Source organism: Pogona vitticeps, chromosome 3 (genome assembly GCF_051106095.1).
Source record: "Pogona vitticeps strain Pit_001003342236 chromosome 3, PviZW2.1, whole genome shotgun sequence".
In the NCBI taxonomy this organism is placed as follows: Eukaryota; Metazoa; Chordata; class Lepidosauria; order Squamata; family Agamidae; genus Pogona; species Pogona vitticeps.
The window spans coordinates 140,059,805-140,131,893 of record NC_135785.1 but is presented as its reverse complement, the minus strand read 5'-3'; the positions used below and the strand labels follow the sequence as shown (position 1 = coordinate 140,131,893).

The 72,089-nt window shown below is 40.7% G+C and overlaps 1 protein-coding gene and 1 long non-coding RNA gene across 3 annotated transcripts; one reads left to right on the top strand and one right to left on the bottom strand.

Annotated features, from left to right (window-relative positions):
• The first annotated feature begins 33,143 nt into the window (after positions 1-33,143).
• LOC140705819 (uncharacterized) lies at positions 33,144-57,041 on the top strand. Of its 2 annotated transcripts, XM_078390755.1 has the most exons (4): positions 33,144-35,274; positions 35,944-36,051; positions 38,712-38,924; positions 55,283-57,041. In XM_078390755.1, the coding sequence occupies exons 3-4, from the start codon at positions 38,777-38,779 to the stop codon at positions 55,510-55,512; spliced, it is 378 nt and encodes a 125-aa protein (XP_078246881.1). In that variant the 5' UTR covers positions 33,144-35,274; positions 35,944-36,051; positions 38,712-38,776; the 3' UTR covers positions 55,513-57,041. The 2 variants fall into 2 exon arrangements, with proteins under 2 accessions (XP_078246881.1, XP_078246882.1); XM_078390756.1 differs by having other exon boundaries at positions 33,144-36,051.
• Positions 57,042-57,686: 645 nt separating this feature from the next.
• On the bottom strand, positions 57,687-66,542 carry LOC144588286 (uncharacterized). The gene is made up of 2 exons (XR_013543782.1): positions 63,563-66,542; positions 57,687-57,960 (listed from the first exon to the last, which is right to left on the bottom strand). It is a non-coding gene; the product is annotated as an uncharacterized LOC144588286 (long non-coding RNA).
• Between the last annotated feature and the right edge of the window lie 5,547 nt (positions 66,543-72,089).

Here is a 72,089-nt window from a genome sequence, read left to right as displayed (position 1 = left end):
CATAATACACATATTTTAAACATCATTTAAACCAATTAAATATTAAAACTGAGGGTTTTTTAAAAAAGAATTTTTAATTAATAACACATTCCTAATTCCCCCTTCTATTACTGAAAAGTCTTCCTGAAAATGAACTTATTTATCTAAAAATAAAAGGACAAAAGGCAGGAGGGCCAAACTAGCTTCTTTGTGTCCTCAGCAAATGAGCCTGGGAGGTGGTGGAATTGAGACAAGGGCCTTTCCAGAAGATATGAGAAGCTGAAAAAGCTCTTATGGAGTATGAACTGGTATTTTTTTATTCAAATTGCCATCCCCCTATGTTGTGGTCATGAAATGAGAAGGCTGACAGTTTATGTGATCACAAGTAATTAGGATAGCAAATAGTCTTAGAGAGAGAAGTTAAAGTAGTCAGTCACTCCCACAGGGATGTCTGCCAGCAGAGCTCCAGATGGATGACTACTAATGCCACGCCCCCAGGAGGACTCTCCTTTATTACTTTAGCAAGCTCACAGATAGTTGACAGTATACAGATTATTGATTGAGTTCAGATAGGGCAGTGGTTATATAATGCCAATTAGATTGGTTAAAGTTAGCTCCTTATCATTATGAAAAAGAAGAAGAATGGGTAGCAGCCATGCCTCCTCTCAGAAGCAGCTGTGACATCATCCAGGAGAGTGTTCTCTGCTACTGTAGAATCATACAACAGCTTAGCAACCCTGGGGAGGGGCGTTCCCCCACACCTCTATTGTTTTAGTAACAAATGTGTGCACCAAAATACTAGAAAGGGGCAGTAATAAAGAAGTATTGGAATATGCTTTTATATTGTCAGAATTTTTTTCAGAAACTTCCAGATGGCGAAAGCATCCACCAGTTTTATATTAGAATACAGAAGTCCATGGCCCCAACCTGACACTTAGAACCCCCCTTAACTTTTATTCTACCATTCCTGCTGCATCCTCTGTTTCTAACAGCTTCAAATGTATTTTATTATTTTATTTTATTTATTTTATTTCTATCCCGCCTATCTGGTCATTGCAACCAATCTAGGCGGCTTCCAATACAATATTAAACAGCAAATAAATTAGCACAAAAATATTACATAAATAACTTCCATAACAATTTACAAGACGGGAGAAATAAAGTAAAAAATAAAGAAAGAAAAGTAAAGAAAGAAAAAAGATCAAGTATTGACTGGAGGGAAGGCCTGAATAAACATCCATGTTTTTAATTGATTTTTAAAGATACCCAGATAGGGGCCACGTGAATCTCTGGAGGGAGATTGTTCCAGAAGCGAGGAGCTACCGCCGAGAAGGCCCGATTTTGGTTTTTTTCCTTCCAGGCCTCCCTTGGTGTCAAGCTCCTCAGCCTCACCTCCTGACTCGCTGGGGTGATCTGGGCAGACCTTGGTGGGAGTAGGCGTTCCACCAAATATCGAGGTCCTAAACTGTTTAGGGCCTTATAAGTAAGCATTAAAACTTTGAAGTCAATGCGGAACCGTATGGGCAGCCAATGCAATGCAGCCAGAATAGGAGAAATATGCTGGCATTTTCTCGCTCCACTAAGGAGTCTGGCCACCACATTCTGCACCACCTGGAGTTTCCACATCAACCTCAAAGGCAGCCCCACGTAGAGTGTGTTACAGTGGTCTAATCTTGAGATTACAAGCACATGCACCAAGGTAGTGAGCACCCCCGTATCGAGGTAGGGTCACAGCCAAGCTATCTGCCAAAGATGGAAAAAGACGGCGTGGACTTGGGTTTTGGGAGGTCATTGGGGTGAGTCAAGGTGGCTTCAGGCACCAAAAGACTTTTTCTGGGACTTCAGAATGCTTAAAATTCATAGGAACTGTTCTATTATAGTTACCAATTCCTATATCTAATATCTTTAAATGACCTATTCTCTATTCCTTTCCTCCACACTTCCTTTTGGCTTTCTTCTTTCACTATAGTGAGCCTGTTAGAAATTGTCTGCAAAGCCCACCAGTAGACTAGTGACATTTTACAACATCAGCAACTCAAAAGCACACCAAGAATTATCTTCAGGGCCACTGTTCTCTAGTGCCCAATGCAGCAAGCCATTTTGAACCTGAAGAGGGGATTTGTGTATTTTCCCATAAAGAAGTCACAGCATGGGTAAGGTAGCATCTCCCTGGACAGCAGTAGACTATTGTGACAGAGTAGGCTGGTGTTACCTGAATGAAAGGGAACATAGCTTTCTGTGTTTAATACTTATCTATACTAAAGGAATGAACAAGGCTGTCTATCACAGTTATGTAAGAGGTGGACTGGAGACAAAGAGCCATAAGGACATATTGGCGGAAATCATATTGCATAGCTCCATGTACTATGTAATTATCATCAGAAAACTGCTGCTAATTAAAGGTGAGTTCAGGGTGCCCATAAATGATACATAGTGAGTCTCTGATATCTTAAAAGGAAACCTTTAATTAGTGGTGATTTGCTGGTGATGTTATCATTGCCCTTGCACACGCAGGGCTGTGCCACAGGATTTCAGCCATTGTGTGTTCAGAGGCAGAAAATATTTTGTTTTATTGCTTTAGGTATTTGAAAAACATTTTCCAAAGCCAATTAGCAGATATATGCATTATTCATCTTCCTGCACAACAGGTGGCATTGTCCTTGGCTAGAGCTTTGATTTTTTTGTATCATCTTAGCTCAGTAGGTGTGTTGAGCACCAAACCCGTCATTGCACAGGTACCTTGTAGAGAATTTCTTGGTCATATAGGATCTTGTCTCTGTGGTCACTGGAAGGAAGACTGTCAAAATGCATTGAGATTATGGTGTTGAAATCCTGTTTAAGAGGGATCTATATGCAGAAGGACATGACAGTCCTCATCTCTTGTCTCACTTCAGCTGGTCTCAGCAGAGTGGAATAGATAGGTTTACACATCCACATCCACAAAGAAAGATAAAGGAAGAGAGGGAAGGAAGGAAACAATTAGAGGATCATTTTCCCCATTATTTTATCATCTTCTCAAGAAACTAATACTTTCTTAGAGTTACTTCTTCACAGGTTTTCACAATCCAGTGTTAAAAATATCTTCCCATTTGCTGATCTCCTAATGTACCATGTTATTTGTCACAGTATTGATTTATATACTATTCTTGTGGCACACAAAACTAGAACTGTATGGTTGAGAAAATGTTTGTTGCTTTAAAATGACATGCCTGCTATCTTTTAATGCATACCAATCTACCCTGGCAGGCAGAGTTTCAGCATTCTGCAGAACATCTCCTCTTTCCTTGCAGTTGAAGAAGAACAATAGGGGGGGATCTAGGTTGAAAGACACCAATGGCATCTTAAATATCAGCCTTTGTGCCCCAGTTGTACAATGAAAAATAAGCAATTTTTCTCATGCAGACTGGTCTACCGTCTTTCCCACCTCCTCCTCTCAGCTTGTTATCTTAATTTGTAAGGAAAAGGGGACATCTAAAAGCATTTAGATGCATCACACTTATAGATTTAATATAAGATCTTGCAGAGGAAGATATATAAAATATATGTCCTGTTTTTAAAGTAATCTGTACAAAGTGCCAAGAAATAAGTATTGCATATTTTCCTGTTTATTCCCCAAATTTGAGGATCCCTTCTCCCTTTCCAGGAATGCTGCATCTCTATTTCATGGGTGGTGAATCTTTGGCCTTCTAGATTTTTGGATTATAACTCCCAGAATCCCCTTCCTGCATTGCCAATGATAAAGAACTGTGGAAATTATAATCCAAAATAGAGATTGGGACAAATAAAAAAAGGATAACGATATTCATTAATAATTGCTGATTTGTTTAATATTCCTCCCTTCCTATTCATCAATTCCAGAGACCCTAAGAAATATGAAGGGATGATTATTTCTCCAATTTTTTATTCATACCCCATAGGCAGAAAGGGAAGGCTTTCTGCCTTCCCACTCTGCCTATGGGCCCGCCGAACAGCCCCACAGACAGAGAGCCCTCCATGGTCCACAGCCCTCACAGCCTGCCCCTGCCCCTTCCCCCTCTACATTGGCCACTGCCACCTATGGCACTGCTAGCTGTGGCACCATGGCCTTTGCCACCATCTTAGAAAAGCACAGCCTACCATAAGGGAAACCAGGCCACCCTTTGCAAAGATGGTGTCTGCGGCTTCCCTGCCCTAAGGGAAATTTCAGGTAGCACCTTTGCAAAGGGTGGCCCAGTTTTTCTTATGGCAGGCTATGCTTTGCTCAGATGGCAGCAGAGGCTGTGGCAGAGGCCACAGTGGTGGTGGATGTTGGAAGTGGGCAGGCAGCAGTGACGTGAGTGGCAGCAGCAGGATAGACAGCAATGGCAGTGTGGATGGCAGCAGCTGTGCATGCAGTGGCATGGACAGCAGTAGTGTCTTGAGTGGTGAGTGCAGATGGTAATGGTCAAGGTAGGGATGCAACAGGGCAGTGGGAAGATGACGGGGGCAGGCTGTGGTAGGGAGGCTCAGCTTTTTTTAGACAGCCTCAGGCTATCAAAAAACAAACAATGATGCAATGAACCAATTTGTGGTTCATCAGTTCATGGGTGGGATATTATTGATTTCGAAACCTTTATTGGCATATAAACGGACAACAACAAAACATAGGTACAAGCCAAGCGATGATCAGAGTAAACGTAAAATAGGAGATACACTCAACAAATAGTATCATAGGTAATGGGTTAAATTGGAAATTTCCAAAAGATATCTTGCAACGGCAGATGTAATCCGAGGGCAAGAATCATTCAGGAAAAAGGATAGGGAGTTGGGCAAAAGAGAAAGCCACGGTTCGAGAAACAGCTTTCTCAGAGATGAATGCGCCGGGCAATGAAATAAAATATGGTCCAGGGAATCTGGGAGGGTATGACAGAAAAAGCAGAGCCTATTTGCACGGGGGATCTTAGCGAATCGGCCTGCATGAACCGCCGAAGGGAAGATATTGAGGCGAGCTAACATAAATGCTCTTCTCTGACCAGGGTTGGTCAGTGAAGAGAAATAGTTAGAAGGGCGTCCTAGGGAAGGAGGAAGACTGAAAAAAAGGGGAGAACAAGTGGGGTTTAAGTCAGCTGAAAGTGACTCAAACTCAAGCTGCCAAAGTTTGTGTTTGATCAAGGAATGGGCCTGTTGTAATCCCAGGTCGAAAAGGGATTCTAAGTCCAGTCCTAGGGATAGAAGTTTGGAGTCAATCAGTTTAAACCAATTCGAAGTGTAGGAGTCACTAAGAAGGTCAAAGAGAAGAGAATTGGAATTAGAGTGGAGATGAATACGGAGCCAGTATTTGAAAGTGGAGACCCAGGCAAGAGTAGAAGGAAGGTGGGTTCCCAATTCAAGTACCATGGTGGAGAGGCGAATCATATTGGGAACACCTAAGATCTTTCTAAAGAAGACAGCGGCAATGGAGTCAATGTCGTGGTTTACAGCCTCTATCCAGATGGGGACCCCATAAAAAAGGTGGGATAGGAGTTTGCACTGGAAAATATGCAAGGCTGCTGGGACAAACTGGTTGCCCGAGAAGTAATGGAATTTAGAAATTGCATTGAGTTGGGATGTTGATGTGGAAATGACCGATTTTTTGTGTGAGGCCCAGTTTAGTTTGAAATGGAAAGTGAGCCCGAGGTATTTAAAGGTTGGCACTTGTTGGTAGGATTGTGTACCAACTGTCCAAGTGGATAGAGGGCTAGATTTAGAAAAAACAACTATTTTAGTTTTGGAAGAATTTATGCTAAGATCGTTGATGGAGCAGTAGTCTTGAAATTTCGCTAGAAGAAGACGCAGCCCGGCTTTGGAGAGGGACAGCAGGACTGCATCGTCAGCATAGAGGAGAACTGAGAGAGGGGCACCGTTAAGAGAGGGGGAAGAGTTAGTAGCTTTACATAAGAAAGGAGGGAGATCTGCAAGGAATAAGTTGAACAGTAACGGGGCTAATATACACCCTTGACGGACACCCCTGTTAACTTGAAATCTATCAGTTAGTGTATTGGAGTTTGGGAGGCGAATCTGACATGTGTTTGAAGAGTGGAGACGCCTAAGCAGAAAGAGTAGTTGAGGATCAATGCCCCATTGAGATAGTTTGTCCCATAAGAGGGATCTGTTAACAGAGTCGAAGGCACCTTGAAGGTCAACAAAAGCAGCAAACAAACTAGATTTGTGATGAATGGAATATTTTTCAACTAAATGGGATAAAAGTAAAGCGTGATCAAGAGTAGAGGCTCCAGAGCGGAAGCCAATTTGCTCTTTTCCCGGAAGATTAATGGAGGAAGCCCAGGCAGAAAGTTTGGCTAGAAGAGATTTTGAATAAAGTTTGCCAATAAAAGATAGAAGGCTAATTGGGCGGTAGTTGCTAGGGAGAGAGGGATCACCTTTTTTGAATATTGGAATCAGAGTGGAGATTAACCAAGAGTTAGGAAGGATGCCAGAGTGGTTAACTAAGGTGAAAAAGTTAGCCAAGGAATGAGACCACCAGTGGGGGTTACTGGTCAGAATCTCAGTGAGGACTTGATCAGGGCCTGGGGCCTTACCAGACTTCAGTGAGCTGATTAAATCCAGTATTTCCTCAGAAGTAACAGGAGGCCAGTCGGGGAGGGCCTGGAGCGAGGGATCGGAAGGGGGGTTGGGGTTTGGGGAGAAGAAAATTGTGGAGAAGTGGGCTATCCATTCCTCCGAGGGGATAGAAGAAGAAGGGTCAGAAGAAGAGAAAGTGGTGGAAGAAGATACCAAAGACTAGAAGGCTTTGTAGTTGTGTGATAGAATTGCCTGGAGCAGATCAGACCACTTGCGTTGAGCAAATAAATGTTTTTTTGAGTCTAAAAGTAATGTGCAGGACTTTCTGACAGTAAGGTAGTGTTGTAGAGACGCTGGGGTAGGGTTAAGGCGGAAAGAGTGGAAAAGAGATCTAACATGTTTCTTGGCCTGCCAACAGTCGGAGTCGAACCATGAAGTGGCACGGTTATGGGATGGAGAATTAGTTGGACTACTAAGGGAAGTAATTAAGGAATCCACAAGAGTATTATAGGAGGTGATAGCTGTGGCGATAGAGTCAGTTGTAGTAATGGTAAGGTTAAGATTGGAGATCTCTGGCAGTAAAGTCCAGGAGAAGAATTCAGCTTCTGTTTGAGAAGTCCATATAAGGCGACAAGAGGGTTGTGAAGGGGGAATTTGGGGGGAGGAGGGGGAAGAAGGGAAGGTTAGGGACAAAAGAAGAGGCAGGTGGTCACTGTCAGCACGAACACCAACAGAGAAGTCCGAGAGAAAGGGGAAAAGAGCTGGGGAAGCGATGGCGTAATCGATTACGCTTGGACCTCTAATGGAGAGGTGGGTGTATTCACCAGGGATGTCCTTACCCCATGTGCCATTAAGAATGGCAATGTGAAGACTGAGACAGAGGTTAATTAAGAAGGTAGCATGAGGTGTGATAATCTTGTCTCTGGAAGACCTTGGGCAATTGAGCCAGGGGGGAGACGACTCATCAAACTCCAGATTTATATGTTTGGCTAGGACAGAGTTATTGGGTCCTAACCGGGTATTAAGGTCCCCCAGGATCAAAATGTAGGCAGATGGATTAGCTTCCAGATTAAGGTTGACAAGGTTCTCTACCTCCACCCAGGTGCTATTCAAAGAGGAGGATGGAGGTGGGAAGTAAAGATTAAGTAGTAGGATTTTATGTTGACCGTACTGGAGGAGGAAGATTTGAATATAGAGTGAGGGGGAAGGGATGGAGGTGAGGGTGAATAAGGAGGAGGGTTTAAGGAAACAACAGAGACCCGCGGAGGGGCGCCCTCTTGTTTTAGATTTAACAGCCGGGATATGCCTCACCCTCTGGGCCTGCCTGTCCTCCAGTCCTTGATCCCCTTTTGCCTTCTGTGATTCCCCCCCCTCTCTCAGACCCCAGTACTTCCTCCTGCTGACTAACTGCTTCCCCTCTGACCCCCCCCCTCTCCCCATCCCTCTCTCCAATTAATCTCATGGAATATAGGTGGCTGGAGGAAAAAAGCTTCGGACAAAGACCTGCTAAAGTTTCTCTCTAGCTATGACATTATTCTCTTACAGGAGACCTGGTTATTAAATCCTCCGTCCATTCCGGGTTTCCTTACTTATCATATCCCGGGATATTATTGGTTCATGGCTTGTCAACCTTGGCAAACCACGAAGAAGGATGAACCACCTTTTTGACAGTTTGTCCCCATCTTTAGTCCAAAATGTCTCGAATGCCAAAAGTTCGTCATCCCAGCTTTAATCCCCTCTTCCAAACTGGCTCTTAGTCTAGTGAAACATTGTTGTATGCCCTTCTAAGATATGCAACTATTGTAAATTAAATGAAATGTATGCAAAATTTATTTTGCTTAATTTATCTGCCATGAAATGGGTGTAGATTATAGCTGGAAAAAATCTATGGAAAAATTAAGCATATCATTGCCCTGGTTTAAATTTAGTCATCTTTTCGATGCCAGACACCTGCAAGCATGTACACTTTCAATTCTGTGTAAATAATGAGACAATATTCTGTCCTATAGATTTTGATAATTGACCCTCACTGAGAGATAATCTGAGAGATTTCTGACTTGCTTAAGGTGAAAAAAAAAAGAAAACCACAATCATAGAATATTACAGAAAAAGGCCAATAGTGACTCAGGAAGAGTTGTCTACCTAATTCCTCTGGAGAGTTTAAATATAGATGATATGTCTACTAAGCTAGGGATAATTGATTTGAAGGTTGAATGACTTTCCCTCTAAGGTTGCCTGAGAGCAAAGGCCATCAGACTGCAATTCTCAAAGACTCAAGTGGTCCAAAAGAAGATTAATGTACTGGTAGCTCAGGGTGGCCATACTATTTTAACAGTGATCCCAGAAGATACGGCGTGAGATTCTTTTTTAAAGGAAAATGAAGAGAAACATGTCCCTTATTAATATTTCTTAAAAGAACTTCAGGAAGGGCTGATTTACATACAGTTTGACTGCCCCACTATATTTGCCCCCAAACTACTGAATTATGATTTATATAAATGTTCACTAGTATTTTAATTGCATTTCTACTTCATGTTACATTTTACAGCTACAATCTATGACTGTAATTGAAAGGGACTTAATTTTTAATCAGGAAAGGTTTTATGTGTAAAAATATGTATCATTTTAATGTGACAAAAAATTGCTTTGCTCGATAGAGCCACTGACATGAAAATGCAAAGATAGGAAGCCTACAATATTAGCCTGAAGAAATATATTTAAAGAAGTAATGGCTTTTTTGCCCTTATAAAAAGATATTTGCCAAAAGACTTTTAACCCTTGAGATTGCTACATCATGGCAGGATCTTTAGAGAGACTTCCTAAGAAGATGGATTGCTCTTTGCTTTCCATCTCTATGAATTGTTCTTCATAATCTGATGCTTGCAGAGAATACTGAGCATTTTAAATCAAGTTTCTAGCCATCATGATTAATACATTTGAAAACAGCCAGTAACTGTACACAAACAGTGATTTACTGTGTGAAATGGAACCACACAGAATTACTTTTCCATTAATGACAGCAGAGCAGTAACATATTCCTTCAAACCTCTAATGAAATTAACAGGAACACCTGAAGGACTTTCTATGCACTAAGAATAAAAGGGTGAAGGAAAACTCCCAAGGTCTAATATTCAGCTATTACCATTTTGCCCACTGAATCTTCATGATTCTGTTTCTGCTTCACCATTTAGTTTTTTTTCAAACATTCATGCACACTTTGATCACGTCTGCAAAAACAGATAAATAACTAAATAAATCTAGGTGCAACAAATATTCAAACTCTTGATTCAGAATACTGTATAACGTATACTGTGGATATCTAAGCAGAATGAGCATGTTTGCATACTGTTGTATTTCTATAATTTATTGCAAGTAAATAATCTATATTTCCCCAGAACATACTGTACATTTGCTTACTCTGAGGCAAGTATGTGTTTCTGTGATACTGAGGTGTTAATTCCCCCCTCCCCTCCCAGTGTGTAGAGGGAAACAGGGACGTCCTCTATAGTCATGCCTCCCCTGTACCTCTCCCAGTGGTGGGATTCAGCAGGTTCGCACCAGTTCTACAGAACCGGTAGCTAATGTATTATTGGTTCTGCAGAACCGTTTGTTGGCCTGCTGAATCCCACCACTGATCCTGGCCAGTGGTGGGATTCAGCAGGTTGGCACCAGTTCTACAGAACTGGTAGCTAATGTATTATTGATTCTGCAGAACCGTTTGTTGGGCTAAATTACAGGCTGCCAATCACTTATATTTGCATCCGATCAGATATAACTTCAAAACTCTTTTAACCCTCTGCGTCAATCTACATTCTTACAGATCTCTAAATCACTCCCCAGTCACCTTTAAGCTACACACAGTCTCTCTCTCTCTTCAGACTCCATCCACCAGTCTTTTTATTCTGCTCCCTCCCCCCTTGGGTCTGCCTTCCATTCAGTCATTGGCTCCTGCATCAAGGTTCTGCGGTGATGAGCAGGTGAGGGCAGGGCTCTTCGCTACACACCTCCCCCCTTAAAAAGTTGTTTCATGGGATAAAACCTATAGTGGTTTACCCTCATGAACAACAAGGAGCTTTAATGTAGTACACCATCAAACTTTACAACATTACAATCAAATCTTACTACCTTTGAATGTACAGTATGTAATATCCAAACAACTTTTATGCTTTCTATACATTAAACATTGTATTTCAGTTACTAGATTACAGTAATTACATTACTCACCATTTCAATCAGATACTCAGGTGCCTACTCAACAAAATCACATAAATTTTTTAATAATACATTTTTTATTCGAACACACAGCTTATAACATTTAACCTGGTATAATTAACATTTTAGAGTTTTTGCCTTTTTACCAAAGTCCTTTCCCTTCATCTTCAGTCCTCGGCACTCCTCAACAGAATGTCTGCTGCAACATTTTGAGTCTCTTTCCCCCTTTTTTTCTCAGTCAAAGTTTTGTGTCATTTGAATTCCCTCTAAACACCACATTTTTGTCCTTATCGAAAGTCCAGAATTGTAGTCATGATAAAGAGTTAGTGCATATACAAAACTGTCCTTCCCTCCTGCATGGCTTGAGGTGTGTTGAAGTCCACCTCCCTCTGCATTTTCAAGATACTTACAAACCACTGATGGCTGGGGTCTCTTGCCAACCTGCAGCTTCCCTCTCCAGAACGTCCTTGGATGAAGGATCTTGCAGTCATCTGCCTGGCTCGGCGTGGTTCCTATTTCAAATCTGGACCCCTCCATGATGGTGAAGCCTCTCTGCCACACGGGAACTCTCTGTCCGCTGTCTGTCACCAGCGTTGTCTTCCATCTCTCTGCCATGTTATTTTAGCTGCTCTACAGAATTTCACCTCTCTTTCTGAAGCAGCTATCGCAATCCTATTAAATAAACCCTTACGGTAGTGCCTAGAAAGTTTGAGCCCAACTCTCAATCTTTTTGCATTTTACACCACTGGCAAGGTAAAGCTACTTTTTAAACTACTTTGCTTATGATAGGTCACCCCTCTGCCTTCCCAGTATGCCCGTGTATGTTTTCTTTTGGGTTTTTCTCTTTTCAAATATAGGACAAATGTTTCTTTCTTGCCCCACAGTCTGATTAGATAGGCTCAGACCCTATAAGGTGTAGCTGCTTGTGGGGGTACATCTCTGGAATCAATCTTGTGCACTACACCCTTGGCTACTCCGGGCTTGTTGGAGAAAACCTCATAAGCACGGCTCTCACTTCTCTTTGTTGTTCTGGGGAAAGTGAGGGACTGATTTAGACGTTCTCTGAGTTGTATTTGGGCTTGCCCCTCCCTTCCCAATAAGGCAACTTGTGTTTTTCATTGTCTGCTTCCTTCATTGCTAATAAGACAATGTTTTCCCTCCAATATTAGGGTTTGATCATATTCACATGAACCACCCTCCTGCCTGGCTCTCCCTCCTCCTCCATAATGTAGTTTATCTCGTTCATTTTGGAGGTTATGTTAAATGGTTCTGCCTACTTTAATTGTAATTTGTTCCCTTTGATGGGTCTCAGCACAAGAACCTCATCCTCAGGATTGAACATTCTCTCTCTGGCTTTCCTGTCATACCAGATCTTTTGTTTCTTTTGCTGCCCCTTTAAATTCTTGGCAGCAATTTCAAGGTTTTCCTTCAAAGTGTTCATCAAGTTGTCAATGTATGTGATTACAGATTCAGGATTTGCTTTCTCCCAGTCCTCCCAACTTTGCCTGAGTAAATCAAGGGGTCCTTGTACCTTTGGTCCAAACAATAATTCAAAAGGGCTGAACCCGGTGCTTTCTTCAGGCACAGATCTATAGGCATATAGTAACTGGTGTAATTTATGATCCCAATCATTGGGATTCTCTGCAGTGTACGCCCTAATCATACACATGAGGGTCCCATTGAATTTCTCCACCAGCCCATTGGCCTGAGGATGATATGGGGTGGAGGTAATATGCTTATTACCACAGAGTTGCCATAATCTTTTCATCAGCTTGGACGTGAAAGAGGTTCCTAAATCTGTGACTATCTCAGAAGCAAACCCCATGTGACACATATAATTCAGCAGAGCATCCACAACTGTCTGAGTCTCAATATTTCTAAGAGTAACTGCTTTGGGATAATGTGTGGCATAGTCAACTATAGTCAGGATGAATCTGTTTCCCCTCTTGGTAACTCTGGGCAACGGTCCAACTATGTCTAAACCAATGTGTTGGAAAGGGTTCCAAATGATAGATAAAGACACAGCTGGGCTTTAGTTTTGTCATTGGTGTTTCCTTGTCTCTGACACACATCACACCTCTGGCAAAATTCTTTTATCTTCTTCCCCATTTCAGGCCAGTAAAATTTTTGGGCTATTCTTTGTTTATTTTTTGTGATGCCTACATGACCTGAAAAGGTACCAGCGTGCCCTGCTCCACTATTCCCACTTGATATTTGAGAGGGACAATCAATTGCTTGTGGTGAGTTTCCCCTCCCCTTCTGGGATTCACTAAGGTCTCCCTATACAAAAGATCTTTTTCTAGGAAGAACCTAGAATGGACCTTCGCCAACTTTCTTAAAACATTAATCCAGTATGGGATCCTCTCTTTGTTCCCTTTGAAGTTTTCTAGGGGAGTCTTAATAGGTATTAATTGAGCTGTAGAATCTTCTCCTCCCACCAGCTCTGTATGAATTTTGCCCTTATCCTTTGCTTTTTCTTCTTCTCTCTGCACTAAAACCTTTTTTTAAAAAAATGATAACACAAACAGACATACAAAACAAACATAAACATATATGCGGGGAGATAATTTCCGTATATCCATCTAGCATTTAATCCTGACTACATAAACCATATTCATGAATGATAATTCTAACTACATAAACCATATTACCCTACTAAACATATTTAAACCATTATTAGGATCAAAAAGTAACTTCCTAGCTTTATAATGATTAACATACATACATTGTCTAATACAGTGGTTCTTAATGTGGGCGATAATGCTCCCCAGGGGGCAATTTCATTTTTCAGGGGGGTGGTAGAGTGAAAAGGGGTGGTGTGGGGGTGATGGAGCAGAAGGGGGCAGTAGGGGAGCGCTGCAGCAAGCCAAACCTGTGAAGGCGGCTGCAGCCGGGGTGCTGGCAGTGGATCCAGTGCTGCCGCCAGACGATCCCACACTTTCTGCCTGCCACATCTCACCTTTCTCCCTTGGGGAGCACCGAGTGTGGATCGGGTGGAAGGAAAGGGTCTCTTAGGTCTCTGTTCTCACCCAGTGAAGCACTGCCTCACACCCAGGTGGGGAGGGAGAGAAATTGCTTCCCCTGTGAGTGATCTTCACTGGATGACGGGGCATTTCATTTTCTTGCAATTGAATTTTGTTTTCAGGGGTCATTGGAATTAAGTGTCTAAATAAATAAATAAATAAATAAATAAATAAATAAATAAATAAATAAATAAATAAATAAATAAATAAATAAATAAATAATCATCGCCGTGGGGGGGCGATGATAATTTCCTCAATGGCTCAAGGGGGTGTTTCTTTCGAAAAGGTTAAGAACCACTGGTCTAATATATAAATTTAGATCTATATTGATCTTATATTCAAACCATTCTTACCTGCATAGACCAACTATGATTCATATATTACTTAGTGTCTTCATGTTTCTGACTCATCATCAATACCTTCTAAACAATTATAATCAAGATAGATAATCTAATTTAAGCATTATATATACTTAACCATTTAAGACATTCAGCAAGTAACTTTCCAATTTTTGTTGTATTTCTTAGCTCCATGTATAGACCAGGGATTTCTGATTACTTATAGCCTTGTAAATCTAGGAATTCATTTCCTACATTCTTTTTACCAGCTTTTAAGTGTCATCTATAAAGTCTCTATAAATTATTTCACCTGCATACCCCTCTATCCAATACTCATTATAAGCATTCCTAATTTCATCTTTATGGTAACTTATCCCCCCCCACACACACACACAAGCTCTGAGCCAGGTCAATACATTTTCAGAGACCTCCACTTTTGCAGGTTAAAAGACATTGTATACCTAATCTTGTCTATATAATCAGTATAGTAATTCACTCATATTTAATCTCTATATATGTACCATAGAAACAGAAGCATCTGATATTATTCTTCATTGACCTTTCTAAAATTCATAATTATATATGCTTATCTACCATTTAAATTCCCACCTGGCGAAAATTGCTCATAATATAATTACTCATATTGCTTTGTGTATGACTATATATCTCTCAAACCAAGAAATTTTATCATTTAATCCACAGGTTACTTTTTCCCTTTTCATTTTTGCTTCTCAGCTCCAGTATCATACTTCCAAGATTTGTCTCTTGCTCTCCTTTTGCCAGTTTTAAAATGTCATCTATGAAATGTCTTTAAGGCATTTTCTATCTGATTTACTAATTTCCTCCCAATATAATCAATATCTTGATTTTGGAGCAACACAGATCTATCCGATCTCTGATCATAAATTTCTGCCTCTAAATTCACCCATGCCTTCCCTTTTACATTCTTTTCCCTCAAGGTAATCTCAATAAGCTTTTCCACCCTGTCCCCGCCCTCCTTTCCTCATTTTTAAATATTTCGTTCTGCTTTTTTAAAAAAAGTCTCTCTCTCCCTCTCCGGAGGCAATCGTTCAGTGAGTCCGATGCAATCAGTCGGTTTGTGTCCCATCTCCTGCTTCTTAAGAACAATAGTCTCATCCGCTCTCTCTGACGATAGTAGTTGTTTAGTAAGTTCAGTGAATTCAGTCTGTTTGTCTCCTGTCTCTATCTTAATGTCCAAGCCGAGAAATTTTGATTTCTGCCTTCAGTTCTGAAACTTGAGCCTTGAGATGATTGATGATATTGAATTGAAATTCCTGAAGACAGCATACAAGATAAGCCTCCATTTTAAATCCCAATAATGAGTCTCACCCTCAATCTCCCATCCGAAACCATAAAAGTCAAGCAGACTAAATTGCACAGGTTGTCACATTCCTGGGGGTTACAATAGCAGAGTCCGATAAACCAGTCCTATGTCACAAATTCAGAGAATGCAGAGCCGATATCCAAATACCAAAGCCAACTCACACAACTTAGTCCAGGGTCAGAGTCCAAAACCAAAATGCACAATGTAGTTCAGGGTCAGAGTTCAAAGCCAAGAGTCCAGAGAACAAGGTTCAAGGTAGTCAGGAGCATGGATGCAAGCCAGAGGTTTGACTTGTTGCTTCCACAGACTTCCAGCTGTCTGAGAGCTGCTTATATAGTAAAAACAGCCCTTGAACTGCTGGAAGCCTTTTCATCCTATCAGAACTCAGGGCTAGTTGATCAGATGTTTCTACAGGCAGCCTTCAAGTGATCCTCTGACCTTTTTGTCATAAGTCTTCCCTGAAGTCTGGCCCTCAGCCTATCTACCGGGGGAGGAGAATCTGGAGGTGAGTCAGCTGTTTGTGTTTCTAATCGCTCAGCATTCTCCTCAGCTACAGTTAACCCCTCAGGTTCCAGATCTTAGGCTGCACTCATGACACAGGTTTCCCTCATGGTTCCTTGGTCAGCCTGAATTCAGAGTCTTGCGGAGGACACTCTAGTCATAAAAATGATTATTTGATTTATAATCCACCTTTATGGCTCAAAGTAAAGCTCCATAGAATACATTGTTCAGAGTCATTCCAGATTCTTAAGCTTCTAATTTTTTAAAAAAGCCAGACCTTAGGGAGAGAGGGTTTAAGACAAAATTAGTTTCACTTTCTCAGTTCTGTCAGTTGTGACGCAGTAAAAAAAAACCCTCCAACATTGCCAAAGATTCTCTGCCGCTTAGAGATGTATCTCCACAATCGACTTCCAAGAAAGAAAAAAAACATTTGGTCCGTTACTTGCCATAAAAAATAGCCGTTCAACTTCTGTTCATGCAGTCAGATCATAAATCTTCATATCTCCCCCTTCTTCAGGCAGCTACTCACCATTTTATCATGGCAACATCACAAGTCAGTTGCAATGAGGAAAGGAAACTCTTCTGAAAAAAAAACAGATTGCAAGTCTGATTCTCTGGCATCTCCAAGCTCCCTTGCTGCAAGACCACTTCTCCTATGGAAAATTTGCCCCTCTTTTCTTGGGGCCCCTGCTGACTCGGAATAAAGCCCAGGGGTTCTCAGAGCCCTGAGAATTCCCCTGTTCTCCCTGCCCATTGCTTTGCCCCTTTCCAAAATTTTTTGACATGCTCAGTGAGATCAATCCCCATTAAACAGGGCACAGACAATTGATCAGCTATGCTGTTCTCCATACTCCTTTACACCCTTTATATCTTATAGGTACCTCAGCCACTAGCAGGGTAATTTTTCTGTACCTATCCCCTTAACTGTCAAGCTTTCACCTTTCAATATGTACTCTGGAGGGATTATGTCTGGATGGCACAAAGTAACTTGACAGCAAGAGTCTTTCAGAGCCATACATTTTGTCTTATTTATATAAATGCTATCCCCAGAACTTTTAAGAAGCTCCTGGTTGGTCTCAATTAGATAGCAATGGAGGATCTTAGCTTCAGGCAGCTGTTCTGCTAGCTGTTGATGACTCTCTGCCCTAGCTGTACTTATATTAGAAGTCACTGTTTCGCCCTCCTCTGAGGTAACTTTGTTTTGCTGCATGCAGTACACTGACTTAGGGTTGAGTAAATTTCCTTTTTGCCCCTCTTCTTGAGCTTTAGCACATTGTGAAATGAAATGACCTTTCTTTCTGCATCTGAAACTAGATCTGAAGTTTTTCTGGTCTGAAATAAGGGTTTTATCTCCCTTCCCTTCCCAGTTCTTGTATTTTTGCTGGCTCTGTTCTGTGGGCTTGCCTACAAAATGGCTGCCACCAGCCTCTTGGTTCTTGAGGTAACCTTTGGGATCCTTTATACTGTCATCCCTGGTTTTCCTCCCCACTTTTACCTCAGAAAAATGTGGGTTTCATATAAGTGAAATAAAATCTGTGACTCCTCCTGTTTCTTTCTCCTGCTTCTTGAACATCTTTGGGATTTTTATCCCTCAGTAAGTACTTCAGGTCTCCAGGTAGAAGTGAATAGAACTGCTTTAGCCCCCTGATGTTCTTAATATCTTGTACACTTTCAATTCCTTCCTGTTGGAGCCATTTGTCAAGATATTTCATCAAGTTTGCCCCTAGTTGAGAATAGGATTCTTGAGGGTTTTTTGTCAGTGCTCTGTACTTCTGCCTCAAATGCTCAGCACTGATGCCAAGCCGCAAGAATACCAACTTCTTAAATTCTTCAAAATCTCTCACTAAATCCAATGGCATCTGGGCGTATATATCTGCTAACTTGCCACTTACTTGGGACCTCATCACAATCATACATTCTGATCCCCTCACTTCAAAATCTTCACACATGGACTCAAACAGAATAATAAAAGCTTCAGGATTATCACTCTTTGTAAATACAGGGAATCTTTTAAGGTCTGCTTTGGACAAATGTCTTTCTTCCGAATTAGTTTTGCTGCTGCTGCTGCTGCTGCTGCTGCTGCTGCTGTTGTTGTTATTAGTCTGGTTTGTCAGCTTCAACCTCCTAAATTCAAATGCCATCCTTTCGTTTTCTAGGGCCAACTTTTCCTTTTCTAGGGCCATCTTTTCTTGCTCCATTTGTATTTCTCACTGTCTTTCCTCAGATCAAGCTTTAATTTCTATCTGTTGTACCTCTAGCTGTTTCATCTTGACCTCCTGTTCCTTCTCTAATTTCTATTTTCTTAATCCTTCCCCCCTCCCTTGAAGTCCATTTCTCCCTCTGAGGTAATTCCTCCTTGAGTTCCTCTCCCTTCCTTATCTGAGGCATATGAAACCTCAGGAAGCAAGTCTGCTGCCTTTTTTCCCCATGAGGAAGGCATACTTAATTATTTATGCTTCTGATTCAATTTATAAGCCTCAGATTTAGAAGGTACACTTTTTTTCCAGTGAGTTAGATTATCTGTAATAAAGTTGCTTCCCTGCTATCATCCACTGTAAGGATACTGTGTTTAGATCTCTGGTTCCCAGCCAGTCCTTTACCAAGAGACAAAGTTTCTCCCTGCCTCTAGCCACCAAAATAAATAGAAATATCTGCTTTAACCAGTTCCACCTTTTGCAGTTATGAAACACTTCAGCTTCTCTGACCTTGGCCTCCACTTTGTTCCCTCAGAACTCTCTCCTTTGAGCTCAGGACAAGCTAGCCAACTGGTCCTTTCCCTGCTTGAGGTAACCTTACACCAGAAATGGTTTCCTCAGAGCCTATCCCTATCTTAGCCCCCCAATCTGAGCTTAGGATCCTCCCCACTAAGCTTTTCCTCCTGAAAAGCTCTAGAGAGTTACCCAATCCATCCACTTCAGATCCCCTGACTAAAGTATCTTTTTCCACTCTGGGAACCTTTCTGTTCTGGATTATATTTGGTCCCGCCGCTAATCACCACTTTGTTGCAATCTCCTCTGAAGTCCCTATCCCCCCCAGGACTTCATGAGGTTCTCGCTCTTCGCTGCCACCAGATATTAATGCTTTAATATCAATTGAGTATGGAGACAAGTGTGCTGTTAAAAATTTAAGTCTTTTATTTGATCAGGGAAGTTAATAAACAATAAATATTCATGGGATAAATTACAGGCTGCCAATCACTTATATTTGAATCAGATGAGATCTAATTTCAAAACTCTTTTAACCCTTTGCTTCAATCTACATTCTTACAGATCTCTAACTCACTCTCCAGTCACCTTTAAGCTACACACAGTCTCTCTCTCTTCAGACTCCATCCACCAGTCTTTTTATTCTGCTCCCTCCCCCCTTGGGTCCGCCTTCCATTCAATCATTGGCTCCTGCGTCAAGTTTCTGCGGTGATGGGTAGGTGAGGGCAGGGCTGTTCACTACAAAGCTATTTTTCCCTATGGAAAAGTGTTTTTGTGTGCATTTATTCTGTAAAACACATCTTTTGTGCACACATTTTGTACTATGAACATTTTCTCCCTCTCTTTTTAAAATGCAAACTCTAATTACACCTTTAGCTGCTGATGTATAAAAATATTCAGTTTCATGTTTTGGCAGTGTATATTTGAAATGTCAGCCTAAAAATGTGAACTACATGGATTTCTCCCATATTTCTAACTTTTCCTATCATTCTACCCCTGAGTATTACCAACCAGAATGACAAGGAAATTCCCATCTGTGGACAAAAGATGATCACATTTGGTGTCCATAGTATAGTAAGATCATTGCCAAGAATCTGACGGATTGTGTCTCCTCACATGAGCTCACCCAAAATTGATGATCTTCATGAAAGACTTTTCTTTCTGCCCCATAACTTTTTACCACCATGTTTGGTGAGGACACAAGAAAGAGTGTTATCCGCATTAAAGAGGGCTTTCCTGAAGGCTATAGAATTCCCTTTCAAGATAGATTCATGTGTCCCAATCCTGGGGAAATATATTTTTATTGAGACTGGCTGCTGATTGATTGATGAGAAAGCCCTTCTAATGGTGGTTTGTTATACTTATTCTTTGCTGTGTTTTAAAAATGGGGTTTGAATGATGCTTATTCAGTTCTTTCTTTTATTTGGTATTTTATTTTATAGTTTCTTTGTGTTGTGTCTTTTTAATTGTATCTGTTGTAATCTAGGGAAAAAGACAGGGTATAAAGCAAACAAATAAGAATCAGGGCTGTATATTCTAACCTGGAATATAAGTGGAACCTCTAGCTGTATGTAACCCAGTCAATTAGTCTGGTTAATTTGAATTATTTCCACAGTAGTCTAATGAGGATAGAAGTACTATGTAGAGATCATTCTGTTAATTTTTTTATATCGAAGAGCTGAAAAATAGGAACAGAAAATACATATGATAAAGCATTTCTGAAGTTGTAATGCTTCACAGACTATGTGCTCCTGCCAAATTTGCTTCCTATAAATCTTCCAAATGAGAGAGAAGCCTAGGCCAGAATCCTTCAGTTTGAGATAATATGCAAGATATTTTTTTCATGAAGAACCACTTTCTAACCTGCACCTATATGTTGAACTAGTACTATGCAAGAAGGGTTGTACTATGTAATTAGAGGTGCACCTTGGATACTGCATGACCAGTCAAAACAGTATTTTTAAGCTGTTTCTTACAGAAGAAGTGGCCCAAAGAAAAATTTAAAACTATTGAAAGTGCTCTCAAATCAGGAAATGATTTAGCAAAATGATTGCAAACCATATGGCTTTTCTTTTTGCCATACGTGGAGGAGGTTGGATAAGTAATTTAAATGAACTAAATGCTGATTTTAAAATATTATTCTTACTACTCCCTCTCCCCTGCACATATGCATTTTGCTACTACTTTTGTCAGCTCATGAAGAGTTGGATAGTTAGTTCTCAAATGAAAAAAACTGCTTCCTCAAAAGGAAATTACTGCTGCTACAAAGAATTGTTTCTTAATTAAACATGGTCTGTCATATTATTTAGAAGATACCGGCCCTTAAAGATGTTCATTTTACATAGAAAATTTTCATTAAGTTTGTCTGCACTTGTTCCGTGAAGTCATTAGCCATTGCCCAAAATCTTGTGCCTACTTCAAGAACTAATTGAGGTGAATGCAGCTTGTTTTTGAGCTAAGAATCCAGCCACCGGATGGACGGTTCTCCGTCCTGGAACAGCGCAGCTGGCATTTGCCCGCTGTCCTGGAGAATGTGAGACTTCCCTGGGTCAGTTGATCAGCTGGGATGGGCAGGCATGATTATTGAAAGAAGCACTTGCCCTGCTCTTGCCCTCTTTCCCTTTCAGGCAGCAGCAGAGTGGGAGTGCTGAGTAGAGAGTTACTCTTGCCTACCCAATGGATGGGAGGGCATCTTTTTGCTCCCTCCCAGGGTTGTAGTTGTTTGATTGTAGTTTAATTTGTGATTTTATAATTTTATTTAAAAACAAAGGCAAGAGAGGCAAGGAGCTGTGGGGAGGTTTCACGCACGCCACAGCATGGTGCGGCACACGGCAGCGACCCATTTGTTTTACTTTAGGGTTGATTGTTGTTGAATTTGGTTTATTAATTACCAAGTTGATTTTGGGGTATTCAGTTGATATATATATATATATATATATATATATATATATATATATATATATATATATATATATATATATATATATATATATATATATATATATATATATATATATATATATATATATATATATATATATATATATATATATATATATATATATATATATATATATATATATATATATATATATATATATATAAAAAGGGGGTTTTACAGGCAAGGGACACCATTTTGTTTGTATTTTCACACCCTTTTCAATCGCCCGCCATTTTGTTTCGATTACATTAAAATTTTACTTTTTATATGAGATACATCTCTTTCTATTGAGTTAATTATATATTGCCTGGGTTAGTTTGGGTTTATATGTACTAAGGTATTAATGATTAGGTTTGATATTAGTTTGGTTGATTTAAAAATTGATAGGGATTAGTATAATTCGAGGACAGCATTTATTTATTTATTATCGTATTCATATCCTGCCTTTCTAGACAGGAGTCTACTCACAATAATTTGTGGACAAACAAATATAAACAACTATTAAAATCTACAATAATGATAATAATAATATGATCAAGATGGGAGGATAAAATACAAAAGCAAGAAAGTACAATCAAGAATTGGTGGGAGGGAAGGCCTGCCAAAAGAGCCAAGTTTTTAATTGACTCTTTTTCTACATTTTCTATACAAAATAAATTTAAATACAGGTTAATTCATACAATGAATATAACATCATTATTATTGGCTGGGTTTTTATAGAAGAACGTTAATTATATATTAAGTAATAAAACTTTTGTTGATAGGATAATTTGATTTATTGATCATTGTGGTACTTAGAATAACAGATCACAATTCATGAAAGATAGGAATAAATTAAAGATAATTGGTTGACGGAATTAATTGTGGGGGTTTAGTTTTTAAAGTAAGTAAGTAAGGTAGTAGTAGTAGTAGTAGCAGTAGCAGTAGTAGTAGTAGTAGTAGTAGTAGTAGTAATAATAATAATAATAATAATAATAATAATAATAATAATAATAATAATAATAATAATAATAATAATAATAATAATAATAATAATAATAATAATAATAATTTGAATAAATTAACTTCTTTTATTGAATAAAAATACAGTTCATAGAGCCTTTATACAGTTTATAAAAAGTTGTTACTATATAAGGAAGGCCTATTAGTGGACAGATTAAGAGGGATAGCTGAGTTGGAACAGGTAGATGCCAACCTGGGCTAATTTGTATCATAATGGCCTCAAAGAAGGGGTGTAGCATGAATAAAGGTAAAAACCTGGTGAGAAAGAGACCTATACCACAGGTATCACCACAACAATGATCCTTTGATGAGGAATCCTGGCTGATCTGGAAAGATTTGCAGGAAAAAAAATTCAACACTGGAGGCTCAGAAGTTATCAAAGCAAGCTCTTCTACAGCAGGGCAGACCTGGGCAGAGTGTGGCCCAAGGGCCACATAGAGCCCACAAGCCGCTCCTGTCCGTCCGTCCGGTTGTCGCTCCAGTCCATTGTTCAAGCACTTGTTCAAGCCCAAGACAGACTGGATTTCTCTCACTGAACAAGTTGAACATCAAAACCATTTATAGCGTTTTGTCTAAAGTTGATCAGTTGCTTATCTTTAATATACCGCAAAAAAACCCTCTTTAGTATTTGTGAAGATTAACAAGTTTAAAATAAAAACAATCATAACATCACTGTTTCATTTTAATTTTAAGTAAAGTTGGTTCGGCCCCTGAACACAGTTCAAATTTTTCATGTGGCCCCCTATAGAAATTAATTGCTCACCCCTGAGTTAGGGATACTAAGGGACATTGCAATGGCAAGTTGAAAGCTTTGGCACAAGATCTCATGGAGCGGTTTGTCGCTTTAGAATCCATGCAGGTTCCTGAGAGTGAGGATCAGGTGACAGAGGAAGGGTCTTCAAAGGTATCTAGGGTTCCGAGCGGTAAGAAGCATGGAAGGACAGAGGCGATCAGGATGCAGGACACAACGGCTAATTCACAGTCTGTGCATGACATCTCAGAAGAGTCTGGTATTAGTACACCCCAGGATATGGATACCACCAATGCATCTGTGGCATCATCTGGTGAGTCCACTTCTACGCACAGCATCCCTGTTTGCCTTGCTATGAACAGAAACCTTTGGAATTATACTCATAGCAAGGCAGATGGGGATGAACCATCTGCCCCATTCCCAGGTAGGGATTAAGATTGCTAGCCACTTTCTCATTCCGATGGCCACTATCAAACCTATCACCTATGTTAGGCCTTGCTGGGGTCATATGTTGTAACCATAACCTCGACTGTGGCTTGTCCCAACGCACCCGCTTTAAAAACAGGTGGAATTCGGGTGTTTGCCTCCATAAGTGATACAGTCATGCCTAAACCTGCTGTTTTAGAGGCTTGGCTGATATCTTACCCACGGGAAAGAAATGCACAGTATTTATATCAGGGTTATCAAAATGGCTTTAGAATTACAGCTTTAGGATATCATACACCATTTTTAGCTAACAATCTTCAATCTTCACATGTAGGGTGGTAGCACTGGGTTGTGCCTTTTTAAGGTGGCTCTGTACTGCCATGTCAGGCCTAAAATGACCAATGCACAAGACTAGAGTAACTAGGGGCATGAAGGAGGATCTCTTGGTTTGGAAACAATTCCTAGAGAGGTTCAATGGGGTCTCTTTTTGGAAGTCAAGAATCAGTTTAAGAGCAGATTTCCAAGTGCATTCTGATGCCGCCGGGGCATCTGGATTCGACATTTAATTTCATGGCAGATGGTTTGCTGGTACATGGCCCAAGGAATGGCTTCATTAAGGCATCACGAGGGACTTGACATTTTTAGATTTTTTTCCGATTGTAGGAGGCCTCCCGTTCTGGGCCAAAGAATGTTCTAATGTAGTGGTCCGTTTTTGGTGTGACAACCAAGTGGTTATCTACATCATCAACAACCTGACATCACATTTAGACAGGGTAATGGATTTGGTTAGAACTTTTACTTTATGGGCATTGCAATTTAATGTGATGGTACATGCCCGACATGTCCCTTTTGATGTCAATAAGATAGATGATGCTCTCTCATGCCAGCAGATCAAGCGCTTCAGGGAGTTAGCCCCAGAAGCCAGGGAACTGCCAGAAGTTCTTCTGTGACTTTAGGATAAAGAAAATGCTAGAAGGGTATTCAAAGGAAAGGGGGAGGGTGTCTGATGCCAGGACACCCATATTTCCATCTCTTCTTTTTTTTAACATTTTATTAGTTTTCCAATCTATCTACATTGTTTGTGCTTGTCAACCATTGTGTTACATGCTTGCTTACAATTATTTGTTTTTTACATCTCAGTGTCTTCCCAGTTGTCCCCCCAAGTTCCAAACATCTTTCAGACATTCAGACCATTCATGTACAAATTTTAGTATATAGTATGACTACTATCATAATATTACTCTCATATTATATAATATTCTCAAGGTTCGCTAATAACATTTTTATTGAAAGTGGTTCCAAATCCATGACCCAGCTTTATTTCTAGTTTAGTTTACTTAAAATAAAAAACTATCATATTACATCTTTACCCTACTTAGGGCTCCCTTATTTCAATTTAACTCTCCTTTTTAGTATACAGAATATACCCTTTTACCGTTTCTGATGTTAAATATATACATATTTTCAATATTAAGGGGCCCTTCCTTGTTTTCCCTTTTTTTCATCTTTCTATGTAATTCCCTCTCTGATTTCCCTTTTCTCATTTAGTATTGCTGTGTCTCTAAGCATTCTACCATCTTTCATATCCCTGAAACCATTTTATACATCTGATTTATGTCCACTAATTCTTTATGTACTTGGTCTATCTTCAATGGACCGTCCAGGCTTTTTTTGGTTAATTTTGCTGTTGTTATCTCTTTGTCTTCCCTTAGTACTCTCCTCTCCTTCTCCTGCTTTGATTGGCATACATCCCCTGAAATATTCTCATTTCCTCCTTCGTTGTTCCCTGTTGCTTGCAGATTGGATAGTTTGCCTCTTGATAATGGGATCTCACTATTCCTAGTATTGTTTGAAGAGTAGATTTTATTTCAATCCAAAATTGTCCTTGTTGTGCCATTCTGTTCCTGCTATAAACGGATATTCAAAGTTCCCTGAGTCATTTCAAATGATCCGCTTTGGCTAAGTAGGCCTGAATGAAATTCGAACCCCCAAATACCAGGGTACAATATTTGTATCCGTGGCCTGATGGCCTAATTCCACAGATTTAGGAATGCCCAAGGAACAGTTTTTTTAAAAAGTCCACTTTAGGGTTAATTCTCCAGCCAGGAGCAAGAAGAGAAAAAAAAATCAAGAAGAAATAAACATATTCTCAGACTTAAGCAGCAGCAGAATGCTCAAGGTCACTTCTCCTGGGAACCATGCCAAACGAGTTCAAGTAGTCAAAACAATGTCCAGGTTTGTATTCACATAGGCAATGTCCAGGTTTAGCTTGCAGGAAAATCTCTTAAGCTTTTCCAAATTGTAATATTCTTAATGTATATTTAAAAAAGGTTATTTTCTTCAGCTATCCCTCTCACCAGGTTTTTTGCCGCTTTATAAGTTTAGTGAGATAGATAGCAATTCTTTTTTTCCAAATATAGAAGTTGTCTCCAGGGTTACATAGGTAATTAGTTGTAAAAAAGTATCTCACCCAATGCCAGATGGTAAACAGCGATGCCAAAAAGCTGATTCTTGCTTCTTTTGGCCAGCTGCTGGCGACTTGCAAGCAAACCGAAGCTGCTTGTTTCTGCCTGTTGGCTGATTAGGGAGTTTCCTGGATCGAACGGGGGTGGCCGCCCCTCCCATGATCAACAGGCTTCCCCCCCAGTTCACCACCCCTCCAGAGTGGTTCCGACACCCTATGGTGTCCCAAACAGGGTCAGAATTCAGCCTGGGGAACAGAGCTCTGTCCTCTTGCTGCTGTCTCGTCGTGACGTCAAGCCGGAAGTCCCTATATTTCCATCTCTTCTTGAATGCTTATGCGAGCAATGGGGGAGACTATGTAGGGACCAATATGAGGTGGCATTATTTAAAGCAGCTGCCCTGGTAGCCATTTTTGATGCTTTTAGGATTAGCGAGTTAGTGGTGATGGCAAGGGTAGACACCTCTCAAATGGCCTTACAACAGAGAGATGTTATATTTCAGGATAGTCAATTGAGAATGAAAATCAGGCAGGCCAAAGCAGATCAGACAAGTAAGGGTAAGCAATTGGTCTTAGGGCAATGCAGCATCAGACACATGTGTCCTGTGAAGGCCACTCAAGCCTTTATGGAATTAAGGGGACAAGGCTCAGGGTATTTTTTTCCAGCATGCTGATGGGTCACCTCTGACCAAATTTCAGTTCTGAAAAATTACAGACACGCTGCTGGATAGAATAGGAGTGAAGGGTATGAGATTTGGGGCACATTCCTTTAGAATAGGAGCAGCATCGACGATGGCAGCCTTGGGTTATAGTGCAGACCAAATTAAGCAGTTTACGTGATGGTCTTCAACTAGCTATCAAAGATACATTAGACCTCTTCCTAACATATAAGCAGGGGTCATTTATGTTGTTTCAGGTACCATGAGTTCCGAAGGTCGAAGGCATGTGATGATCATTGGCCACAGCTATGTTTATTGGGCAGCATGTTATGCTGCTTCGTCCCATGGGGGAATGATTTGGGGCTGGTGTCTATGTGTATATTACCTGGAGAGGCATGTGTGCCATAAAATGGATACAGCTTGACAGGATGACGGCCTTCAACCAAGCTACACCTGATGTTCTGGTAATTCTCCTGGGAGGTAATGATCTGCCTAGATTGCCTGGTAAGGCATTGATCCTGGACTTTCTGAGAGACCTTAAGAGGTTGAATCCAGGTATCCCGCAATTCAGATTATGTGGTCCACAATCATCCCATGGTTAGCCTGGCGAGACGCTTGGAATGTGGACAATATAACAAGGACTGGCTGGTCATTAACGGTGAAGTGTGTAGAGGTGTCTGCAGAGGTGGCCTCGAATCAGTGATTAATCATCATAGGATCAAATTGAGCAATACTGTATATTTTCATAGTGATGGTGTACATCTGTCTGATGCAGGTTTGGACACATTTTAGAAGACATCAAAGGGGATCTGCTGTCTGGGTTCGGGCTGCTCTGTGGCGGGCATGGGACATAGCTAGGCTAGACCCTATGCTATGGCAGGTAGTGCAGAAAAACAGTCATCAATTAAAGATGTCTGGAGGTCTAGCGTGTTTATTAGTGGCCGGCTGGGTTCCTCCTGTCTTTAAGACCACTGGAACCTGGGGCCTGGGACTCACCCGTTGACTGTTTTTAGGGGTATTTGAATACCCTGCCTTTATCTGTTTCCACACTATGGCAGGCTGCCTCCTTTGATGATGCTGGCGATATACAATTTGATCTGATTTGATAAAGTGTGGCCCGTATTTAATCCATATCACTGTCTCGAGTCTTTATTCAGGGACTGGGTGGGCAAATGGTAGATGGGGATGTCAGTGTTACTACACATATAAATATCTTTGACCCTTCTATGAAAACCCACCTCATTTGATATTCTGGCAAATAATAGCTTTCTGAGTGTCATAAAGAGGTCTGTCACCTGCTTTTTAGAATTCTGAGAACATCCTCAATGAAGAAGATGGGAAGTCTGAATCTTCAAATTGGCCAGGAAAAGTGGCTGCTTTTCACAACTTGATGAATTGTTTGTTCTTACTGCTAAGGGAGCTCCTTTGACCACCATTTTGGATTGCATCTATTCCTCACTGGCCTGTTATTGATACTGCTACTGCTGTTCTTCTGTTGCAGAATACGTTTGAAAAATCTTGCCACTGTGCCTCCACTTTTGGATTACATTCTTGATTAATTCTATTCCATGCTTTTTTGGCCTTTTAGTTTTTTATTGAATTTATTACAGGGATTTCTGCTCTTTTCCTTTACTGTTGCCTGGATTGCCTGCCTACCTACCTGTTCATCTGGTGGACTACGGCATGTTCCGCTGCACTGAATCTACCATATTGCTAGAGCTGTCTCTCTAGTACTTCCTATTTTGGGGATTTCTCTTGGGTGGGTTCGATTATATTGCCCTTCCTGAATATGTGTGTGTGTGTGTGTGTGTGTGTGTGTGTTGATTGTGACCATGATAATGATTCCTTTTTCTTGTACATTTCCTGATGATGAATCAATAGGGATGGGGATGTGATGATAAATATGAACTTCAAAGTGTTGTTGTTGTTGTTGTTTAGTCGTTAAGTCATGTCTGACTCCTCGTGACCCCATGGACCAGAGAATGCCAGGCCTTCCTGTCTTCCACTGCCTCCCGAAGTTGAGTCAAATTCTTGTTGGTAGCTTCGTTGACATCTGTCCAACCATCTCACCCTCTGTCATCCCCTTCTCTTCTTGCCTTCACACTTTCCCAACAACATGGTCTTTTCCAGGGAGTCTTCTCTTCTCATGAGATGGCCAAAGTATTGGAGCCTCAGCTTCAGGATCTGTCCTTCCAGTGAGCACTCATGGTTGATTTCCTTCAAAATGGATAGGTTTGCAGTCCAAGGGACTCTCAAGACTCTCCTCCAGCACCACAGTACAAAAGCATCAATTCTTCGGTGGTCAGCCTTCTTTATGGTCCAGCTCTCACTTCCATACATCATTACAGGGAAAACCATAGCTTTGACTATTCGAACTTTTGTTGGCAAGGTGATGCCTCTGCTTTTTAAGATGCTATAGAGGTTTGCCATCACTTTCCTACCAAGAAGCAGGCATCTTTTAATTTTGTGGCTGCTGTCACCATCTGCAGTGATCAGAGAGAACAAGAAAATAAAATCTGCCATTACCTCCATATCTTCCCCTTCTATTTGCCAGGAGGTGATGGGAACATTGGCCATGATCTTAGTTTTCTTGATGTTGAGCTTCAGACCATTTGTTGCACTCTCTTCTTTCACCCTCATTAAGAGGATTTTTAATTCCTTCTCACTTTCTGCCATCAGAGTGGGATCATCTGCATATCTGAGGTTGTTGATATTTCTTCTGGCTATTTTAATTCTGGCTTGGGATTCCTCCAGTCCTGCCTTTCGCATGATGTATTCTGCAAACAAGTTAAATAAGCAGGGAGGCAATATACAGCCTTGTCGTACTCCTTTCCCAATTTTGAACAAATCAGTTGTTCCATATCCAGTTCTAACTGTTGCTTCCTGTCCCACATATAGATTTCTCATGAGATAGATAAGGTGGTCGGGCATTCCCATTTCTATAAGAACTTGTCATAGTTTGTTGTGGTCGACACAGTTGAAGGCTTTTGCATAGTCAATGAAGAAGAAATAGATGTATTTCGGGAACTCTCTGGCTTTCTCCATAATCCAGCGCATGTTAGCAATTTGGTCACTAGTTCATCTGCCCCTTTGAAATCCAGCTTGTACTTCTGGGAGTTCTCGGTCCACATACTGCTGAAGCCTACCATAGAGGATTTTTTGAGCATAACCTTGCTAGCGTGTGAAATGAGTGCAGTTGTATGGTAGTTGGAGCATTCTTTGGCACAGCCCTTCTTTCAGATTGGGATGTAGACTGATCTTTTCCAACCCTCTGGCCACTCCTGAGTTTTCCAAACTTCTTGGCATATTGAGTGTAGCACCTTAACAAGCATCATCTTTTGAGATTTTAAATAGTTCGACTGGAATTCCGTCACCTCCACTGGCCTTGTTGTTAGCCATGCTTTCTAAGGTCCATTTGACTTCGCTCTCCAGGATGTCTGGCTCCATGTCAGCAACCACACTATCTGGGTTGACTGTGACAACCAGATCTTTCTGGTACAATTCCTCTGTGCATTCTTGCCACCTCTTCTTGATATCTTCTTCTGTTAGGTCCGTACCTAAATACAGATAACGATGTTAATTGAAGGCAAGTATAGATAACATCAAATCTGTCATCCCCTTCTCCAATTGCCTTCACACTTTCCAACATCAGGGGCTTTTCGAGTGAATCTTCTCTTCTCATGAGATGGCCTTATCATTAGCCATGCTTTCTAAGGCCCACTTGACTTCACTCTCCAGGATGTCTGGCTCTAGGTCAGCAACCACACTATCTGGGTTGTCCGGGACATCCAGATCTTTCTGGTATATTTCCTCTGTGCATTCTTGCCACCTCTTCTTGAAGTCTGCTTCTGTGAGGTCCCTACCATTTTTGTCCCTTATTATGTCCATCTTTGCACAAAAGGTTCCTTTAATATCTCCAATTTTCTGGAACAGATCTGGTTTTTCCCTGTCTATTATTTTCCTCTATTTCTTTGTACTGTTCATTTAAGAAGGCCCTCTTGTCTCTCCTTGCTATTCTTTGGAAGTCAGCATTCAGTTTTCTGTAACTTTCCCTGTCTCCCTTGCATTTTGTATCCCTTCTCTTCTCTGCTATTGATAAAGCCTCATTGGACAGCCACTTTGCTTTCTTGACTTTCCTTTTCTTTTGGATGGTTTTTGTTGCTGCCTCCTATACAATGTTGTGAGCCTCCATCCATAGTTTTTCAGGCACTCTGTCCACCAAATTGAGTTCCTTAAATTTGTTCTTCACTTCCACTTTGTATTCATAAGGGATTAGGTTTAAATTATACCTGTCTAACCCAGTGGTTTTTCCTACTCTCTTCAGTTTAAGCTTTAATTGTGCTATAAGAAGCTCATGATCAGAGCCACAATGAGATCTAGGTCTTGTTTTTGCTGACTGTATAGAGCTTCTCCATCTTTGGCTTCAGAGAACATAATCAATCTGATTTCGGTATTGCCCATCTGGTGATTTCCAAGTGTAGAGTCACTTCTTGTGTTTCTGGAGAAGAGTGTTTGTGATTACCAGCTTGTTCTCTTGACAAAACTCTATTAGCCTTTGCCCTGTTTCATTTTGAACTCTAGGGCCAAACTTACTTGTTGTTCCTTTTACCTCTTGATTCCCTGCTTTAGCATTCCAATCCCCTATAGTGACAAGAGCATCTTTCATTGGTATCAGTTCTAGAAGGTGTTGTAAGTTTTCATAGAATTGGTCAATTTCAGTCTCCTCGGCATTGGTGGTTGGTGCATAAACTTGGATTACTGTGATGTTGAAAGTTCTGCCTTGAATTCATATTGAAATCATTCTATCATTTTTGAGATTATATCCCAGTACAGCTTTTCCCACTCTTTCGTTGACTATGAGGGCTACTCCATTTCTTCTACGGGCTTCTTGCCCACAATAGTAGATGCGATAATCGTCTGAACAGAATTCACCCATTCCCGTTCATTTTGGTTCACTGACACCCAGGATGTCAATGCTTATTCTTGCCATCTCCTGTTTGACCACATCCAGCTTACTGAGGTTCGTAGACCTTACATTCCAGGTTCCTATGCAGTATTTTTCTTTGCAGCATTGGACTTTCCTTCCACTTCCAGCCACGTCCGCAACTAAGCATCCTTTCGGCTTTGGCCCAACCACTTCATTAGCACTGGAGCTACTTGTACTTTTCCTCCGCACTTCCTCAGTAGCATGTTTGACGTGTTCTGACCTTCGGGACCCATCTTTCAGCATCATATCTTTTAGCCTTTTGTCTCTGTTCATGTGGTTTTCTTGGCAAAGATACTGGAGTGGCTTGCCGGTTCTTGCTCTAGGACTTCAAAATAGTGTTAGTGCTTGCATAGGTCTCTGAATTATTGATTTTTTTCTTTCTCATGTACTGTTGTTGTTGTCCATTTTTGGAGTAGATGATGTCTGTTGCTATGCCCCTGCTTTTTTTGGACTAAATTTTGGGAATTTTATGTGTGTGCATGTGTCTGGTCTCTGGGTGTTTGTGAATTTCGTTGTATGTGTATATACTTACAATGACAATAAATTATTATTATTATTATTAAAAAGAAAAAACTCAAATGAAAGAACCTGAAGGGCTTGTACCCCAAAGAACCAAAAACTAAAAAAAGAGCCCCTGCCTCTAAAAAACCAAACCAAATCAAAGGTTTTTCCTCTGCTGATCTTTACATCCTTACTTGTTGCCTTGAACAGTTAAGCAGGTCAGAATGCAAGGAATAGTATCAACTTGTTTATCATATCCAGATATGCTGGTGTACACACCTGGTGGGTTCTCTTTCAATTCATATTCTACGTTTTAACTTTGCATTATTGAACCGCAAAAGTAATTGTCATGTATCAAACTTCCTGCTCCATCTAAAGGAGTTCCAGAGACTGAATAGTTTTAAATAATGGTGGGATCAGTTCTATTTCATTCTTCTAATGCATATCTGCTCTTTATGTGTTCTTCAATAATCTCCTTGTTGAAAATTTGGAATTAGGTTTGGATTCAGGTTGGGTTTCGATTCATGCCTCCAAGATAATCTGTTTGACTTTTCTGTACTCATTTACTTAGTAACTATCTGTCTGCTGATGAAATAAGATGCACCCACAACATTATATGTATCTTAGATCTTCCTAGAGCCTAGTTAAAATCAGTCACTTAGACGGTGATGGTGATGTCCCTTTAGTAGGCTTATTAACTTCATCTTAATGGAGACTGTTGGACAATTCTTCTCTTTTCATGACTGGTAACTTGCAGCCAACCAGAGAGATCTGAATCTTAGAGTAGTTTTCTCTTTTTCCTGGGAGATTTAACTAATTTTAACATGGGTATGATAATAAGTGTCCTCAATTTCTCTTGTAAATAGAGTCAGACTTGCAATGGAACAAGATGAACCTGAATTTAGGGATACGAATGAAAGCATAAACTTGAGTCTGGCTATTATCAACTGATAGTATTAAGTGATTGAGGGAAGTGCATTGTTAGTGGTGTACTTCAAGCAGTGGTAGCACTGCTTGTAAACTAGGGGAAACACATTTCTAGACTTCGGAATTGCCCATTAAGTTTACTTAAGTTAAAATGACACATGGAGCATCCTGCTTGGGCTAAATATTTGAGGAATGTATAGGGAAATCAAACAAATCTTGTTATGGCAAACATAATTCCTCTGGGTAGTACACCAAACTCAAAAGTGCCATTTAGTTTTGCCCAGAACAACATTTCAATGCAAGTTTTGAGGCATTTCCTGTAAATTATCTAAAGAATTTCAAGTGTAGTAAAGAGGATGTTGACAATATCTTTGATTAGCAGAAAAAGATGCCATACTTTTTGAGAATAATTATAATCCCTGCAAATTCTAGGTTAGGTTTTTTTGGGGGGAGGGTTAATGTAGCTTATACCACAGAAACCTGTGCTGCAGGGTCAGGAGACCAGCAGTCATAAGATCGAATCCACACAACAGAGTGAGCTCCCGTCGCTTTGTCTCAGCTCCTCGCCAACCTAGCAGTTCAAAAGCATGTAAACATGAGTAGATAAATGGGTACCATCTCGGTGGGAAGGTAAAACAGCATTCCCTAGTCACGCTGGCCATGTGACAACGGAAACTGTCTTCGGACAAGTGCTGGCTCTACGGCTTGAAAAATGGGATGAGCACCTCCCCAGAGTCAGACACGACTGGACTAAAAATGTCAAGGGGAACCTTTACCTTTACCTATAAACCAGATACACACATCCATATATGACACTGTATCAATTTCCGGCAGATTAGTTGCATAACAATTGTCATTTTACCATGTACAGTGATGCCTCACAAGACAAAAATAATTCATTCCGTGAGTCATTTCATATTGCAAAAATTTCATCTTGTGAATTTTCCCATAGGAATGCATTTCAATGCATTTCCCATAGGAATGCTTTGAAAAAATCATCTTGCAAAGCACGGCCATAGAAAAATTTGTCTTGCGAGTCACTGAAAAATTGCAAAATACTTTTGTCTTGCGGGTTTTTCATTGCACGAGGCATTCGTCTTGCAAGGCATCACTTTAACCAGTCACACATGAGGTTATATTTTTGTGAACCAAGAAAAACCTCTGTGGAGGGGTCCTAGAAAAAATAGAATTAGGCAATAAACGTTACAAATTATCATTTAAAGGATGAAATTGCTATTATCAACCTATATTACCTCTCTGATTTATGAAGTTGAAATATCAGCTAGGTTATTGATAGATCAGAACAGCAGAGATGGGGATGGGGAGTTACTTCAAGGCCCTACAAATGGAAGATTTAATTCTAGTTAGTTGATCTATCATTACATAAGTAAAAGTGAGCAATTTAGCTGAAGACCTCATAGCTGTAGTTTCTGACAGCTGGTCCTTCAGCAATTTCTGTAAACAAGAAGAGGAACAAAATTCTCTGTTCTCCCTGAGAAGGAGTGTTTTTTAGTGCTTTATGCAAATGTCTTGACCCTGTAGATGCTGTGCATTCTTCAAACAGACACCTACCTTCAAAAGTGACAGCAAGCAATAATGTGACAAATGAGCATAGCGTTTGCACATGTGCGACACCCTTTGCCTAGAAAATTCAGTGTGATCGAATTAAAATGACCTTTTTGTGACAAGGACGATGTAATCAAACGATCCAGTATATGGAAGGTATGTGTGTAGGGAGGGCAGGCGGTGAGATGGGAAGAGGGAAAAGCTGGGAAAATCCACAGGAGTGGCTGGGTGCTATATTCTAATTTAGTGATAATTTAAGCTGGGCCATCTCTTAATCATCCTATCCAGTCTGTTCCCCCTTCTCTCATTTTGAACAGCTCCATTGTCTTGTCTGATGGAACATTGAAATATATGTTGTGAGGCTCAACAGGCGGCAAAAAGGAAGGTGGGAGAGACCAAAAAAGCATCTCATCTTCCTGCATGATTAGTTTGTAGGTATTCTCTATAAAACTTTAATGAATATTGATACTGAAATTAGAGATGCAATGCTTACAGTTTGTTTTGCTTTTCCATAAAGTTTAGCTTTGCTCTGTAATTGATTTCCCTTTCTTTGTTCAAAAGGAAAAAGATAAATTGCACACCTCTTCTTTTTTATTGATGAGAGAATTATGCAGGAAAAGTATAATCAAATCTTTCCAACTGTGTTTTGGGTATCAGTTAGAGCAGAAATGAATTGTTTCCATATACTCCCATCTACAAATGCAATGAACACTTGGCAAGGGCTTTATGGATTCTTAATTGCATCAGTCAGGTTTCAGGAAAACATGATAGGTGACTTTTTTCAGGCCATCATGGCACGCTCCTGCCAAATTATAATTCCATAGGCACAATATCAGAACAATCATAGCAGTTAAAAGCACAGATCTAAATTATAAACAAGGCAATGTTTCAAATGTGACGTCTACCTGAAGTGGGTGTGAAAAAATGTGATTTTGCAATGTGTGGAATGTATAGTTGAGCAAACATCTAATCATTTCTTTCAAATTTCATAGATGCCTATCTCATGTTGTTTTCACTGTGTGCTGTCAAGGGGCTTCCAGCTTACGGTGACCCAAATAGGATATTTGATGTATGTGATATGTTTGTGGTTTTTTAACCAGTGCTGTCCTCCAGTGAGTTTCCATGGCAGAGTAGGGATTTAAGCCCATGTTTCCTGATTCCTAGTTTGATGCTGTATCCACTACACCACACTGGCTTTCCAGTCTAAAGTAAGAACCTAACAAATTTGCTGTTCAAAGAATGATGATCAGTCTTCTGCTCTAGCTCTAGTTCCTAAGGAACACATGTTACACAAGCTGTTCTTGCTTCCTTTGAAATTCCCAAGCCATCCACATAAGCACACATTTACTCACTTCCAATTTTAGAAAAGTTAGAAAAACATTAGTGCCATTTCAAAGTAAGGCCCTACCTATAGTCCCTGCAAGGGTGCTTCATGAGCAAAAGCATATGTTGTGGAGTTAGGATTGTAGGCTAGGTGGACGATAGATCAGGTTCTGTAGGTAGGTCTCTGAGTAATTTGCAATAGATCATCCAGGTTTTCCAACTCTAAATGGTTGAAAAACAGAAGCAACAAAAAAGCTTTTTCACCTACATTGGGTACAAAAGCTTGTTATGGCATGTCCTCAGAGGCATCTTGTTCTGCAAGGCAATATCTGCCTATCTGGGACAATATTTTGTACCTGGCTCAGGTTGGGGAACCTTACGTTTCTAGTAAATTGGGTCCTATAAATCTAACATCTTTCCACCCCTGCACTAAAGAATGTTATTTGGAGTTAGACAGAGAGGGAGAGGGAAGGAGGGAAGGACAGATAAGTTTAACAAGACACAGGAACTGTGAGAGTGGTTCTCTTTGTCCAATGCAAAATTATCAAAGAATGAGTAGATACAATATAGGCAGTGCCAATCAGCTGCTTATTTCCACAAGTTACTGCTTATTTCCACAAGTGATAAATCCTGTCAAATTAGTGATACTCGAGATCTATTTGTGACACATATGTGTCGTCTTCTCCCAAACACCCCCAACAGTTCTCAGGTAGCAGATGGTACACAACTTGCTTTCAATTAATTCATGCATGTGTTTTCATTCATCACAATTTCATATCAGTTGTAAAAAAGAAAGGAGTCTAGAATGGTCACTGTATTATCAAAAAGTCTCATTGTGCCCCTTTCTTGACCACCAAAACTCAGAGCACACAAAGGCAAACAATCCCCTCTTTTACATTGCTGCCACCAGGTGATCACTAAATCACCATTACTTCAGGAAGATAAAGATCCAGGTCCACACTTCAAGGTCTTTCAAATAGGACTTTTGTTTATTGATTATAGAAATTTATATTGATTCATGAATATCTTCTTTAAGTAAATTTATTATTAGCAATAACCTTCTATTTGCTAATACACTCTTAACTCTAATCACACCTCAGAATTTCCCAAACTCCACACTCTAACTACTTCTCTCACACACTCCACTCCAATTCTCTGACACTTACTGACTGACTGCTCCTCTGACTCAGGCTCCGCCTCTTATAGGCTCTCGCTCAGCTCCTCCTCTCAGCAACATGAATATACATGAACAATTACATAACAAAACATGAACCATTGACCTAATAAAGGGGAATGCTACAATTGCATCCTATAATTGGAAAAAGGTAGCATAGAAATAAAATAAATTGTATATTTGTTGTATTTTGAGGTAAATTAAAAGGTTTTTCCATAGAAAACCCAAGGAAATTCAAGGAAAGCAAAGTGGCATATATTTTTAAATAACTATCTCATGTTCTTACTGAAACCCATAGAAAACTGTCACAGAAATTTAAACAATGTGTCCCGCAATTGTTACTTGCCACAGGGAAGAACAAAAGCCAGTGCTTTTGTTTGGTGCTGTTTATGATCTAGAGGGGGGTGATATAAGAAGGAGAGCATCTGATTCTCCCATGCTTGGACCTCAGGCTTCCTATGCCTACCAAAAGTCCAAAGCTGGAAGGTGTAAACTGTATGATAAGCCCCACAGTACAGGTAGTGGACCTATGCTGCAGCCACTGGTGAGTCTGAAAGACTTCGGCCAGTGTGGCTGGCTGTTTGCCCTACACCCCGGATAGTGTGAGACTAGCTAGCTTCATGAGAGCCACACGGAGAAGGGAGGGAATGCCAGGTTATTTAAGGGGTATTCCCCCTGACACCACCCTCTTTTTCGGGCACTGAGAGAGACAGAGAGAGCTGTGCTGCACTGCTAGCAATTTTCAACTGCGTCATTAGAGTTTGATCATGTGTGAAGGACGGAGTGTAGCATTGGCTCCCTCTCATGGTTCTGTTGATTTTATTACTTTTTTCTTGTACAAAGTTTGGTTTGCAGCATTGTGTATAGTCAGTTAAGCCTTCGGAAAGAGGGAAAGTGGTGGTAGTTCGCACCAGCCATGCTGTGGCGTGAGAAGTAAAAAAAAGGGGGGGGAATTAGGAGGAAGTAAATAATTCAGCAACAACAATGCTACAGATAACAACAACTTGTAGAGGAAGAAAAGGGGGGCACAGGAAGAATAATTGATTTAAATACTTCATTCGTAATTAGATATACACATCTAATTATATTGATCTATTTAATTAATTGATAGAACAATAAGTAAATAGTGGTTGGACACTGAAATTAATTTTAAGGGCTACTCAAGTCAGACATTGTTACTAGCTTCTAAAAGCCCGGCTTTGTGTGAGGTGCAGACACTGTTTGTACAAAATCAATTAATTAAAGAACATAGAGCATTGCTAGAGACCATTTCTGGGAAGTAATTCCATTTCACACCCAGGTAGTGTCACGTCTCACACTTGGATCCCAAGAGATGTTTCTAGATATTTGATAAGGTTTACTGTCCTTGAGTTTGAACAGCTTCCAGGAGTGATTGCCAGGTGAGAGGCAGAAGGGACATCATCTGCTCCAAGATCATGGAGCACAGAAAAGGGAGAAGGTCATCAACCCTGGTAACATCTGAACCAGTGACTACTTGCCAAGAGAGACAGGACGAGGTGGAAGAGGTCAGCTTTGACAAGCCTGATCTGGTGGATGAGCCTAGCATGGCCATGACTTCAACTGGTGAGTCAGCTGCTGCACCGGGTACCTATACACCTCTCCCTGCATGACCATGGTTTGGTGGAGGTCCATACAACAACACACTATACACTCCTTATAGCTCACAGAATACAGGGCTTGTCAACACTGCCTGGCCATGTGCTAGTCCTCAAATTAGCTGGGGCATGCCCTACACTCCTCCTGCCCCACCTGCCCAACTAGGTAACTTGGCCAATGCAGGGGTTTGGCCATACCCATCCATGCCTAACACCAGCTACAATACTGTTGCATTAGGTGCCTTGCCATATGGGGACTACTCCATGCCCCTGGGAGATCACTTAACCCTGGCTACAAAATAAAAATCTGAGAAGGCCAATATGTAGACGTTATCGACCTATTTAATAGAGATGTAGAAAAGAAAGAATTAGATAAAGAGGATGAGAAGGAAAAGGAAAAGCACAGAAGGAAGAAACTGTATAGAACATGGGCCAATTGGCTTCCTGAGTTTCTTATCTACACAGGTGTCATAGTTAAGGTGCAGCCCTGGAGGGCCCAAGCCCTCTTCCAATATTTAGATATAATATATAGAGCCTATGTGGGTTTTGTAGGGCAAGCAAGGCTTCAATATGACCAAGCGTTCTGTATGCGGAGCACTATCCACCCAAATATTTGATGGGATGAGCCCCTGCTGGGTCTGTGGCTTCAACACATGACCCACACTAGGCCAAACACTGCTGATAGATTTGATAGTTGTCATTTAAATAGGAATCAATCAAATTCCCCACCCTGGAGCGGGGCAGGCAGTTAAACTCTACATACCTTGCTATGAGTACAACTCCAAGGAATTTTGCACAAGGAGGCAGTGTAGATTTAGGCATGAGTGCATTACCTGTGGAGGTCAGCACCCAAATTAATCCCGCTTCAAAGCAGGTGCTCAGCACCAGAACAAGGGTGCAGGTGGTGGTAAAAAGCCTAACAGTGGCAGGGGTACCATTGGAAAAGGGACCAAGCCCAATTAAGGTTGAGGTTTTGAAAGAATGGTTAAGTATATACACCTATAAAGAGGATGCCAATTACTTGTTGGATGGCTTTAGATACAGGTTTAGAATCCCGATGGAAGGAGAGCACAAAGCATTTTTTGCACAGAACCTTTGATCAATAATTGGCATGGAAAGTATTGTTCAGAATAAGATTGACAAGCAAGTTAGGGAGGGCAGAGTCCTTGGACCTTTTCCTATGCCACCTCTCAAAAATCTCAGGGTTTATCCTTTATACATAGTACCTAAAAAGGCCAAGGGCGATTTCTCGTTAATCCACCACTTGTCCTTTCTGGAGGGAATGTCAGTTAATGATGCTATCCCCCCAGAACTATGCACCGTTAGATACACTTCCTTTGACAAGGTGGTACATGTGATGGGGTAGGGGTTGAACTGGCAAAATGTGACATAAATTCAGCGTTTCAAATTTTGCCAGTTCATCCTATTGACTTCAACTTGTTAGGATTCCAATTTCAGGGTTGATTTTACATAGACAGGGCTTTACCTATGGGCTGCTCAGTGTCGTGCACTGCATTTGAAAAATTTAGCTCATTCATAGAATGGAAGATAAGGCACAGGGTGGGCTGTCATTCTACGGCCCATTACCTTGATGACTTCCTTTTCTGTGGGAAAAGGAATTCAGGTAAATGCAGATTTATATTGAACAAATTTCAGGCAGTGGCAAAAGAGCTGGGGCTACCCCTTGCGAAGAAAAGACGGAAGGACTGGCCACATCCCTCACCTTTCTAGGCATATAGCTAGACATGCTGCAGGAAACTTTGAGGCTGCCTCATAATAAGTTGGTGGACCTTGGGTCTAGGATAGTGTCTCTATTACACAAGAAAAAAAGTGTCACTCAAGGAATTACAAGAAATAGTTGGACACCTGAACTCTGCCTGTAGAGTGGTGGCACCTGGACACACATTCCTGAAGGGTCTTCACTGATCAATGCACAGAACCAGGGTAACATGAGGCATGAAGTAAGATCTCCTTGTATGGAACCAATTCCTTGAGAAATTTAATGGGATTTCCTTTTGGAGAGGTAAAATTTGTTTGAGAGCAGACCTCCAGGTGCATTCAGTTGCTGCCGGGTATTTAGGATTCAGAATTTATTTCCCAGACAGATGGTGTTCAGGCATATGGCCAGAAGAGTGGCATCAAAAAGACATCACAAGAGACCTGACCTTTCTAGATTTTTTCCAATAGTAGGAGCATTGTGGTTGTGGGCTGAAGAATGGTCAAATTCAGTGGTCTTTTACTGGTCTTTGACTATAATAAAGTATTCATTCATTCAGTGGTCTGTTTCTGGTGTGACTACCAACTGGGTTTTTATATTACAAACAACCTTATGTCACACTTGGAGTGGGTCATGACATTGGTCAAGGCCTTTACATTATAGGCACAGCAGTTTAATATTTTGGTGCATGCCCGACACATACCAGGTTTAGACAATAGGATAGCTGATGCACTGTCAAGCCAACAGATCAATTGGTTCAGGGAACTAGATGCCAGAGCCAGGGAGCTGCCAGAAATTCTTTCTCCAGAGGTCTGGCAAATTGTTGTGAAGATGATCAAGAGCAATAGGTTTGACCCTGGCACCGAGGACAAGAAAGGATTACTCAGCCGTGAATACAGAATTTTGGGACTTTAGGAAGATGGTTGACTTGGAGCTGGTTTCGCCGGCACCAGTTGAACATTTACAGCAGTAGATCATATACCTTAATAGAAAGGGGCTGGTGCCTTGAACTGTCCAAGGTAAGCTGTTGGCACTGGCCTTTTACATAAAAATAAATGGTTATAGGGATTTTTCAGGAGAATACCTCATAAGGAAAGTGTTAGAAGGAGGGTCCAAAGAGAGGGGTAGAATGCAAGACGTGAGGTCACCTATCTCCCCTCCATTATTTGAGTGCATTTGTAAGCTATGGCCGCTCCTTTGTAGGGACAAGTTTGAAAAAGTATTATTCGAAGCAGCTTCCTTATTTGACTTTTCAGTGCCCTCAGAATCAGTGAACTGGTGGCAGGGGGAAAAGCAAATAAATCTAGACTAGCCCTACAATGGCAAGACATTAAAGTCCAGGAGGGGACAACACAAATGTTCATTAGGTGATCCAAGGCTGATCAAACAGGCAAGTGTAAGCAAATCACTCTTATAGCTCAGAGGAAATTAAGTGACTAGGCCGGTGGTCATCTTCAAGTTATCAAAGATATATAAGAGCCCTACCTAACATATAGACAGGGGCCTGGTCTTGTGTCTTTACAGGTCCTTTAGGGTCTGGAAGACGAAAGCACGTTGAGCTCACTGGTCACAGTTATATACACTGGGCAGAGCATTATGCTGCCACATCCCCATGGGGGAGTGATTTGGGGTTTGGAGCCCATGCAAACATCACTTGGAAAGGGCTGTGTGGTATGCAGTGGAACCAGTTATGCAGGTTGATGGCATTTGGTCATTCTCCACCAGAGAATGCTAGTGCATCTTGGCGGCAATGATTTGCCTAAACCTCATGGTAAAGAAATGATCCTGGACATTATTCATGACCTTAAATGGTTGAATGCCAGGTACCCTGCTATGCAGATCGTGTGGTCCACAATCATTCCTCTGTTGTCCTGGAGAAGCGCTAGGAATCACTGTGATGTTAACATGGCCCACCGGGGTATTAACAGAGAGGTATGCAGAGCTGTCTGCAGCGGCCTGGGACCGGTGATAGGTCACCAAAGGATCCGATTGGACAGGCCTGAATTTTTTTAGGAAAGATGGAGTCCATATTTCCTATTTAGGTTTGGATGTCTTCCTGGAAGACATCAAAGGGGGCCTGCTTGTTGAGCTCAAGCAACTCAGTGGCGGCCATGGGACATAGCATGGCTAGTCCCTATGCTGTGGCGGGTAGTGCAGAAAAACAGGTATTTTCCAGTGTGTCCCACTGTAATATCAGCGCATCCATCCTCCCGGCACTGCAGATCGTGCCATTACAGTGCCTGTGGGGGGGGGGAAGATGCACTGGGCCACTTCTGGACCAACAGTCATCAACTAAAGATGGCTTGAGGTCTTGGGGTGTTTATTAGTGGTCGGTTGGGTTCCTGCTATCTTTAAGACTGCTGGAACCTGGGGCCAGGGACTTGCCCATTTGTTGATCAAGGGGTATTTGGATACCTCTGTCATTTACCTGTTTCTGCACTACAGCAGGCCCCCTCCTTTTTGCCAAAGGATGACCAATTTGAATTTGAATTTGAATCAATAAAGTGTGGCCCGTGTTTAACCCATATTATTTGTCTCGCATCTTTATTCCAGGATTGGGAGGGCAATGACATTAGGAAGGAGTGAGAATTTCAGCTCAGTTTTTTTTTAAATCAGGATTTCCCAATATTTGAATATAGGGAAAAGTAAAACTGATAGATGTGTCCATGATTATTTAAGACTTGAAAGTAGATTGAGAAAGTTTAGTAACAAATATAGGAGAGCAGTTACAAGGAAAATAAAGTATGGTAACTTGTAAAGAAATGCAGATCTTCTTCCAAGATGGACCTTTTCATGCCAAGTAAAACTACCTTACTGCAACATACATGAAAATAATTTATTTTGAAAATTTTGTCTTGTTTCTTTTCCCTGGGCTACACACATAAATGTGAACCATCAATCCTTTATTTCAGGATATGCAATACGGGGGGGGGGGGAGTAAGAAAGTGATGACCAGTTAAACAAACCAAAATCAACTCTCTTAAAAACAAAGTGTAACATCTGTCATTATGTAAAAAGAGAGGCTTCAATCAAAATAGGTAAAGGATAGTTAGCATTCATAGTGTCCAGTTGGCTCTTTGAATAATTTACGAATACAGTCTTTGGCATGTTTATGCTCTTGAAAGCATACTGACTTCCATGTAAATAAAGCCATAAAAAACAATAGTGGGACTCTTCTTTGTATGACCTTGTACTTGGTTCTTTTCCTTTCACATTTTCCCCCAGTGCAACGAATGGACAAATGACATGAAGTAAAATTCTTTGTTAAAGATGAACAGACTCTCCTTCTGTTTTTAAAGACTGCTAATATGACTTGACTCCTTAATGGATTACTGCCTTGTCATGGCGAAGGGGCTTGAGTAATTCAGAGAATTACAGCTGTGCTGTGCAGAGACACCCAAGACAGAGAGGTCATAGTGGAGAGTTCTGACTAAACGCGATCCACCTGGAGCAGGAACTGGCAAGCCACTCCAGTATCTTTGCCACGAAACCCCAATGAACAAAAACAAAAGGCTAAAAGATATGATGTTGGAAGATGGTACCCTCAAATCAGAAGGCATCCAAAATGCTACTGAGGAAGAGCAGAGGACAAGTACAAGTAATGTAGCTCCAGAGCTAATGAAGTGGTTGGGCCAAAACTGAAAGGATGCTCAGCTGCGGACGTGCCTGGAAGTGAAAGGAAAGACCAATGCTGCAAAGAAAAATACTGCATAGGAACCTGGAATGTAAGACCTATAAACCTCAGTAAGCTGGATGTGGTCAAACAGGAGATGGTAAGAATAAACATTGACATCCTGGGTGTCAGTGAACTAAAATGGATGGGAATGCGCAAATTCAGTTCAGACGATTATCATATCTACTACTGTGGGCAGGAATCTTGTAGAAGAAATGGAGTAGCACTCATAGTGAACAAAAGAGTGGGAAAAGCTGTACTGGGATATAATCTCAAAAATGACAGAATGATTTCAATACGAATCCAAGGCAGACCTTTCAACATCACGGTGATCCAAGTTTATGCACCAACCACCGATGCTGAAGAGGCTGAAACTGACCAATTCTATGAAGACTTAAAACACCTTCTAGAACTGACACCAAAGAAAGATGTTCTTCTCATTATAGGGGATTGGAATGCTAAAGTAGGGAGTCAAGAGATAAAAGGAACAACAGGTAAGTTTGGCCTTGGTGTTCAAAATGAAGCTTGGCAAAGGCTAACAGAGTTTTAACAAGAGAACAAGCTGGTCATCACAAACGCTCTTTTCCAACAACACAAGAGGTGACTCTACACTTGGAAATCACCAGATGGGCAATACCGAAATCAGATTGATTATGTTCTCTGAAGCCAAAGATGGAGAAGCTCAATACAGTCAGCATAAACAAGACCTGGAGCTTATTGTGGCTCTGATCATCAGCTTCTTATAGCAAAACTCAAGCTTAAACTGATGAAAATAGGAAAATCCACTGGGCTAGTCAGGTATAATTTAAACTAAATCCCTTATGAATACACAGTGGAAGTGAAGAACAGATTTAAGTAACTCGATTTGGTGGACAGAGTGCCTGGAGAACTATGGTTGGAGGCTCATAACATTGTACAAAAAGCAGGAGCAAAAACCATCCCAAAGAAAAGGAAATGTAAGAAAGCAAAGTGGCTGTCCAACAATGCCTTACAAATATCAGAGAAGGGAAGGGAAACAAAATGCAAGGGAGATAGGGAAAGTTACAGAAAATTGAATGCAGACTTCCAAAGAATAGCAAGGAGAGACAAGAGGGCTTTCTTAAATGAACAGTGCAAAGAAATAGAGGAAAAGAATAGAAAGGGAAAAACCAGAGATCTGTTCAAGAAAATTGGATATGTTAAAGGAACCTTTTTTGCAAAGATGAACATGATGAAGGACAAAAATGGTAGGGACCTCACAGAAGCAGAAGACATCAAGAACAGGTAGCAAGAATACACAGAGGAATTATACCAGAAAGATCTGGATGTCCTGGACAACCCAGATAGTGTGGCTGCTGACCCTGAGCCAGACATCCTGGGGAGTGAATTCAAGTGGGCCGTAGAAAGCATGGCTAATGACAAGGCCATCTAATGTGAAGAGAGGACTCTCTGGAAAAGACCCTGATGTTGGGAAATTGTGAAGGCAATTGGAAAAGGGGAAGGCAGAGGATAATATGGTAGGATAGTGTCATTGAAACGACCATCATGAATTTGACCCAACTCTGGGAGGCAGTGGAAGAGAGGAGGTCCTGGCATGCTATGGTCCATGGGGTCACAATGAGTCAGACGCAACTTAACAACTAAACAACAACAATATGACTTGAATGAATGGTGTCGTTTCCGTGCTGTTATTCAAAAGGAACTGAAGAAATGGAATGAAAAACACTTCTGTAATGACCTGGGGAAAAATGATCTAATGTTTTGGCATGCTCTGCCCTCTCAGTCTTCTCACCTCTATCCTGATTTAGGTAAATAAATGACTGTTAATTAAGAAAGTTGAGAAAATGTACTCTTATATCTTGTTTATGGAGTTGTTGTTAGTTTAATCAAATTTTCAGCAGCTTATTTCTTCAAAGGAAATTCTTCAGTAGACTTATAATCTCTTTATGAAACATTAAATATCTTTCCTCTTGAAGGCAATAAATTGTCATGATAGGAAGTTGCAATGCACAGCATAAGGTGTAAAGCTGCTGTCACATTCAAGGGCTTTTGCTTCCACCTGAAGTCATTTATAAAGTTGACATGGAGGGACAGACATCCAAGTCATACTTCTCAAGTCATTTATTGTTGAGTTCTCTGATAAACTACACTTATATTGGCTTAGTTGATATACCTATTTACCACTTTTAAAAGCAGTCAGCTCTAAAAGAGGGACGTTAGCAGCTTTGTTGTGTCTTTTCATTTATATGCTATGTAGAATACAGATTTGTCATGAGGCCTTTGACCCACATTCTTTCTATCAGTCACCTTATCCGTGCTCAGGCACTGCCATTCTTACCTTGGATTATGTCATCCTATATAAGATTAGCAAATGTTTAAAAAGAGAGATAGAGAATTAACAGGATACCCCAACTACCCTGATGTCTGTTGGAGGTCAAGATCAGCCAAGAATGAAGGTCTTATAATTTTTTTTTCTTGCCTTGCTGACTATTTAATCTTTGAATAGGTGGGAAAAGTCACAGCAAGATCAACCAACTTGTTCTCACCAACAGGGAAGAACGGGTTGATGAGGTGATAAGTAATGGGGCAGAAGCCACTATATCTTGTTGAAATTCATTATAAAAAAGAAAGGAAGAGCCAAGCGCAATCTTGAAGAGTTTGAGAAATGAAGCTTAAGAATTCAAGAAAGCTGTTTTTAAAGAAGGTGATAGGAATACTGGGTTAGATACCATGATCATAAATACTCAAAGAAGAGAGGGTTCACAATTTTTTTTTAAATGAGATGTTAAAGATACAATTATCATAGATTTCAGTGAGAATAAAAAATGGGAAGGCTCTCAAAGAACATAAAAAGTTGAGAGAAAGAAGTATAGGAAGTGGAAAGAGAGCTAAATCACTATGGAACAGTAGCCAATATTGGTAAGAAAAGGGTCAGGAAAGCTAAAACATGGGATATGTTCAGGCTTATGAGAAAAGTGAAAAATAATTAAAAGGAGTGTTTGGTTGTGTTCAGAGCAAGAGGAAGAACAAGAAAGTGATATGTCTAAAAGCTGTTCAACGTACTTACCACAGTCTTCCCTCAAAAGGAATATAGTGCTCAAATTAGTAAAAATACAATTACTCATGCAGTGAGATGGCTCCAGCCCCAAACAAGTGAACAGCCACTTTACCTAAAATAGATACTGAGATGGTACAGGAATATATAGCTACCTGTATTCAGGATCAGATAAACTGATGAACTAACTTGTTGTTTGTTGTTTCATATCATCACTTTCTGCCAAAAAGGATATGCAGGATGGAACAGAAGATCAGGCTCCTAATCCTAATGCTAAGACCAGTCAGTGCTAAGGCTGTGTACTGTTAGCAATGCACAGTGGTCAATGTTCATTCCACAGCATCCCTGGTGACTGAGTCATGTATTCTGAGCAGCTGGTGTCTGTACAGGTACCTGAGTCTAGGCATGCCCACAACCTGTAATCCCAGAAGGAATGCTATGTCAACGTAGATGCTACCTCCGTATTAGATGGTGGTAGGTATTTCTGTCTTGTTATATATTTTAGGTAAAGTGACTGTGCATGGTACTCCAGAAATATTCAGAGCTTGTAAATTTCACTTTGACCTGTTCTGCACAGAGTGAAATGTTACAAATGATGATTCAGACTTCCCAATAAGGTGTGCCACTCAGATTTCTTAGATTTTAACTTTGACTTTTATATACTCACATCTAGTGACACTCAATATGCCAGCAAGTTTGGAAAATTCAACAGTGGCCAGAGGACTGGAAAATATCAGTCTACATCCCAATCCCAAAGAAGGGCAGTGCCAAAGAATACTCCAACTACTGTACAATTGCACTCATTTCACACGCTAGCAAGGTTATGCTCAAAATCCTATAAGGAGTATGACAAGGCTGTATATTGTCCCCCCTGCCTATTTAACTTATATGCAGAATACATCATGCAAAAGGCCGGACTAGAGGAATCCCAAAACAGAATTAAGATTGCCGGAAGGAATATCAACAACCTCTGATATGCAGATGATCCCACTCTGATGGCAGAAAGGGAGGAGGAATTAAGGAACCTTGTAATGAGGGTGAAAGAGGAGAGTGCAAAAAGCAGTCTGAAGCTCAACATAAAAAAAACCTATGCTCATTGCCACTGGTCCCATCACCTCTTGGCAAATAGAAGGGGAAGATATGGAGGAGGTGACAGCTTTTACTTTCTTGAGCTCCATGATCACTGCAGATGGAGACAGCAGTCACAAAATTAAGACTCCTGCTTCTTGGGAGGAAAGCGATGACAAACCTTGACAGCATCTTAAAAAGCAGAGACATCACCTTGCCAATGAAAGTCCGCATAGTCAAAGCTATGGTTTTCCCTGTAGTGATGTATGGAAGTGAGAGCTGGACCATAAAGAAAGCTGACCGCTGAAGAATTGATGCTTTTGAATTGTGGTGCTGGAGGAAACTCTTGAGAGTCCCCTGAACTGCAAAGAGAACAAACCTGTCCATTCTGGAGGAAATCAAGCCTGGGTGCTCACTGGAAGGACAGATCCTGAAGCTGAGGCTCCAATACTTTGGCCATCTGATGAGAAGGGGGGACTCCCTGGAAAAGTAATGATGTAGGGAAGGTGAGAAGGCAGGAGGAGAAGGGGACAACAGAGGATGAGATTGTTGGACAGTGTCATCAAAGCAACCAACATGAATTTGACAGAACTCCGGGAGGCAGTGGAAGACAGGAGGGCCTGGCATGCTCTGGTCCATGGGGTCACAAAGAGTCGGACATGACTAAATGACTAAGCAACAAAGTGACATAAATGTTGCTCACCTAGAAAAGACCTAACTGGAAGGCTCCATGGCCTAGCTCTATGGTTGTTCAAAAAAGTTAGCTTTCCTGGTGCTTTATGGGGGACCCCAATGAAGAAGGTTTCTGTTCTAATGTCTCATTCCCAGGGCACTTTATAATTTGTTTTTAATCCCTTTTTGGTGTTTTTTAAAAGCTTAGCTTATCATTACAAAGTAGCTATCAATGCTAGGTACCACTACCAATTCTGTTCTCCCTGCTCTAGTCATGTATCTCTCCATCATTCCACAACTTTTCTGGGAGGCTGCTGGGACTTCCTCATCTAAAAAAGTTCAGTGGGAAAAGTCAATTAATAATATCTCACTTGAGGTTTAATAGGAATTTTGAAAGTGAAGGAGGTAAGAGATGAACAGAAAAACACTGTTCAGTGAAACTCACTCTCAGAATTTAACTAAGTGGAATAATTCTGCACCCTATCCAGGAGAAATTCCCCAAAATGTCCCTTTTCTATGAAATTTTCTGTGAAAACAGTTCCCTTTTCTACAAAATGGAATGTAAATGATAGAAAACATGCAGTTGTGAGAAAAATAACTACTTCAACCAAAAAGCATTTGAAATATCAAGCATTGTTCAGAAAAGTGGGGAGGGAAAGGTTTTATATATCTGTTAAAATTTATACCAAAGTACATTGGTGAGCAGGTCCTGTCTGCACCTGCTAATGAGTACTGAAGATCTATGTCTTTAATGCGTTGCACAAGCATTGTCTTGATGTTGTCGTAAGGCTGACTCAGGAAGAAGTCCATAGAGAAGCCTAAGAGATGTAATTTATTAGTAAATCCCTTGTGCCATGAGCTGGTAAAGACATCTTTTTGTAAATAGTATATATACCCACTGGTTATGGGAGCATATACCACCTTCAACCAGAATCGGAATGCATGCAACCAGGCTTGACATTCCACCGATTGAAGGCCAGCCTCCAAACGCAAAGCAGCTGAAGAGCAACATCTTGGCATAGCGAATAGGATTCGCAGTGAGTTTGACAGAACACTTTCAACGGAGGAATTGAAACCATTTATCCAGATCGCAATACCATACAGGAGCTGTGCAAGAATTTTGTACTTGACTATCTGTAGAGCAGCAGGGATGAACTGCCCACCCTGGACATAGTGGTATCGTCTAAGAACTTTGGTTGTATTATTAGCCACTTGCACTGCTGCTTGTCTATGGTACGCCCAGGAGAGGGTACGTGAGAAGACAATTCCCAAGTGTTTGAATGTTTTAACTTGTTCTATATGTTGGCCTTCGATAACCCAATCTTTAACTTTACTATGTCTAGAGAAAACCATTATTTTGGTTTTCTGGAAATTAATTGTTAATAGGTTGTTCCTGCAATAACTCATAAATGCACGTAATATATGTTTGAGACCAACTTCTGATAGTGACATGATAACTGCGTCATCTGCATATAGTAGAAGAGGCACTCTGATTTTAGCCAATTTCGGGGAGTGAAATTCAGGAGCTGTGCAGCTTTTAGGAAGGTCATTTAAATACAGATTAAATAATGTAGGCGCCAGAATACAACCTTGGCGAACCCCTCTCTCTGCCTGAATGGGGTTTGATAGATTCCCATCGACTCCACATCTTACCCTAATTGTGGTCTGTTGGTAGAGGCTTCTAATAAGGTATAGTAGCCTCTTATCAATTGAGGAAGAGTAGAGTTTTTCCCATAAATTTCCTCTGGGTATTGAGTCGAAGGCAGATTTTAGATCTATAAATGCTGCAAACAGGCCATTCCCATGACAACCCATATACTTCTCTGCGAGGTGATTTAGTACTATACAGTGGTCGAAAGTGGAGCGGTTCTTCCTGAAACCAGCCTGTTCATTCCCTAAGATCTCCTCCTCCTCAATCCATGTGATTAGTCTATTGTTTAGATATCTAGCATAAAGCTTGCCCACTATTGACAGGAGGCTAATTGGTCTATAATTTGAGGGTTCGTCTTTGTTCCCCTTCTTATAGATTGGTATCACTATTGCCTCTAACCAGGAGTATGGAATTTGCCCAGTGTTATTAATAAATGTAAATAAATGTGATAAAAGGGGAGCCCACCAGTCTACATTGGTCTTTAAAGACTCTGCTGGTATTAGATCGGGTCCCGGTGCCTTTCCTGATTTTAGGCAAGCTATTAATGGCCTTATTTCATTTTCGTTTACTGGGTCCCAGTTTGGCAATTTGTTTAAATCTAAGAATGTGATGTTAACAGTTTGTGCAGGTTTAGTTTCCTCGAATATTTTAGTGAAGTACCGTTCCCATATATTTGCCGGGATAGTGCAGTAAGCTGATCCTGTTTGGGCACCTAGCACTCCAGAGACCAAGGCCCAAAATAGCTTAGAGTCTTTGTTTAGTACTGAGTCAATCAAGATGTTCCATTGTTTTTTAATTGATTGTTTCTTTTTCTGGGCAATCAGGGTTTTATATTGGTTTTTAACTATGTAGTACTCCCGGGGGAGAACTGCCAAATTCTTCTTCCTATACTGCATGTATATTTCTCTAAGTTGTTTTTTTTTATGGGAGCATTCCTTATCAAACCATTTAGGAGTATATCTTCCCGATTGTTTATGAGTTTGAGATTGTTTTGGGCTTAGAACAGATTGTATTGTTAAAACGTACCCATTACCTCCACCCAATAATGTCTAAATGCATTAGTATATCTCCCGCAGACTACCTTAAGTTTCTGCTGTCCGGAGAGAACCAATTAATATCACAGTCAGTGGCTAAGTTTTTATTCTCAGTTTTAAGAATCCGTAAAGTGTTGTGTTTAGATGTATGATTCAAGTTTTTATTCCTGCTATCTTTTGATATCTAACTTGTTTTGTATATTTTATGTAATGTTTTTATCCTTCTATTTTTGGGTCTTTGACCGTACAATAAATTCAAGTTCAAGTTCAAGTTCATATATCTGTGTGTATAACTGAAAAACTCTATCCAGGGAGTTAGGTTAGATGAATTGTATGCACCCAGTAAAATGGCTGCATTTTCCTATCTGTTTCACAGAGCACATTCTGTTTCTCTCTCTCTCAAGAATCTATGTTATGCTGCTGACAAAGAAACAGATCCCCCACCTACCCAAAGCTTTTTGATATGGCTCAAATTGGCTGAATCTCTGGTTTATGGCTGCAGACTGAATGAGGCTGCTTGGCTTGACTTGTAACTTTGCAGATCGTCTGTATAATTTGTCAACTTTCTAATGTTAGTAAGGAACCAGATAAGAAATATCCAATCTACTAATACCCTCCCCTAGTAAAAACAAAAGCAAAATGACTGCTTTTTTTCAAATTGCAAAATCAACCTTGGAGGAACAATGCAGTCAAGCAAGAGCTGTGATATGTTATACAGTATCTATATGACAGAAATTCTGTGCATAGCTTCTTTATCTTCCAGCTGCTAGGCTGAATTTTGTAATACTTTGCAAGTCTCTATGCATCAGAAATCAACCCTGCTAATACTTATGCTTCTGTTCAGATTTCCATAACATATTATTCCCATCTTGCTAACTCTGAAAAATTGCGCTTCCCAATGTTCCTATTTAAGCCCTTTCCTGCGTTGACGTTTCCACGTTTCCAGTGCACTGCCTGCCTTTGAGTGCTGAACTGTGACTGATAATGTGATAAAAATATATGTGCAGCCAAATCCATAAGAATTATTTTCTAATAATTTGAAATAAATCACAGTTTAGGTTATGTATCTTAAATATGAGTGCTTGGCTGCTTTTGAATCTGTAGCTGCACTCCTCAGCAAGTTTTGAATCTTCATTGCTACATTAAAATTCTGAAGACTCCCCCCCTTTTTTTCTTTTTTTCTTTTTCTTTTTCTTTTTTTGCTGGGCATCCCTGCAATTTATTTAACATTAGGTCATAAATTTGAGGAAATTAGATTCTATTTTCATTAAATATGAACCCTATATTTCTAATAAACTTCACATTCCTGACATTAAATAAAGCATAAACTACAAAATCAACAAGAGGAGCTGTTGATGAAAGTCTTTCGGTGTTACACATTTTGACAGATTTTATTAAAATGTGTTAAATGGTTCTTGCAAAAGTTAAGGATGAAAATGGTGATTCTGCCTAACCATCAGAGGAGGGATAAACTGCAAAACTTGCTCTAGTTTTTGATTGATTCTTCCAGAGTTCTGCTTGGCATGTAGGGGCTAGACCAGATTATAGAAGATGCATGGCTAGCATAAAAAGAAAATAGCTCTGAATTTCCTCTCTCCTTTTTTGCAGCTAATACCTGGGATGTGTTTTGAAATCTTTGTTTGGGACCTTGAGTAGAGTCAATTGGTGGTGGCCTTGAGACCTTTCTGGAGATAGCCATATTATGCTGTTGCAACAAAACCAACAAGGAGTTTTGTGGCATCTTAAGAACCAACATTCATTTCTTTAAATATATCAAATTTTGTTTAAATGAAACCTATGATCCTTTAATTTCATTGTATGTTTATATACTTACAATGACAATAAATTATTATTATTATTTAAGGTGCCACAAGACTCCTTGCAGATCTGGAGAGATTGTTTTCCCTCTGCTCTCAAGAGAAGGATGAGTAACTTAATACCTTCTCTCTTCTCTTCTCTTCTCTTCAAGGAAAGAAGGTTAACCGAGGGTACACTACTTATCTCTCAGCTATGGAATAGGGGAATTTGGCAGCTTAGCTAAACCAAACCCCCAAAATTTGGTAACAGGAAAGGATGAATACAGGGTGAAAGAATCTATATAGTTTGAAGGGTAAGATCATTGTTAGCAGGGATGTGGAAAGTACTTGATAAATTTCTCATTCTTTGTGACTTTCTGCCAAGTCTTGCCATGTGAACACCCCTAGTTTCTAGTGGTAAAAAGACCTTCAGATCTGATTTTTTCTATTTTTGCTTGCTTTTTGTCTCTCATTTTTTATGCATAACTGCTGAATTCTGCACAGCTACACTCCCTTTCCAGGGAATCATCTGCCATTTTCCTTAGATTTTAGATTAGGCATCCATCAGTCTCCAGAGACTATGGTAACGTGCTCTGTATGGAGGACTTTGAACAATGTCTAGTGTGGCTGAGAAGGCCACTTCAAGAGTGGCAGTCCCTTCCACACTGAGGACAAATACAATCTGTCCCCTGTCCAGCTCCCTGATTTTGCTAGTTTTGGGACTGCCAATTTTCCTTAGGCACTGCAATAATTCTATACAGGTTGGTATTTGTTGAAGCAGGGGCTCACCATGAATCATCAGAAAAATCCCATGAGATTTCCCATGAGCTTTTTTTTGTCATGGTGCTGGTCTCACACACTGAAATCACAGGAACAGAAGGATTTCCCCACACTCTCTCTTGCCAAGAGCAAGGGCATGGGAAATTGAGACCCCTGGCAGTCAGAATTGCAAACAGGAAAGGTAAGTTTCCATTGGAATTCATTGGAGCCCTCCTCCATCGTTTTAATCTTTCTTTTTCAGCACTGACTGGTAACATCTTGAGATTGCCCCTCTTGATTTAATACCAGGGTTTTATTAAAAAGGGGAAGGGAATGTGCATTGAAATGTTCTTACTCTTCTCATATTAAAGAAAAAAAAGTCAAGTGTATTGGAAAGGGAGGAAAAAGAAAATGAAAAAAAAGCTTGGTGAGAAAGGCTGAAGGTGAAGGAGAGAAACAAGGGGAAAAACTAATGAAGAGAATTAAATGGATTCAGAATTACGCTGTGGAACAACAGTTGAAGAATAATAAATCTTTTGATTTGCAACTGTAGAAAGAATGAAAAATAAAAACAATGAGGTGAGAAAAATGTCACAGTGCATTTACAGTAAATACTCAATTTGATCTAGAGTTATGTGGAATGCTGGAAGGGTTCTTTTATCAAACAAAATGTCCAAACAAGGCTTTTCCATCATCATCATCATCATCATCATCATCATCATCATCATCATCATCATTATTATTATTATTATTATTATTATTATTATTATTATTATTATTATTATTATTATTATTATTATTATTATTATTATTATTATTATTATTATCATCTGCTGAAAAGTGAATGGATTCTCACAAACTTTAGAGACAAATTTGATGTTATCTATACTTGCCTTCAATTAACATCGTTATCTGTATTTAGGTACGGACCTAACAGAAGGAGAAGACATCAAGAAGAGATGGCAAGAATACACAGAGGAATTATACCAGAAAGATTTGGGTGACCCAGATAGTGCGGATGCTGACCTTGAGTCAGACATCCTGGAGAGTGAAGTCAAGTGGGCCTTAGAAAGCATGGCTAACAACAAGGTCAGTGGAGGTGATGGCATTCCAGTTGAACTATTTAAAATCTTAAAAGATGACGCTTGTTAAGGTGCTACACTCAATATGCTAGGAAGTTTGGAAAACTCAGCAGTGGCCAGAGGACTGGAAAAAATCAGTCAACATCTCAATCCCGAAGAAGGGCAGTGCCAAAGAATGCTCCAACTACCATACAATTGCACTCATTTCACACGCTAGCAAGGTTATGCTCAAAAAATCCTACAAAGTAGGCTTCAGCAGTATGTGGATCGAGAACTCCCAGATTTACAAGTTGGATTTTGAGGAACTCGAGACCAAATTGCTAATATGTGCTGAATTATGGAGAAAGCCAGAGAGTTCCAGAAAAACATCTACTTCTGCTTCATTGACTATGCAAAAGCCTTTGACTGTGTGGACCACAGCAAACTATGGCAAGTCCTTAAAGAAATGGGAGTGCCTGACCACCTTATCTATCTCCTGAGAAATTTATAAGTGGGACAGGAAGTAACAGTTAGAACTGGATATGGAACAACTGATTGGTTCAAAATTGGGAAAGGAGTATGACAAGGCTGTATATTGTCTCCCTGCTTATTTAACTTATATGCAGAATACATCATGCAAAAGTCTGGACTAGAGGAGTCCCAAGCCGAAATTAAGATTGACGGAAGAAATATCAACAACCTCCGATAGGCAGATGATACCACTCTGATGGCAGAAAGTGAGGAGCAATTAAAGAACCTCTTAATGAGGGTGAAAGAGGAGAGCGCAAAAAAAACGGTCTGAAGCTCAACATCAAAAAAACTAAGATCACTGCCACTGGTTCGATCACCTCCTGGCAAATAGAAGGGGAAGATATGAAGGCAGTGACAGATTTTACTTTCTTGGGCTCCATGATCACTGCAGATGGTGATAGCAGCCATGAGATTAAAAGACACCTGCTTCTTGGGAGGAAAGCAATGACAAACCTAGACAGCATCTTAAAAAGCTGAGACCTCACCTTGCCAACAAAGGTCTGCATAGTCAAAGCTATGGTTTTTCCAGTAGCAATGTATGGAAGTGAGAGCTGGACCATAAAGAGGGCTGACTGCTGAAGAACTGATGTTTTTGAACTCTGGTGCTGGAGGAGCCTCTTGAGAATCCCGTGGACTGCAAAGAGAACAGACCTATCAATTCTAAAGGAAATCAACCCTGAGTGCTTACTGGAAGGAAAAATCCTGAAGCTGAGGCTCCAATACTGTGGCCATCTCATGAAAAGACTCCCTGGAAAAGACCCTGATGTTAGGAATGTGTGAAGGCAAGAGGAGAAGGGGACTACAGAGGACGAGATGTTTGGACAGTGTCATCGAAGTGACCAAAAAGAATTTGACCCAACTCCGGGAGGCAGTGGAAGACAGGAGGGCCTGGCGTGCTCTGGTCCATGGGGTTATGAAGAGTCAGAAACGACTTAATGACTAAACAACAACAACAATCTGTATTTATCTATAAATTTATTTCCAAGTATTCATACCCTTCCTTATGACAGAGTATTCAAGATGATTTATTTCAAAATGAAATCAAAATATAGGAACATGCACAATAAAATGAAATAATCAAGGTAGAAATGTAGAATTTTTTTCCTATACCCCGAGGCATGGCAAGAGGAGGCATAGCAGGGATCAAAGTGATCACACAGCCATGGCTACAGGATTGCTTTGATCCCTTTCCTCTTTTTCCCTGAGGGTTCATTTTTATCCCTGCTTTCTGTCTTCTTGCTTAGCCCCATGGGGTTTAGCAAAAGGTGGGGGAAAGGAATCAAAGCAATCCCACAGCCGCGGCTATGTGATTGCTTTGATCCCTGCTTAACTAAGATTTCAGGAGTTTGTTTCCTGTACTCCTGGCATTCATATATAGACACCAAAGACTGTGTACCTTCTGGCCTGCTTTCCTTCATACATTTTAATGAACATTGTTATTTGGCTCCATTCGAGCTGCCTGGTCTTTTCCTTTAATTGCTGATAATCCTTCATCTGTCTTTACATCTGAGCCTGTTTCCCCCTCCTCCTTCCAATTCTGTTTAAAGCCCTCTGGTGAAGTTCTTCATGATGTGGCCAAACACATTCTGCCCTGTCCTTTTGAGGTGCAACCCATCAATTGACACCAGTCCATCTTCTAGGAAGCATAATCTGTGCTCCCAAATCTCTCTGAGCAGCATCACCTTCATAGCCAGTTATTCACCCAAAGCATTTTCCTTTCTCATTCTATTCCTATTCGGAGTACTGGTAGTATGAACAAGGCTATTTGGGTCCCAAGATCATTGAGTTTCTGTCCATGAGTTTCAAAGTCTGCTGTGATTTCTTAATAGTGTCATATATTCCCTTGTGGATGAGAAGAAAGGGATATGCATCCATGGAAGCATAGATTTTATGAGTAATGGCTATCTTTCCATTATATCCCTAATCTGTACTCCATTGAGTCAGTACACCTGGTGGGTCCATAGATCTTCCCAGCATATATTAGTTTCAATCCCATGAGGTAGAGAACCTCTTGTGACGAACACGGGTTCGAAAACACACGTGTACGCTTGGACAGAGAGCAATCAGGAGTTTGCACATGCTAAAATGAGCTGAAGAGTCCAATCCAGCCAGCCATGCTACAACACTCCTTCTTGCAAGTCTGCCCACATAAGAACACCCTGGTACTCTCAGATATTATTGTGAAAAGGTCAAGTGGGCTTTGTAGTCCTTAGACTTAACTTGCACCACTGACAGGACTCTAAGTAAGCTAGGCCGAGGCAGCACTCTCAGGTGACCCTATGGCAAGTGTACTGTTCAGGAAACCAAATGAGTTTTATAATCTTTATTTTATTAAAGAAAAAGCATGTTACTAGATATTCAAAGCCAAATTAAACCAAAACAAATAAACTAGCATTGTGCTGTTTAGTTACAAAGATGTAGTGAGGCAAAGAAAACATGAAAAATATAAAAGAGTTCAAAAATCTTACAAAACACAAAAATAATCCATGTAGGTTATGAAAAGGCTATAGTCCTCAGTGATCCTATAGAATAAAAATCCCTAAACAAAAGTAAAAATCCATTATATGTCCCATAGTCCTTAGAAAAGAAAAATCCAGTAAATGTACCATAGTCCTTACTAAATTACAAGAGCATAGTCCATATGGAGTATTCCAAGAAAAGAAGTCCATAAAGAATATTCCATAGAACAGTCCATAGAAAATAGTCCATGCATAGTCCTTAGGAAAAATCCCATAAGTCTATAAGTAATCCAGCAAAGCATAGAAACCAGTCCATGTAGGTAGGCCACCAAACCCTCTCTCAAGACATCAGGGTAAGTCCCATATGGCTGAAATGTAGGTCACGAATCACCGAAAGGTCGGTCTTGGAAAGACAATGTCCATAGGTAAAAAGTTCCTTTTTCAAGAGTAACTGGCAAGGGCCTAATGCACCTTCCCACGATGTCATCCAATCAGAGTTCGTTACTAGGCAAACAGTCCTGTTGCATCACATGAATTCTTTCTCATACACAACAGATGTTATTTGGGTTACGGTGGTTTATCAAAGAGTCACAACAATTCCCATCTAATCGCACCGAGTCCTTCTCAGGCCTTCAGAATAACATTCCTCTGCTCGCCTGGAAAACAACTTGTCAGCACAGCACAGATACTATATACAAAGAAACAAAATGGAACCTCTCTGGCTTATTTCTTAATTACAAAACCCATATGCCTTTAAAAGATTTTAACTGAAAAACCCATCTCATCACAAGCCCCCTGAAGATTAACAAAATTCCTAAACAATTTAAGTTTTAATTTTGATAACTGAATAAGATGAGATGTCATAATGAAGCATTAACAAAACAGAGAAAGATATTAACATGAGCATAAAGTAATGCATTTCAAATATGATTCTAAAATAGCAAAACAATTGTTACATGAGAACTAATATAATTACAGTATTTACTATACATGAGAGAAAACTGCGTTAGACACTTCTACTAGTCTGAAAAACAGAAGAATAAACAAGTTAGTATACTTAATCAAATACATTCTGCATATGCTCAGATAATACTCTAGTCATCAAACAGTAAAATAGTGAAACAAGGGTTAACATCATAATAACTTGACAATCTAATATACTGATATGTAGTAATAATAGTGAAAACACTCTATGTATGCTCAGGAACATTGTCATACAGAATACCAAGAAAATTAAACATCAGAGCTTTATCAATTCTAGCCATTTTCTCCCCTTGCATCTGCACTAAACACTCGAGTTAAGCAATGGGGAATTAAAGCCTCTTTTACTGGTAGATGTTCAACATCAAAATCAGCAGTAAATCCTTCATTGACTGTAATAAAAAGTTTCACCACATCAGTTTCTCCCGGTGAATTCGAGAAGACGTTTTGGGGTTTAGCTAACACAGGCTCCAATATCTGTCCTGGGTTGAATTGATCAATGCCTTCCATGCCTTGGTCCAGAAATGTCACACCTCTGGACACATGTATTGCTGAATTAGCTGTGCTATCAGGTTTGGTCACAAGAGGCCGCTGTTGCAACAAAGTTCCCTCGGGAGTACTCTGCATAGCCTCAGAAACAGTATCAGCATTCTCACCACTTCCTTGGAAAATAGGCTGTTGAAAATAAGTATTGTCCCAAACCTCTGCTTTTCTTTCTGAAGATCTTTCTGAGAAGATTAACTGTGGTACTGGGCCAAATTTTTCAGATATGATTTCCGTCTCTGTAGAAACATCAATACTTTGTAATCCCAAATAGTTAGCGCTTCCCCCATCATTGGTTGTGTTATAAACAGTCTCACAATGTGAAAGTCCATGCTGCAAGGTCTCTGTACAAATAACTCCTATGGCACTGGGCAAAGACTCTGAGAAAACCTTCACTCCTCCAGCTTCCTCAGCTGACTTCTCCGGTACCTTGAGTAGGCCACCCCCTTGGTATTTTTCTTTACTTCCGAACTGCCATGAATTACATGGGGTCTCTGCCCACCTAACAGGGTCTGCTTTCGTTGTTCCCTCTGGGCTAAGAGAAGGGGGGTTGTTTGAGAACTGACATGCATCGAGATCTGCTGACACAAGTCCTGGCAAAGAATTAAGCTGAGTCTCTATTCCACCATCCCGGTATTCCACTCCCTCATGAACTGCTGTTGCTTCTAAGCTCTCAGTCCCAGCAATTGCTTTATTACTTTGGAAAATCCCTTGCTCTCCTTCTTCTAGCAAACCCATAGTCTCCTCCCAAATTATTTCAGAACTTCTCACCTGTCCTGTGCTCTGAAAAGGAGCTGTAGATGGTTCTGAGCTGATTTCCAATGCACTGCAATTCTCCCTTGGGTCGCCCGATGTTAATTTCCTCAAGGACACAGCTTCTCGGGAAACTTTTTCCTGCATTCCTCCCTCTGCGCGCGTCTCCAGGGCCTGTAAATCCTCTGTTTGGACGGACGACGAATCGCTGTCTTCTCTGGAATGCTCCTTAGCATTCCACTGGGCCTCGTTAACTCTTTCCACACAAACATCTTGCATCTCGGGGTTGCTTCCAATTGTATGAAGCGTCTTATTGCAGTAATCCCCAAAGGAACCCTGCTGAACTTGGAGAAACCTTTGCATCAAGCCAGGTTCTGTGCTAAGAAAACGTTTTAAAAGGATGTTTTCCTGATAAAGCTCACGTATCAGGAAATCTCTTTCCCAAATTTTCTGCTTGGCTTCCTCGAAAAATCCTGAAGCCATTTCTAAGAGTAAATCCACGGTTTTAGACTGATTTTCCTCCATATCTGCTGTCCCTCTAGCCTTGGCTAGGTTAGTAAACAAAACTTCTAATAATAGAAATGAAAATTTAAAAATCTCCTCTGCACTTCTGACCAACTGCTGTCCCTTCTGTTATCCTAAGATAGGCGAGAGAACAAACAGCTGCCAAACCAAAATAAAATTAAAAATCTCTTCTGCACTTCTGACCAACTGCTGTCCCTGTGACCCTAAGGTCTGTGAGAAGACAGACAGCTGCCAAACCAAAATAAAATTAAAAATCTCTTCTGCACTTCTGACCAACTGCTGTCCCTTCGGTGACCCTAAGGTCTGTGAGAGGCCAGACAGCTGCCAAAACCAAAATACTGAAAAATCCAAAAGGAAGAGAAAAGAAAAACTGTGATCACTCCGTGAACCCTAGAGTTAAAGAGATGATCAATGACTGAACTGGGTGCAGATAGATACTTCCAAGATCATAGGGCATGACTCCAGGCCAAGCCAGATGCAACTAGGTACTCCTGCCAGATCCTAAGATCGTAGTGGGGAGACCCAGAGCTAGACTGGAACACGGCCAGGTGCTCCGGCAAATCCTAAGATTATAGGAGTACACTTAGGCCAAAAACAAAAACAAAATACTTGGATGCAAGTTCCAAAACAACATAGCCAGAACAAAGTGGCCAGAGTCATTTATGCAATCCTAAGATTGTGAAATGACCTGCTCAACTTGGGTGCAAGCACTCCAAAAATAAAGGACATGCATCTTGGAATTTCCTCACTACAACGTTGTAACAACCTGCACATGCCTACTGATTAAATCCAATCGTTTCCTAACAGTTTGCTTGTCCCACTGGGAATCTCTTTCTTAAAAGAGCACCCCAGATTCTAACACACATTACCACAGCCTGAAGATTTAACACCTCTCACCACAGCCTTTAGATCTAACTGCTGGCAAACAGCGTTTCCTAGGAAGCAACTGTTTACACCCAGGGAAGCACCTAGCTCCTTGAAGCCTCAGTGTCCCACTGCAATCAAAACTTAGCTTGTGGATCAGAGTCACTCAAGCTGCCAGATAGAACAAAAATTGGTCATCCTGAGGTACTACAAAACCCAGCACGTGGTTCATCGCGCAGCTGCCACCATGTGACGAACACGGGTTCGAAAACACACGTGTACGCTTGGACAGAGAGCAATCAGGAGTTTGCACATGCTAAAATGAGCTGAAGAGTCCAATCCAGCCAGCCATGCTACAACACTCCTTCTTGCAAGTCTGCCCACATAAGAACACCCTGGTACTCTCAGATATTATTGTGAAAAGGTCAAGTGGGCTTTGTAGTCCTTAGACTTAACTTGCACCACTGACAGGACTCTAAGTAAGCTAGGCCGAGGCAGCACTCTCAGGTGACCCTATGGCAAGTGTACTGTTCAGGAAACCAAATGAGTTTTATAATCTTTATTTTATTAAAGAAAAAGCATGTTACTAGATATTCAAAGCCAAATTAAACCAAAACAAATAAACTAGCATTGTGCTGTTTAGTTACAAAGATGTAGTGAGGCAAAGAAAACATGAAAAATATAAAAGAGTTCAAAAATCTTACAAAACACAAAAATAATCCATGTAGGTTATGAAAAGGCTATAGTCCTCAGTGATCCTATAGAATAAAAATCCCTAAACAAAAGTAAAAATCCATTATATGTCCCATAGTCCTTAGAAAAGAAAAATCCAGTAAATGTACCATAGTCCTTACTAAATTACAAGAGCATAGTCCATATGGAGTATTCCAAGAAAAGAAGTCCATAAAGAATATTCCATAGAACAGTCCATAGAAAATAGTCCATGCATAGTCCTTAGGAAAAATCCCATAAGTCTATAAGTAATCCAGCAAAGCATAGAAACCAGTCCATGTAGGTAGGCCACCAAACCCTCTCTCAAGACATCAGGGTAAGTCCCATATGGCTGAAATGTAGGTCACGAATCACCGAAAGGTCGGTCTTGGAAAGACAATGTCCATAGGTAAAAAGTTCCTTTTTCAAGAGTAACTGGCAAGGGCCTAATGCACCTTCCCACGATGTCATCCAATCAGAGTTCGTTACTAGGCAAACAGTCCTGTTGCATCACATGAATTCTTTCTCATACACAACAGATGTTATTTGGGTTACGGTGGTTTATCAAAGAGTCACAACAATTCCCATCTAATCGCACCGAGTCCTTCTCAGGCCTTCAGAATAACATTCCTCTGCTCGCCTGGAAAACAACTTGTCAGCACAGCACAGATACTATATACAAAGAAACAAAATGGAACCTCTCTGGCTTATTTCTTAATTACAAAACCCATATGCCTTTAAAAGATTTTAACTGAAAAACCCATCTCATCACACCTCTTACTACAATTAATTTTCTCTTCTTATTATTCAGTGTCAGTTGAACAACTCTGCTAGGCTGAGTTTCCGCCTCTCTCATATCCTCATGTGCAGGGTGTCCTGTATGTCTTCATCTGCATGCTGTCTCTTCAGGAATCTGAAATAGGGTTTGCATTCTCACTGGTTGAAAGTATCTTCTACTTTATTTGCTCCTATTTGTGATGCTTCCTCCACTGTCTGTTCTTTCCTCAGCATTCTTTTCCTCTGCTTTGTGCTGCTTGTCTTGCACCTCCAGTACTTTCTTTGACTGCTGCTGCTTAAGAGTTCTATGTCCTGTGTACTCTTCATCTTCTCTAAAAGCCTGATGGTGGCCACTTGCTGCTCCAGTTCTTTCATGTTTTCTTCCAACAGTGGCACCCTTTTACACTTGCTGCATGTCTATGTTGTGTTGTTCTCAGGCACAAAGAAAAGTATTGTACATACTTTGCAGATCACCACTGAAGTGTCTCTTCCCTCCATAGTCCCCCTTACCTTTTGGCTTTCTTCTGTTAGTCTATGAGTGCCTTTTCCCCCATCTTGTCTGTTTTGAAGGATGTTTTGAAGTCCACTAATATATAATTCTCTGCCTTTGTCTCCTTGGTCTCCCCTTTTCTTTTGTCTCTTCCTTCAGTAGATCCTCTTTACTACCTTTCCTTATAACCTTATAACCTTTTCCCCATCAACCTCTGCCTGTTCAGTTAATTTTGGTGACTCCCTCCCTGGGATCTATCATTGTTTTATTTTATTTTTTTGCTGTGTTCTGTTAAGAGTCAGAAAACGACTACCTTGTTGATTGATGAAAAAGTTGCAAACAAACCATCTGATGCTTCTAAAATGCCCATGCCAGTGGTTTAAGTATCTGGCTGTAGAGCCAGAGACTGGGATTCTGATTTCCCACTGTGACTCCTATGATAAGAGTCAATGTGGTCTTGGGCAAGTGGCATGGCCCTGGAGAAGCTTCAAAAGAAGGTAATGGTACACCACTTATGAGTATTCTTTACCTGGAAACCCTGAGAAAGACTGCGAAAAGTTAGAACTTACTTGATGGCACATGAAAAGGTGGCATATAACGAAGCAGTCATGATCCAAAGCTTTGAACTTATAACAACACAGGAGGGGGGATCTACTTCAGGCTGTAGGGTCATGGCAGATTTTATACTCTACAACCTCTAATGTAATCAGATTTCCAGCTGACACATTTGGTGGAGATTGCCCACTTGATGGTTTGACAAGAAACCTGACTTTGCTCCTCCTTTTTCTTCTTCCTGCATAAAAGAGAAGTGAATTGAGAGGAAGACTGTCACACAAGAAAAGTCTTCGTTATTATTTTCTACCACTAATTAGAAATTATATTGGGAATTCATTTTCTTCAGAATTGATCTTCCATGGGTTATATTATGGGTTTAGTGCTCACCTGCAGCAATGAAATAAGGATTGCATACACATATTTTTTTAAAAAAATCTAACACAGTAGGTGTCTTCAAAATCATTAATAGAATATTTAGACATTTAAAAAGAATTTCCTGCTTAGATGCTTCTGGTGTAAAGAACACAATTTTTGTATAACATAATACTATCTTTCGTTGGCTCACAAGCTATTTCCAATTTTTCTGCTGTGGCATCAACCAGACTACTTGCTGTTAAAATGTTCATGTTTCCACTCTCCTTATATCCTGCCAGCATTCTCTAGTGTCCTGTTTTTCTCTCCTGAGAGTTCATTACCCTTTAGAACACAACGTAATATATTTTATTTATTTTATAGTTCCCTGCATTTTCTGTATTAAAATTTGCTTTTCTTTATACACAGCAAGTTCCATTATTACTTAGGGAATAAATGTGGATTAAATAAATAAACACATTCTTGGCTTGTAGGCATTGTTTTGGAATTATTCTCAGTGTCTGTTCTACAACAGCAGTATGTCTCCCTTCCCCTTTTCCCACTAGCTTTTCCCACAGTGACCCTGATCCAACTGAAGTTTTGTTCTTCTTGTCAAGCCCCACAGAAAGCAATGGGAATAAATCATACTGAAAACAATGAGTGTAATGGAAGAGAATGGCTCACTTTGTTTGGGAATTTTCTAGCACAATAGTTGTTCAGTTGCTTTTTGAATATTTTTTCTCTCAAATGCCTGCAATGGAATGCTGCATGTATTTAAATAAATCAATAAAATCCCATTGGGAGTTAATTAAAATAAGAAACAGAATATTCCATTTGCCTAGGGACAGCAGGAGTTATTAGAATATCAACAGGTAATCCCATGGCAATGTCAAGAGCTGTCTATTTCTAGGACTATAAACTAATTACCATAAACCTTAATAAGCATGATGTGTACAGGATGTTATATGGCCATCCAGTGGCTACCGTTCCTGGAATGTTTTGGAAGGTGATAGATTCTCTTCCCTAAAAGTCTTCAAGTAGAGGTGGGGTGGTCACCTATCAGAGATGCTGTAGTAGTGAACTTTCAAATTTGGACTAAATTACTCTTGAGTATTGTTGGACTACCTTGGAAAAAAGGATTCTAATTTTCTTCCCCAAGAATCTGTAGATGGCATGCGGACCACAAGAAATGTTCAACAACAACAACAACAAAAAAGAGTAAAAAATAAATCTATACTGGAAGTCCACTTTCAGTTTTGAAAAGTTTGTAATAATTTGTGTTACATGTTGTGTGGGAAAGAGGGTCCTGAAGCCTATTTAAAAAGTTGATCACTGTTGCTCAAGGTTTCCTGGATGGGAAATTCTGAGATCTGAGGCCCACAAAAACAGTGTGGTGCCAATGTGGTTCTGATGCCAACAGCATCTCTTGTTAGGTTGTTCTCCCTTCCTACTGCCCTCCCTTCCTAAGAATATAATCTTTTTCAGTAAGCTATGCTCAAGTCTTACAAACTAACAGCTGTGGCTTCCTTTATTGAGACAAGCGGTCCCATGTTAGGTATTCTTCTCTTTCCACTACCCCTGCTTTTTGCTCCCCCAAGCCCAGAAATGAAGACGCAAGACAACAACTCATTGGGTTTTAAATATGGGCCACACTTTATTAAAACCAATTTTTAACCAGATAAACCAACCAGAATTGAGGGGGCCTGCGGTAGTGCGGGGAAATAACACCAAATAATTCCTTATATGTCAATGGGCGAGTCCCATGCCCCAGGTTCCAGCTGTCTAGCGACCGGAGGAACCTGGAAGGCCTAAATTAAACACCCCGGACCTCCAGCCATTGTATTTGATGACTTTTGGTGCAAAAGTGTTCCAGCGCATCAGTTACCTTCGGCCCTGTAATCGCACGATCCGCAGAAACCGTCAGAACTGACGTGCTGTTTGCATTAAGATTATTACAAAAGGGAGACACCGTGACGACCAGTTATTCCCGCACTACCCGCCAAAACATGAGGACTAGCATCGGCTATGTCCCATGTACCCACCAGAAAGACCAAGTTCCACCAGCAGGCCCCCTCTCAAATCCTCCAAAAAAAATATGTCCAAACCTGCATCAGACAGGTGGACTCCATCCTTACAGAAATACTCCAAGTTGGATGTTTGAATTCTGTGATGACCAATCACAGACCCGAGGCCGCATTTGCTGACACCTCTACAAACTTCCTTATTGACCTGATGACGGGCCTTGTTTACCTTATCAATGTGTTGTGCTCCACGCCGATTTAAGCGTGGTATAATTTCTGACTAAATGATCTGCATGGCGGGATATAATGCGTGCAGCTTGTTCAATATCAGTGCCTTTCCCGGCACTCTGGGCAAGTCATTGCCCCCCAAATGAACCACCAAGGTGTCTGGAGGCGTATTTCCAAAAGAGGTAATCCTTCCAAATTGTAACCATTGCATGCCACGCATGGTGTGTGTGTGTGTGTGTGTGTGTGTGTGTGTGTGTGTGTGTGTGTGTGTGTGTGTTTAACAAGACATCAGTGCCTTTTCTGGCCATCTGTACCAACCATTGCCAATCAAATGTATCACCAAAATGCCCAGAGGCCCATTTTCCAACGATGTCCTTCCTCCAAGCTGTAACCAATTCATGCCAGGCATGCCATTCCAAGACAAAATGCATGGGCACCAAGCCCCCAAATCATTCCCACATGGGGAAGATGCAGCACCATGTGCCGCCCAGTGGACGAAACTATGCCTCCAGTCATGAAGTATCATCGTCACTGCCGGGTCTCACCACCTGAAATGATATAAACAGCCTCTGCCATAGGTTAGGTAGTGGTCTGACATATTTGTGGTAACAACCAGCCGACCCACATCTTAACTGCTTAATTTGATCTGCATCACCTCTCATGGTAGCCACTGTTGAGGGATCCCTAAATCTCAGGTATTCTGCTCCCTCTCTCCTTTGGTAACTCCCTAATCCCCCTTCTCAGTTCTAAATCTAATAGGCATGGGTCCCCCTTCCCTGAACTGCACATTTTTCTTAAAGCTCGCTCGAGCCTTGTTACCAGCAGCAGTCCTCACCCAACCTTGCCCGGCTAATCGAGGAATAATATTGGACCATAAGATCCGCCTTGTAGGATACCTGGCATTCAACGACTTAAGGTCATGCAGAATGTCCAGATTCAAAACCTTACTTGAAATTTTAGACAACTCCTTGCCTAGAGGGTGAGCAACAAGCACATCTGGTGGTAACTGGCAAAATGCCATCATCACCCCGAGCTGAATCCACTGCCTACCTTTCGGCCCTTTCCAGGTTATATGTGCCTGGGCTTAAGCCAAAATGTTCCCCCATGGGGAAGCAGCAGCATAATGCTCTGCCTATGAAAATAACTATGACCAATGATCATTAGTTGCCATGCCTTCCGCACCCAAGGGGACCTGTAAAGACAGAAGCCATGCCCCTACCTACACATTAGGTAAGGTCCTAGTGTACTTTATGTAACTTACAGGTGATCACCAGCCTAACAGTTCTACTCCTCTGGGCCACTGCAGTGGATCCTACAACTATCCTGTATAAACAAGTATCCAACTGTAGGTCTGAAGTTCCTACCCCAGTTAAGACTAAGTTAGTCAGTTTCAAAACTGATACTTAGCCAGGGACTTATCAATGTGTTGAAGGGAATATTCTACCTTTCACCCTTGCCTAGCAGCACATGCCTTTGAAGCATGGGTTTGGCGTATGCCAGCAATGCTGCATAGCCCCCAAACTTATCTCCTTCCTCTACCCATTAGATCGGCCTTGAATTATCCAACTGAATCTCCACCTTATCATCTAAGAGTCTAACGTCCTACTCCTATAACACTGCCTGGATTTGATAGCCTTATCCCCATCAAACAGCTCATTAATCATTAAGGGCATCAAAATGCCATTAGAGAAGTTGCGGCAACAAAAACCCTTTTGATTCATTTGAGCACCCACTACTCCCATGTGCATTCCAAACAAACAGGAGCGATGAGGACTCAAACATCCCCTGCACCGCCCCTTCTCATTAGACCATTCTTCCAGCGTTTTCCCAATTCTGAAATCTTCGAGAAAATCCTCCTGCCCATTTGTTTTGCATAGAAGACCTACCTTGAATATCACCCAGATCCAACCCCTTCCTTGAGGAAAAAACTCCTGCAGTTCCTTGGCTTCCGCTCCTAGCTCCCTGAGCAGTTACATCTGTTTGCATCATAGTGCATCCATCATTTGTTGCCAATGTGCAGCACATAGCTGGCCTGCACCAATATTAATTGCCAAGCCCGCAATGTAAAGGCCCTAACCAATCTCATCACCCACTCAGATTGCGACATAGGGTTGCTTCCAATATAACCGTCAAGGTGTCGCACCCAAGATAAATGACTGGATTTAACCATTCGCCAGCTCAAAGCCAAGGAGTCGCCAATAATTGGACAATGCCACAAGGTTAGAACTCCCGTGTTGCAATCCTGCTGCCATGCATCATGTCAGATGCCCGAGCATCATCCACATCTAACTATTTTGTAAATCTTTGAGTGATGCTGTCTTCTAAGCATAAAACCCCCTATTTTAGATCTAAGGTCCCCCCTGTTATACTACAGTAACCTTGACATTTGTTGTACTGTGTCAAGTTCTATCCCGATACAAGTTAGATATGCAACTGGCACTCTTTTGCTTATTTGTTTGTCTAGGAGTAGCCCCAGACTGCCTCCCAGCATTTGAATACATATTAACCTAGAACTACAGCTACCCTAATCCTTACTGATGGAAAATAATTCATCAGGCAATGGGCCAAGGAATTACTATACACCCTTTGCCTAATTTTCCTTTCAACTTTAAATGGCTGGTTCCCATTTTTCAGGGTTACCTCTGCCCGTTTTTCTTGCAACTCCCTATATTGTTGTGATGGTGAGTGCCGCCTTAATCAATCAGTAGGTGCCTTGGCTAGGTCTCTACTTGATTTTGTGGGTGGCTACCAAATAGAGCAAGCCCCCGGCATTCAATGCGGCTGTTGTGTTCTCTACCTTTCTCCTGCAACAGTCTGAGGTAAAATCCCATGCCAGTGGTGGCTTCATAGCTTGCAATCCACATTTTGATTCTATACAGACTCTCTGCAAGGCCTGACGTCTCTTCAGCACATCATGGCAATCAGATTCCTTACTACACTGCAAAGAACAATGTCAAGGTATCTTTCTCTGAGAAGGAGACAGAACCACTGAATGTCTATGCTCCCGGTGCAATGGTGTACGTGCATAAAGATATCCCGTCCTACCGGTAATCCACACAAGGTTAAGGTGCTGAGTCTGACCTCCTCATGCCCATTCTTGATATAGTACTGCTGTCTCAGACGCTACTGGAGGAGATGAACATCGTTTCTCTGTAGTACAAACCCTTGGAGTTGCAGATGCCATGCCTTCATTGCGCCTAGCTGCAGTCCGAGACCTGGGCAGGCTCAAGAATAATAAATCTGTTAAATTCTGTGCTAATGATTTAAGTCTGGCCTTCTTGATGCTCTTAGTTCCCCTGTCTAATCTATGTGTCATGGCCTTGCACAAACTGTGGGAACTATCTGCAACTTCTATCCCAAAACATTCCGAGAACGTAGGGCCAACTCTGACAAGGGTGTTCAAGGTGCCCTAAGTCAGCTGTTCTATTATATTCAACATTCTGTAATTAAATTCTGTGGTTAATTGCTGCTCCCATGTATCTATATATGAATTGACAGTTGAGAGTACAGTGGCGTCTTGACTTGAGAACTTAATCCGTATTGGAAGGTGGTTCTCAAGTCAAAAAGTCTGTAAGTCAAGTCTCCATTGACCTACAGTGCATTGAAAACCGATTAATCCCGTAACAGGCCGTTTTTGTTCCATTTTGGTTTTTTTTTTCTGGTCTGTAAGTCAAATCTCAGTCTGCAAGTCAAACCTAAATTTTGCGGCCAGAGAAGTCTGTAACTCAAAAAGTCTGTAAGTCAAGCCGTCTGTAAGTCAAGGGTCCACTGTAACTGCTATTATAATTAAACCAATTTTCAAGGCCATATCTGTTATTGTTGACCCTTATGGCAAGAATATAAAGAAACCATAATAAGAACAATAAGAACAACAATAAACTTTGCCTCCAACAACGTATTATGATGAATTACATAATCAGCTGAAAAAAAAGAAAAGACTTTTGTCAATTAAAATTACCGGTGATTACCAATGCAACGCACCCAAATGGGTACCTCAATTATTATGAATTTGAGCTCTCTTTGTTCAATATAGGCAATTCAATTAGCAACTTGCAAACTGTAAATAGTATTGAGATATAGATATACCTATTGATAGTATTTATTATTAATGTATATGTAGTCCCTGACATCCTGAACTTTATATGTCTGTCTAGTAATTACTGTATGTGCACCCAATGAATTGAGTATTTCTTTATATTGTACAGGCAAATCAAATTAAAAACCTGCAAACTGTAAATAGTATTACTATATATCCTCTTAATAATATTATTACTTATTATAGCCTGGGTCCAGGCTATCTTAAGAATTGTGTATCCCTTTATCCAATCCCTAAGATATATAGTATATATGGATGTGCATCGCAAATAGTACCACTCCACCAAACAATTAATTTATGCCCTTGTTCCAGATCAGCTCTAATGTGTTAATCCATTAAGCCCCCCTTGTTAATGAAATGCCTCAAAATTATATATATTTTAAATGTAATTAACTGGTAAATGGGGGACAGGAGCAAGCAATCCTAGCTTGTAATGAAACAAAAACGGAGCCCACTTGAACCCCCCTCCCCAATTGGCTGCTTTAGCAGCTAGAATTGAAGAAAAAAAAATACTGGGTGAGGGAGAGGCAGTTAAACAACGGGGGTGAACGTAGAAAATGCCAGCCAAACATAAAATACCCCACGTCTGCCACACCATGTCCCCTAGCCCAAAGTGAAACCCCCTGCTGCTGCAGAGACTCCACGCTTGAAATCAAATAGCTGGGGAGGGCGACTGAAAGCTTCGCTGATTTCCTCCCAGCTTTAATCCACCCAAACACCCTGCAAATGGAAAGAAAGGGAAGCCCAGGCACAGGGATCCCCACAGATCCCCAGAGGCTAATT

Coding starts and splice junctions, on each gene's coding strand:
- LOC140705819 (XM_078390755.1), top strand. CDS start 38,777: ATGGAGCACAGAAAAGGGAGAAGGTCATCAACCCTGGTAACATCTGAA. Junction 38,925..55,282: donor CATGGCCATGACTTCAACTG/GTGAGTCAGCTG, acceptor ATCTGTATTTAG/GTACGGACCTAACAGAAGGA.